Below are 72,089 nucleotides of genomic sequence, written 5' to 3'. Positions count from 1 at the left end.
TTAGGAGGCGTGCCACTCTTTAGGTTTAGGTTTAACCAGGGCTGACCGGGCCTCCTTAAGGGTTGGGCCTTGTTGGCCGGCTAACCCATGTATTATGGGAAAGGACACGTGGCGTGTCACAATTGGTCCATGGTGGACAGATCACTGACTGACACGTGGCAGGCTCCAATTGGCCTATGTGGAGGACACGTGGCGGAACCTGATTGGTCCACTTGTCAAATGGTGATTGGTGGGTAAAAATCCCCTAATCATTTGCCCCTCACAGGTGGCACGTGACTGGTCACGTGTTACCTGTGACAGGTGTCGGATCGTAACAGGCGACGGCCTGCTACAGGTGTCACTTGGTGAAAGGCCGAGAGTTTTTCCCGCCCAAATTTTGAATTTGGGAGTGACCCTTTGTCTTCTCATTTAGCCTATATAAGGGCGTGTTGACCTCAGTTATTTTCACACTTGAGAACTTTTTTAAGAGAACACTCGGACCCCTAAACTTGCTCTGACATTCCGAACACTTCTTGCCTACCGCCTGCTCTGACAAGTCGGCTATTACTCAGACTTTCCAAAACATCGTCAACTTATCACTCGTTCAGGTAACCGTTGGTTATCTCGTTCTTTTACTTTTCTTTAATTTTTTCCTTTTTGAAATGGCACCACGGAAGCACACGACACGACCTAGGTTAGTGATCAGCCGGTCACCGGGGACGGCTGAGTCTAGGACTAGGAGTGCCGCCTGCCCCTTTTCGAACCAAACTTTGCCCTTTATACAAAGTCCGACTGTCTCTGTGTCTATGCAGAACATAATGGCCAGAACAAAAAGAATTGCTAGGATCACAAATTCGGACGGCTCCTCCTACCAGGTGCCGATTAGCGAGACATCTGACCACGCGCCAGATGTTGAAGTGAACCAAGGCGGCTTGACCGCCGACAGCTCTGAGGGAAGGATCAAGGTGGTCCCTTCCCATTTTTCAGTAGACATGTCTACATTTTCTCCCGCTCCTGTTAAAGGAGAGGAGGCGGGCCCCTATGGGAGAGGGGAGGAGTCGTCCTCTTCGGACTCTTCAGAGGACGAGTCCGACTCTAGTTCATCTGGCCATCCTTCTCTGGACACAGAGGAGAGACACAATCGCCTGCAAGAGGCGAGGCTTTCTCATGCAGTAGAGAAAGGGGACAATTGGGCGGAACCATCCGCCACCCATAGAGAGCAAAACACCCCCTACTACTGCACATTTCCAAAAGGCCGGATCAAGGCCATGCAAGAGAAAGTGGGGAGCTTTATTGCGAACCACGTAATGGGCCCTGGCTTTTTAGTTTTTGTGCCAGACCCGGAAGACACAGTCGTCTGGCCGGCTGGGACCAATTACGATAGTGCCTGCTTTGGCTGCTATGAGGCGGCCATCAGAGTTAGGTTGCGCTTCCCCCTACATCCGGCTGTTCAGCGGATCCTGGATGGATATGAGTTGGGGTTATGGCAGTTAGCCCCAAATTCCTGGTTCAACGTTCTCGGCTATGTGGCCGGGTGCGAAATGTATGGGGTGGAGCCAAACTTCGAGGCTTTCGCCCACATGAACTATCTCAACCGGACCCCTAAGGCAGGCGGTACCGGCTGGTACCAATTGACGAGCCATCGAGGCTACCTCATGACAAGAGGTAAAGAGAACAAATGGAAGGATTGGAGAAGCACCTTCCTTATTATTGAGAGTTCAGACAAGGAGCTGAACCAGCGCTTTAACAAGTGGAACCGAGACCTGCCCCTTCTTGCAGGCGGTCACAGCATGCCGCCTGTTCCACCAAAAGCCAAAAAAGAGATCCTAGACCAAGGACTCTTTAAAGTAGAGACCAGGGTCGACTCTACTACAGGGGTACGAGAGCAAGTACCCTACACTGCGTCCCGAGCTACAAATGGCTCTATGACGAGTACTTTCTGGCCGCTTGTGGCCTCAGCAGTCGGAGCTCAAGAGGTAGCCGGCCTGACGAATACGCTCTTTTGCATAAATTATTTTTATGAACTTTTGCGAACTTTAGCATTTATTCATGCAGCGGAAGCCATGAGCAAAATTACCGCCTCCATGACTGCGGCTGCTATGTTGCGTGCTTCCATCTTGCAACAATCTTCAGCTGACTCTCCCAACAAGGAGGCGCCCTTAGTATGTTCCCAGCTTTCACCTTTTCCCCTTTTTATGTTTAAGAGGTTGGGTTTATACATATACTGACCGTGTGTTTTTTTTTGCCACTCCTTCTCAAATTCCTAGCAGGCCGCCTAGAAGTATGAAACTGCCCTTCTAGATTTGGACCTTCTTTCCTTTTGCTTTATCTAACATTCTTGTTTACGCTTGATGCAGCCGGCCCTCAGGAACCAGACCTGGTCGAGGTGGCCAAGTCCATGATCAAAGTCGTCCCTCCGGCTGAGAGAGAGGCGGTCAGGGGTGTCGGTACCCTTGACCTGGATGGAATTGCAGGGCTCCTTGCTGAGGTATACTTAGCGTATTTTTGCTGTTTTAATTCTAGGACACCTGTTTTTTATTTGAAATCTGACGCCTGTTTTCTTTTGCTCAGTCCCTGCTCCGAGTAAACGACCTTCGCAAGCTGCTTAATGCGAAGAACAAAGAGGTAAAGGCTGCTAAAGCTATGGCCGCCTCTGACTGTGATAAGGCAATGTTTCAAATTGCCCAAAATGAAATTTTGACAACTGATATTCTTTATTATCAGGCGCAGGCTACTTCTACTATCAAGGCTTAGTTGGAGGCGGCCTAGAAGAAAAATAATGAGTTGGAGGCGACCATCCAGAATCTCAAGGCCGAGCTGAGACCTCTTCGCCAAAAAATGTCCTCATACGACACCTTGGAGAAATCCTTGGAGCGCGTTAAGGAACGCCTGGCGACCCAGGAGAAGAGTCTCACTGCAGAGCTCTCGGCAAAGGCTGAGCAAGAGAAGAAAGATTTGGTCCGAGAGATGATGGAGGACTCGGCCCATATCCAGCGCATGACCTGGGGCCGCCTCTTTCCAAATGCCGACTTTGCCTCTTGGGAAAAACAGTTTCGCCAATGCTCTGAGAGGTATAACCAAGAGGTCCTGGCGGCTGCTGAGGATGAGGCACTAGAGGAGGCGAAGGATCCGATTGTTGCCTTGGTGCCGATTGGGGTAGATGCGTCGAAGAAAGATGCAGCTGAGGCCGAGTCAAGCAAGAAGAATGCTGACCAGGCCGGGTCTGAATATTTTGTCGGTCTTTATGGCCGGCTTTTTTGTATCTTTACCCGGCCAAGGGGCTGGGGTCTTGAATATTTATGCCGGTCTTTGTGGCCGGCTGTTAATAGAATTTAGGCGACCATCTTTTTAGGTCGCCTTTTCTGTCAAAATTTCGAATTGTGCTTTTATTTTTGCTAAGTGTCAAAACTCTGATATTCAGTTGCATGCTATACCGACTATTTTGTATGGCCGATAGTTGTAGACAGGTAAAATGTAGGGACTGCTTATCCCCCTGGACGACTAATTGTCTGTCTCTAGGTCAGGCGATCAGTCGGCCATTTATCCAACCGGTTTCTAACATATCTTGATGACTGGTTCTCCTTTAGACAGGCGGTTCCGTCATCATTTTTTAGAATTTGCCAAGTAGGAAAGTGATTACCCACTTGCCATGGTTTTAAGTAGTAGAGGCACCAAGCGGCATAGGCCGGCTAGTCCCTGCTGTGATAACTTAGTAAGAACAGGCGACATATGAACACCTTTTTTAGTTTCAAACCAAGTTTTAAGGAGTGACTATAAGTAAACATGATCGTTACTTGGACGCCGCCACTATTGTTTGAGTAGTAGAGGTATCAAGCGGCGGCAGCCGATTGTTCCCCTTTATTCGCCAATGTTTGTTGGCTATTAACTCAGAAGGTACCGGCTGTACTTATCCCAAGTAGTCCAGTCGGTTATCTGACACGGATGGTAACTACAAACACTTGTTGGACCAGTGAGAGTTATCCTTGTCTTAGTAATGGCTACGTGGTTGTCTCAATTAGACAGTCCCATGGGTGCCGTGTAATTATTTTATAGAACAATGTTCCACCCAAAAGGGAGCTGCTCTCTGCGACGAATTTCATCCGGATGGATGCCACCGGACGTTTGCTATGATGTTGGGACAAGGCGAATTAATTTTAAAAATTGAATCAGTTGGCCTAGCGCCTGGTCTGATTATTACGGCCATAGGCCTTGGATAGTTCTTGGTGAACTATGTTATGGGAGAGTAGCCGGTTGTGTAGAACAAGTGGCATGCCCCTCTTAATTAAACATGTAAATAATAAGCATGGAGAGTAGCTGACTTCTTACCAGTCGGCATGCCCCTCTTAATATAAAATAAATGAAGTGAAATAGCAAACTTTTATTAGGTAGCTCTCGGTTATTTACATCATTCAGAAATAATATTTTTTGAGATTATCTACATTCCAGGTTCGAGGCACGGATTGGCCGTCTGGTGTTTCCAGGCGGTAGGTGCCATCCCGGATTTCTTCACATATTCGGTAGGGTCCTTCCCAGTTGGGTGTCAATTTGCCGGACTCATTAGCCCTTCCGACTGCTTCCATCTTTCTTAGTACAAAGTCCCCCACTTTGAGTGGACACCTGTGTACTTTCTTGTTAAATGATCTGGTCATTCTCAGGCGGTAAATTTCATAGCGCAAGACTGCATTGCCCCTCCTTTCTGGGAGTGAGTCCAGGGCTAGGCGCATGGATTCCCAGTTCGCCTCTTCGTCATATAACATTACTCGAAGAGTCGGCTCGTAGTGTTCAATTGGGAGAACAGCTTCCGCCCCATAGGTTAGGAGAAATGGAGTCTCTCCTGTTGACCCTTTTTCAGTCGTCCTAACGGCCCAGAGAACATGTGGTAGTTCATCTGCCCATAGGCCGCCTGCTCGTTCAATATTTTTCTTGAACCATCTGAGATGATCTTATTAAAAGCTTCTACTTGGCTGTTTGCTTGTGGACGACCGACTGATGCAAAGTAATGTGAGATACCTTGGTCTCCCAACAATTTTTTGAGAACAGGTGTCTCAAATTGGGGACCATTATCAAAAACCATACACATGGGAACCCCGAACCGAGTGAAGATATTTTTCCAGATGAATGAAATCACATCCTTCGTCTTGATTCCCTTGACAGCCTCCGCCTCTACCCATTTAGTGAAGTAGTCGACTGCCACAAGTATGTACTTCCTACCGCCTGTAGCAGGCGTATAGGGACCCAGAATATCCATGCCCCATTTAGCAAACGGTATTTGGCTATGGATGGTAGTGAGGTCAGTAGCCGGACGGTGAATTAGCTTGCCAAACTTTTGACACTTGTCACATTTTTTCACCATCTCCATTGCATCTGCTTCTAAAGTAGGCCAAAAATAACCCTGCCGCCTTGCCCGTTGAGCAAGCGACTTGCCGCCTACATGGGAAGCGCAGTAACCAAAGTGAAGATCTTCTAGTATCTCTCGCCCCTTTTCTGGAGTAACGCACTTCAAGAAGGGTTGGAGGAACCCTCTTTTGTGAAGTTCTCCCCTTATTATTTCAAAGCTGGACGCTCGTTTTTTCAGTGCGGCCGCCTGGTGAGGGTAATCCGACAAGGTGCCGTCAGTCAGATATGCCCTGATTGGATCCATCCAGGTTGAACTTCTATCTAAGATTCCAATAGGGTCTTCCTCGATGCTTCTTTTCTCCATCACCTCCCAAAAAACAGTTCGTGGAGTATCACAGGAGGCCGAGGATGCTAACTTTGAAAGAGCATCCGCCTGGTTGTTTTCAGATCTTAGTTCTTGAGTCAAATGAAAATCTTCAAGGGATCCGACTGCTTGTCGTACCGCCTGTAAATACTTTATCATTGCCGGATGGTCGCTTCGTATTCACCATTGTACCGACTCACTATCAATTGTGAATCAGAACAGGCGTCTATCTTTATTGCCCCAGCCGCCTTGCACATGCGGATTCCGGCTAGTAAAGCTTCATATTCTGTCTCGTTGTTTGAGGCCTGAAAATTGAAACGTAGAGCATACTCGTACCTATTGCCCTCTGGCTACTGACATATGACTTATGATGCCTCGCACCCATTTGAGGTGGAGCTCCCGTCCACATATACCTTCCAGACTTGGTCTAGAACTTGAGAATCAGGGGGACGAGTCATCTCAACAATAAAATCAGCAAAGGCTTGCCCCTTTACTACTTTTCTGGGATCGAATGTGACTTCGAGGCTCTGAATTTCTATTGCCAATTTGATCATCCGTCCTGACGACTCCATAGATGTCAGTGGCCGCTTGATCGGTTGATTTGTATACACGACGACTGCATGTGCCAAGAAATAAGGCTTCAATTTCTTGACGGCCATGAAAAGAGCGAGGCCAAATTTTTCCACTAAGGGATACCTCAACTCGGCATTTTTCAGTACATGACTGACAAAGTAGACCGGGAGCTGACAACCGTCTCTTTCAGCAAGAAGGACAGCGCTTAAAGCATGATCAGAGCCGGCCAGGTACATGTAAAGCACTTCTTTTGACAAAGGAATGACCAGCCTCGGCAAGGAGTGTAAGTGAACTTTCAATTTTTAGAAGGCCGCCTCAGCATCCGGCCCCCATTCAAACCTTACCTTCTTCTTTATCGCCTGGAAAAAGTAAAGACACTTGTCGCTTGATCGACTTAGAAATCTTCCCAAAGCCGCCAGACAACCTGTAGCTTCTGAACCTCTCGGACGGTACGAGGCGACTGCATGTCGATGACCGCCTGCACTTTCTCTGGGTTCGCCTCTATTCCTCTCTGATTGATGAGGAATCCGAGAAATTTCCCAGACTCAACCCCAAATACACATTTCTTGGGATTGAGCATGACATGGTGCCGCCTGAGTGTGGCGAAAGTTTCTCGGCGGTCCGACGGATGATCTATATGAATCTTAGACTTAACAATCATATCATCAATGTATGCCTCGACGTTCCTCCCAATCTGGTCAAAGAATACAGTATTTATCATTCTTTGGAAGGTGGACGGGGCATTCTTCAGACCAAACGGCATGACCGTGTAGCAGTATAACCCTTGATCAGTGACGAAGGCCGTCTTCTCCTGATCTTTCTTCCACAAAGGGATTTGATGAAATCAAAGCATGAACGGCTTTTGAGTCGACTAGATTATCAATTTTGGGCAGAGGGTAACTGTCCTTGGGGCACGCCTTGTTTATATCCGTGTAGTCTACACACATTTGCCAGGTACCATTTGGCTTTTTGACAAGCACAACATTTGCAACCCAGTCTGGGAAGTAACATTGCCGAATGAACCCTGCATCAAGTAGTTTCTTAACTTTGGCGGATACCGCCTGACTTCTCTCTTCGCCATGGTTCCGCTTCTTATGCCTTACCGGCTTCTTTTTTGGATCCACGGCCAGTTTATGTACCGCCAGGTCAGGACTGATTCCTGGCATTTCATGGACTTCGAATGCAAAAATGTCTTTGTATTCTTTCAAAAGTTGGTGGAAATCTTCACCCAGAACTCTCAGAGCAGTCGTCCCAACCTTGACTATTCGATCAGGGCGCGAGTCGTCTAGGATCAGGTCCGTATGCTCACCAGCCGGCTGACTGCGGAATTCGTCTGACCGCTCCTCTGCAATGATTGCTATCTTTTCTCTTTTCTTGCGGCCCCTAACTGGGCAGCCTTTCTTTTCTTGTCGCCTGCTGCCTGAGCAGGCCCATTCTCCTTAACAACGTCAAGGTCTGCTTTTTCACCACTTGACCCAGCGGCCATGACAGTGGGTTTGATATCCTATAGGTAGCACTCTCGGGCCATCTTCTGATCTCCCCTTAGGGAGCCGACTGTGCCATCATCCCTCTCAAATTTGAGCAACATAAGAGACGGGATTATGACAACTTTTGAATTATTCAGGGTTGGTCGTCCCAGAATCATGTTGTAGGCCGAGAGTTCCTCTACTACCAGGAACCGGACCACCATGTGGCAACCTTCCCCCTTTTCACCCAGGCGAATGGGTAAATCCACTCGTCCTACAGGGTGGACGACTTCTCCTCCAAACCCTACTAAAGGGTGGGATACCGGGTGTATGCAATCAGTCTGATATTTGAGCTTTGACAGACATTTTCTACTGATAAGGTCGGAGGAACTACAGGTATCTATGAGGATGCGGCCAACTCTTTGGTTGGCCACTTTGCATTCAATAACAATGGGGTCGTCATGCGGCCCCCTCACCCCTCCTAAATCTTCTTCTGTGATGATAATTTCAGGAAATGAATTTTTGGAGGGCCGTTCTTGGTGAACAGAATTGACGTCTAGCCGCCTGTTATTGTTTTTATTGCCCCTGATAGTGGGGCCGCCTCCTAAGAAGCCGCCTGCAATTGTGTAGACGACTGCATCATCTGTATCAGAACTGTCGGCCTGTTGGTTCTTTTTGGCCGACTGCTTATTCTTTGAGGAAGTATTTCCCTTAGATTTCTTGACATAGGAGTCAAGATCGCCTTGTTCAGCCAGGCGGTCTAGGTACCGCATGAGACTGATACATTCGTTATTTTCATGACCAACATCTTCATGATAATGGCAAAACTTATCTTGGTTCCGGTTGCTCGCAGAACCCTTCATAGGGGCCGGCTTCTCAATTTTGATCCGTCCCTTGATTTCTTTGAGGATAGCCTGGCTATCCTTGTTGAACGCATACTTTGGAGAGTATGGTTTGAACTCTTTCTTCTTCTTCTGAGCCGGCTGTTTAGAGGAATCAGCCGCCCAGACCTCTTTTCTCTTCTTATCATCTTTGTTGGCCGACGCCTTTGGTCGGCCTTCTTTCTTGTCGGACCTCCTTCCGTCCGACTGCTTTCCAGTACTACAGAGATCAGTCGCCTGTATATAGGCTTCTGCTTCGATCAAGGCTTCTTGAAGAGTCGCCACCCTCTTTCGAACCAAGTCAAATTTGAAGGTCGACCCGTCTTTGAGACCTCTAAAAAAGTCAGTACAGGCCACCTCATCCGGTAGCCCTTGAATCTGTATCCTCATCAGGTTGAACCGCCTGATATAAGAACGAAGTCCCTCCTTCTCGCCCTGCTGAATCGTCCCTAAATCAAGGCTCGTCTTCTTTGCAAGTATGTTCATGGCAAAATTGCAGGTGAATAAGTAAGCAAGCGTCCTGAAGTTGTTCACACAACCAGTCGGCAGGTTGCCGAACCATTGTTGTGCGATTCCTTTAAGAGTCGCTGGGAAACACTTGCACCAAGTGGGATCATCCAAGCCTTGGAGGTACATTAGGTTGGTGAACGCCATCAAATGGTCTTCAGGGTTAGTAGTGCCGTCATAGGCGCCTACTAACACATTTTTAACTTTGGCCGGCTGAGCGGCTTCAATAATTTCCTTGGAGAAAGCCGACAGCTGTTCTCCAAGTCTAAGCAACCGTAGCTGCCAGTCCATAGGTTGGACATTTTTTGCCGTCTGTCCTCCAAATAGAGGTGGCTGCAGAAAATATTGTTGTTGCGGTACAAATGGTAAGTTTGGTACCGCCTGGTCGTTATGAAATTCAGACCGACGGGAGGTACCATCTGTCTGACTCTCATGATTTGACTGGGTATACCTCATAGAGGTATTACGCAGACTATCTTGAAAATCTGAAGTGGAGACCAACTCTAACAGTCGGTCGTTCTTCTTCTGCTCTAGCAATAGCCGAGCGTCGGTGTATGTTTTCTTTGACCCGTCCGCCTGTATATGACGAATGGGCTTCCTTTTCCCAGGTGTGGGAAAACGGTACTTTGTGAAATCAAGCACAGGCGGCTCCCACTTCCTAGAGTTAGGATGAGGGGTCGCCTTTCGTCCTTGAACAGGCTTCCTCTTTCCTGAAGAGGAAGGTTTCTTAGTCGACTGCTCCTTGGTCAGAGAAGGCGTCTTTTTGTTGATCAGTTCCTGGATCTCCCCCTTGAAGCCCCTCATGAAGGTCATGAGTTCGTTTCTTGTAATGGGAGCAGATCCTTCAGCCGCCTGCTGCTGATCAGGCGGTGCGCCGACTGGATCACTAAGTCCAATTTGATGATCTTCCTGTTCTCTCCTTTTGGTGTGACGGGTACGTCGGGCCCTTAGGGTCCCGTCTGAGGTTGTGTGTGCTTCAACTTCAACCTCATCTTTGGTATCATGATCCGACTGAACTTGAGGGTCGTCCAAGGGACGCCTCTCTTCTGGAGTCGGTACAGACGTAGATGCCATCTCAAAAGTACTCTCCCCACAGACGGCGCCAAAATGTTTCGGGGTTTTCTGATGTCCTGCGGGAGAGTTACAATTCCGAGACTGGAACCGGACGCCTGTACCTGCAAAACAAACGGATACTCCGAGTGATTGGAGATCCGCCTCCAAAGGTCAACTTAGAACTTGTTTAGGAAGTAATTAATGCGGAATAAGGTAAATGAGCCTCTCTAGGTGAGAGTGTTTAATGTGTGTAATCCCGTTTAATGAGGATTAGTGAAGGTATTTATAACCTTGGGAAGCGTGCCACTCTCTAGGTTTAGGTTTAACCTAGGGATGATCGGGCCTCCTTAAGAGTTGGGCCTTGTTGGCCGGCTATCCCATGTGTTATGGGAAAGGACACGTGGAGTGTCACAATTGGTCCATGGTGGACAGATCACTGACTGACACGTGGCAGACTCCAATTGGCCTACGTGGAGGACACGTGGCGGAACCTGATTGGTCCACTTGTCAGATGGTGATTGGTGGGTAAAAATCCCCTAATCAACTAGGATGCCTATTTCTTACATTTCTTGTCAAATCACACGAAAAGAGAAAATTAACTAAGTCAATGGCATACCTCATCAAGCTGTAGTGTGTCTGTACAACGACTCAGTATGTCGAACATGAATCTCATCACGTATAGTCCACCATCAACTATGTTATCTTGTTGTGCGCACTAGCATAGGAACAAAGTACATGAATCAAACATGCATAGCAAACTAGCAACATCTTACGCATTGTTTATTACGAAAATCACAATATCATGTAGCATTACCATCAGTGATTTCCTTATGGGACCTTGAGGAGCTCGACAATTTATCTTCTTCATAACACTATAGAAAAGTAAGTTCAAACTTGATTAGTTTGACTAATAAATTAGTTAGGTAATGATAATCAACACTAGGTAGCTTTATTTACTTTTGCTGTACAGACTTCACGGGGAGCTTTTTTGGATGAGGCAATCGAGCAGAATAAAAAAGGAAGATTGTGTTACTGGAAACACAAATCACCGGCAGGGTCCAATGTGAACTACATAAATTCACAATACACTAACATATCAATAATTAGCCGTGTACAACATATAATTAGGGTAAACAAATGAATTTGACATGGTAAGACGTACTCCTCAAAACACGGGGCGAATATGAACTTGTCTCCCGCACGCACTGATTCCTTGATACCCCGTTCAACATAGTACAACACGTCAGGGTAGTTGCCTAAGAGTCTAGTAGTGGAGATCTACTTGGGGCATAACCACCCTACTATACACGGAGAATCAATCTCAAGTAAGTGCTCCTGTAGTGCTCTGCATGCATGATAATAGAATATTAATGGAAAATAAACGACAATCACCACTAATCTGAATAACATAATTTAAGCGACATTGAATTACCTCATGAATGTTTGAATGAGGGAAATGTTAAGCACTGAACCAGTTAGAAACTCCTTCACATCTTCTTTGCTAAGCCATGCAACTGCATCCTCATCAAATTGGAACATTTCCATAGGTAGTGCAACTGGAATGGGAGTGTCACTAGGCAACATACTAACACGGTTATGTAGAAAAGTTAAATCTTTAGAGAGAGTTCGAAGGACCGTGTCAGCAAGAAGTGGAGTAGCTAGCATAGCTGAACCTCTCGAAGAGTTCTTCTTCGACGCTTTTTCACTCCTCTTCTTTGGCACCGGTTGATCAATGCTTTCCGGCTGCTCCACCCTCCTCTTTGAAGGTTGGCTTTTTTTCGAAATCTGATAAAACAAATCACGCAATTGGTTAAAAAAGACATCCATCTAACTCTTGTGAAGACAATCGGGCATAGGGTAAAGAGTGAACCAAAAATCTTAATTACCTGGTTCATCAACCTTACCCAAGCACATGGCCACTACACAAAGCTACCTTTTGCTGCCCAAAGTGTAGTAAACTCGTCCTCCTCTACGGGCACCGGTATTAGGATGTCCTCGAACCCCGCAATCACAGAATTGATCCCGACCGAGTAATGTTGTGGCCTAAGCGGTCGCAAATGGACCGTACCTTGTTCGGCCGATTGTGCACAACCATATGCAACCACATGCAAAGCTCCAGATTCGCCCGGGTGTAGAAGTGCACAACGGGTCTCTTCCTACACCAATTTGAAAGATCACTTATTAGAACCAAACATATCACAAGGGGTCGTTTCCTACACAATTTCATTCAATGTACCCATATGCACTAAGCTAAAAGTAAACAAAATCACCTGTAAATCTGGAAAATGATGAGGTGTTGGATTATCGAGCTCCCTCGAGTTCGCATGTGTAGGAGTACCACCCTGCAACAGGAAATTAATTAATGTCACCTTAGATCCCACGTAACTCAATATGCCAAAACTAATAGATTTGAAACTACCTCATGTGTATCATCCTCTCCATGTATTTCATCTTCTCCTTGTCCTTTTGGGTGACTACATGAGTCGACTGGTGTAGCCGAGGGGAACGGCAAGCTCCGTAAGTTCATTTGCTTTGCCCAAGAATTGAATTCACCTACAAGCTCGTTGCGCACTTGTTCCTTAATTGATGCCACCGTGGAAACCAAGTCATGAGGTGAGTTAACACTTGATCGGGATCTTCCTGATTTGGTATATTCTGGACCCATCAGGAATTTTGCTCCCTTAGTTCCTACATAATTAGAAATGTTAGTATCATTACTTCAAGAAGAGTTAATATACTATACAATTGTCATCAAATCTACTTAAACTTACAATTGCTTCCTTTTTACTTTTTTGAAGAACGAAAGCTTTCCAATCATCCTTCGATACGCTTGGCCATTTTTGCCATGGGAGTTGCTCTTCCTCGATGACTTCATCATCATTGCCACCTTCTTTCTTTTTTTTCTACTAGTGATACTATGATCTATGGTGTTGGACACCTAGTTATTTTGAATGTAAGACTTTGACAGTGGTTGTTTCAAAATTGTCTTGCAAATATATGTTCAATGAAAATTGCATGATTTTGACATATGATTAGACAAAAGTTGATACCACTACTAAAACTAAGAACCCTAAGAATTCACCTTCGTTAACAAACATTAGTAGATATGGCTATGTCTACCTAATGTCGAATAAATCTGAATCTTTTGAGAAATTCAAAGAATTTCAGAGAGAAGTTGAGAATCAACTTGGCAAGAAGATAAAAGCACTTCGATCGGATCGAGCTGGCGAATATTTGAGCCATGAATTCCACGATCACTTGAAAAAAAAATGGTATTCTTTCAGAGCTGACACCTCCCGAAACTCCTCAACGAAACAGAGTGTCCGAACGGAGAAATCGAACCTTGTTAGACATGGTTCGATCAATGATGGGTCTTAGTGAACTTCCTATCTCTTTCTAGGGACATGCACTACAAACCGCGGCACTAACACTGAACCGAGCTCCGTCAAAAGCTGTTGAAAAGACTCCATATGAATTATGGACTAAGAAACCTCCTAGGTTGTCTTTTCTCAAGATTTGGGGATGCGAAGCATATGTCAAACGATTAATTTCTGAAAAACTTCACCCCAAATCAGACAAGTGTTTCTTTTTTGGATACCCCAAAGAAACCAAAGGGTATTACTTGTACAATAAATCCGAGAACAAAGTGTTTGTTACTCGTGATGGTGTCTTTTTGGAAAAGGAACACCTTTCCAAAATGACAAGTGGGAGGAAAATCGAACTCGATGAAGTTCGAGAGGATGAGCAACAATGTCGAACTGATAAAAGTGACAATCTAAGTGCTTTGTGAAAGGAATGGTGTCCTTCCAACAAGTGTATTAATCCGATAAAGGGTTCAGAATTATCAGAAAGCTAATTCTTCAGTAAGGTCAAGTGATCAGAAGTTCTAGGTGGAGGCCGCTTCCGATCAGTAATATTTATGTACAATTAATATTACAGCTTAATCTTGAATGAACCCTTCGGGTCGAACCCAATCGAACAACCGATCCGAGACGACGAATCAATCCGAAGGATTTGATGAGTCGTCGGAGTTTTACGAACAAAGACGTCGGATATCGAGCTTAGAGCGTCGAGATCGAGCGTCACAAGTCGAGTCGAATTTGGAATTTGACGAGACGGGAAAAATCAACAAGTTCGAGCGTAGCCGTAGCATCACATTGGCCTAGCCAAGTGGACATTAGGCTAGCTCGAGCTAGCATGCACTATGCGTGCTAGGTGCACCATGTGTGTGCTAGGCGCACCATGTGTGTGCTAGGCGCACCGTGCATGCTAGGCGCATCTTGCGTGCTAGGCGCACAGCACACCATCGCAAAGCTGGGAGCTTGCGTTTGTGTGTGCATCGCTAGCTCTAGGCGCATGGCAACATCATCGCAGCACCATGCGTGCTTGCGTGCGTGCATACGCATAGCACAACACTATCGCATGGCTAGGCCAGTGCGTGTGTGCGTGTGCATGCGTGCCATCGCAACAGCAGCACGCTGTGCTTGCTTGCTTGCGTGCATGCCTTCGCATGGCAGCACCAAGCAGCGAGTAGCAAGCTTAGCGCCTAGCCCAGCACCAGCAGCACTAGCAGCCTAGCGCCCAGCAATGCTATGCGCCCAGCAGCATGCATGGCTCGCTAGCAGCACGCATGTGCTGGGGCGTGCTGGCAGGGGCTGGCTGGCTGTGCTAGCTTTCCAACAAGGCAGGCTGCCAGCCTTGCCTTATGCATGATGCCGGTTTAGGAGGAGTGGGGACCAATGCTTGGAGCAAAGCCTTGGGGAGCAAGGCAATGGTCCCCCTCCATTAGTGGTCCTCACCTAACCTCTCCTCACCATGTGACACTTGTTGATTATCTATTGCTTGTCATTTTATGATTGAAATGCAAATTCTCCCACATTGGTGGGAGAATGGAAAATCAAGTAGCATTCCCCTATAAATACCCAAGTGTTGGGCATATGGGAAGATACTTGAGTAGAACTCAATGAGGCATCTCCCATTGGGTGAGAAAACCTCTAAGTTCGTAAAACTCCAGTTTTTATTTGGTCGGGTCCCGACTAACCTTCGGGACTTGGACCGTTCGGGTCGGGTTCGTGGGTACGAGCCGTTGGAGGCGGTCACGATTGCAACGCTCGAGCTTTCGAAGTAAGAGCTCGATTTGCGAGCGAAGCACGCGTCGAGGGTAAGAATGTCTTTTGCCCTTCTCTCTTTATGTTGTTAATTATGTGATTAAGTATTTAGTTGCTTTAATTAGTGAGCGGGTCTTGGGTGGGTTTCCCTTCCGCGTAGCGTTGAACGCTATAAAACCCAACAGCGGTATCGGAGTCGCGCTCACTTTAATTATTGTGACTAATGATTAATTAAGGTGATTTAAAATGGATTTAAATTTCTGGTTATGCTTTCTAATTAGATTAGAAGCTCGTTTTAATTATTTTTAATCTCGTATTTTTATAATTTTGGCTGATGAACCCAAATTTCGACTCAAAAATAGTGATTTTTGGGTGGAATCAACGTTCTAAATCGTTTCTGATCCTTTTAGGGTTGTCCAGAAGCCAAAATCCACCCAGAAATATGCGAGGGGTTTTTCGTTTTTGACGAAAAATTTTAAATCTTTTAACCTTGATTAATTATTGCATGATGAAGGTAGATTAAATGTATGGTTGCATCCCTAATCTACTGCAATTATAAACCTCATTAAGCATGTTTATGAAGTCATAATTGGTGCTTAATTTGGTGTGTTCACTTCTCACATAAACTTGTATTTTTCACATTATTCCAACTAAATTGCTTTGAGAGTGAATGTTTATGGTGAACTTGCAATTTTGAAGCCCCTAAAAATTTCAAAGATTCAATCTTTAATTGTTTATTTGGTTGAAACTTTGATTGCTAAATTCCATGTTGAATTAAATTTTGGATTTAATCATTTTTGTGTTGATTAAAGTCCTTAAAGTTCAAAACTTGTGATTGAATTTTGATTAATCTTCATGTTGGAAGATGTAAATTTTTCAATTTTACACAAGTTGTTGTTGGGAAATTTTTCATTGGATGAAAGGGTTTAATTTTCCAAACCCCTTAATTTTGTCAAATCTCATTATTAATTTACATTTGATTAAATTAATTATGAATGTAGCCCTTCAATTTTAAAGCATCAATATAGACCTAAATTGATTTAAAGAATGAGGAGGCCACTTCACCCGAGAGCTCTGAGGCTAAATCTGAGTCGGCTGAGGCCACATCAATCGGGAGAGGGCGAGGGGAGACTTCTTCCTCTGCCCAGGAGGTATTCACTCCCTACTTCACCCATATCTCTGCAGGCACCTTGAGAAACATGCGCAATAATATGAAGGACTTCCATGCCGACTACGTAATGGGGGTCGGATATGAAATCCACGTTCCAGACTTGGATGACATGGTCGTCTTGACGTTTGGGTCCAGTTACAAAGATCAATGCTTTGGTTGTTACGAAGCAGCCATACAAGCGGGCCTAAGATTTCCCCTTCATCTAGTTGTAGAGAAGATTCTAGATTGGTAACGCTTGGGGGTCTGGCAACTTGCCCCTAATTCCTGGGTGAACATAATGGGGTATGTCACCGCCTGTGAAATGCTCATGGTAGACCTAGGGTTTAAAGCCTTTGCCTCGATGCATTATCTAAGCAAGGCCCCTAAGTCAAGCGACCCCGACTAGTATACCTTGACTTGCCACAAAGGGTTTATGATGACCGTGGGCAAGGAATCCAAGAGGAAGAATTGGCGGAACAAATTTTATATCATTTCTTCATCCGACACCCGGAGGAACCGGAATTATAATTCCTAGAACCAAAACCCGTACCTTTTAGGCCAAAAAGCTATCCTACCGCCTGTAACTGAGAAAGGCTGGGATCAAATCCTCACGCCTAGTCTTTTTAAAGTCACTACCAAAACCATAGATAATTCCCAAAAGTTACATCCCTAGGTTTGATTGGTTGATGGACAGCATTTATCTTGCCGCCTACGGCCTTAGTACAAAAAAAACCAAAGGTTGAGGGCCGGATAAGTCTATTAGCAAATTTCTTTCTTTTTTTCTTTTTTTTTTAACTAACCTGCATCCGACCTATTTTTGCAGACGAAGCAATGGAGCACCTTTCTACAAGTAAGAAACCTGCCAACTCTGCCGCCGCCTACCACCAAATGATCAGGCAAAAGTCCCAGATCTTTAAGAAAGATCAGTTGGACCATGTAAGTTTTCCACAAACTTTTCGTCCGTAGGCAGGCGGACTGCGTTATCTTGTACTAACTTTATCTCTTAATTTTTTAGGAGGGACCAAACACACCTCCTATTCCCCCTAATTTTGGCGAGAGACCACCAAAGCCCCCATTTTACAGAAGATGACCAAACGCCTTCCAAATCGCAGAAGTCGGTGGCGTAGAAGAAACCCTTAGCCGCCAAATCTGGGGAAGATTCTCACCCCACCACTGGCAACAAGTCCCCTAATTCCCTCAAAGCTCTTAAAAAGTGGGACGCCTTTAAAGCATCAAAGAGTGGCAAGCCACTCACCGCTGCTGTCGACTCAACAGCAACAGGCGGGCTTGCCCCAAGCGGATGTAAAGAGAAGCATCCTAGGGATTTGGAGGTTGAAATTCAAGGTATTACTGCCTTTAACCCTTTACCTTACCCTTGTAGGGTAAAGTCTTATCAGCAGTCGCCCAGCAGCTCCAAAGACACCCGTTCTATAAGCCGAGCTTATGCCAACTTCTCACCAGGTGTTGAATTTTCATATGTTGCCCAGAGGGCGGATTTACAACAGCTCGCTAAGAACATGCTCAAGGTTGTCTCCCCTGAGGAGAGGGAGTGTGTGAGGGGGGTTAGCACTCTCAATTTTGGCGCTATTTTGTCTCTTCTGGCTGAGGTATAATAGCTAAGTTAGAATTCTTCTTCTATTTTTTCTATGTCATCTATTATTAACAAAGCTTTTTGGCGGATGCAGGCGATGTTGCGGATTAATGGTCTCAAGAAGCCATTCTCGGACAAACAAAAGGAGCTACAGAGTGCCAAAAAAAGGGTTGCCTCTGCGGATTAATGGCTCAACTAAACATGGCCAACAAGAAAGTTGCTAACCCCGAATCCCAACTAAATAAAGCTAAGTCTGAGCTCGAGACGCTTGAGGATGCTGGCAAGGAGACAGACAACCTTCATTGTAAAAACAAGAACCTGAAACAAAAGTTGTCCAACCAAGAGCTGCAGCTCAAGAAAAAATTTGAGGCCAGGGCCGAGGAAGAAAAGAAACAGTTGATCTCTAACAATGAGGTCGACTGTGTCACCCGGATGAAGATGGCTTGGAAGGTTTTGTTTCCCCAGGACGACTACTCTGTCTGGGAGTACCGTTTTGACGAGACTACCGATGCGCTTAATGAGTAGCAACTGCAGCAAGAAATGGAGGATGTGGCAGAGGATGAAGAGATGGCCGAAAATGAGGGGCACGAGCATAATGAGGAGCATCCGGCTAATGCTGGTGAACAGCCGGATGGTAATGAAGCAGAGCCCTTCCCTCAAGTAGATTAAGCTTTTGTTCTTTTCTTTAGCCTGATGGCTTGATAATTACTTTTTCGGCCTGTGCGCCGAGTAACTTTGTATTTTACCGACTGTGGAGTAGGGTTTTATCAACAATTTTATTTTCTTATTATGCCGGTTGTTGCCGGATAACAATTTCAACTTCTGGCCGACCACTGGGTCGGTTTTTATGTTAATGAATTAGCCAGCCGTTAGGTCGGTTATATTTCACTGTTTTGCAAAAAATTTAGAATTTCTTGAATTTTTCCTATGCATGATTTTAACTAAGCATATACACTTTCTTGTTCTATGCATGCGGCTTTTTCATTATACTAGATGTTCTTGCCCCTAGACGGTTGTGCGCTTGGTTTCAAAAAGTGGGTTAAATGACTTAGAAATTTTTGATACTTGAAAGAGTATGACTAATTTCCAAGTTAATCAATCACTATGGTGATTGCCCCAAACCAAGTGGTCAGTTGTCCATCAAGCAGATGGGTAAACTCTAAATATCAAGCAGTCATTGACCGTACTCAGTCGGCTTGGCCGAATGGTTTTTAGATAAATCCAATCACAAGTATTATATTTTGGACTTAGCTTCCAATTTTGATTAAGTACTAAGTCAAAAGCCACCCAATACTTGGGAGCCACGACACCTGCAATTGAACTCAATAAATGGGGGCTCAAACACCCACAAAGCCAACCTATACCAGTTCAACGAACTATTCTAAAGATTATTTCTATATATCTTGGAAATTAACAGTTCGTAAATGAATAAAAAATCATCCAAATATAGTTATCTTCTACCAAACAATCATTTTAAAGCTTGAAAATGGCAAAAATCAGAAGAAAAAAAAAAACATACATTTCGCGCCATTTCTCGAAACCAAAATTTTCAAAATATGGTTCATGAGCATAATCGTAGGCATAAGACTATAATTCATCTCATAAACAACGAATATAACCAATTGAGCAAGCAAAACAGTAAGATTCGAACTCAAAATTGAAGAAAAATGCAAAAAACGAACTTGAACAAGAACATGCTCATAAAAGGTTCAATACTTAGCCATTTTTCATGAAATTTGTTGCAAAACACTCCATAAACATAGAATAACAACATGGAGCAAACAATTTCAAGAATAATGGACCAAATCGAAAACACCCAAATTCAAAATTTAGGGTTTTTCGGTTCGATTTTTCCCAATTTCGACCAAAAAATGAGTAAAAACAACAAAATATTTACATTGCGTTTTGGCAAATGTGAATTGGGAGCGGGATCTACTTCCTTTAGCTTCGAAAAACAACAAAAATCAAGCTTTGTAGAGAGAGAAATGAGCGAAAATGGCGAAGGAAGAAGAAGAAAGAGCGAAATAAAAAATCGCGCTCAGAGATTTTCTTTTATTGAATCAAATGTCGCGAGCAACTCATTAAGTTGCGCGTGACCACCCAGCGCAACCCGGTTTCTCGCACGCGCCTGGCTAGCGCGACCTACTGAGTTGCACATAATACTGGTCATTTAAAAGACCGGTATCCGAATTTTGATTCGTTTTTAATTTTTTTAACGGTTTTGTGCGTTGTTAAACGTAATAACGCGCGAATCATCAAAATCTTTTTAATTGCTTTGCATTTTGTATTTTATTTTCTTCTTTGATAGTTTTTGGCATCATCTTGCATGCACACCGTGCTTTGTGCCTTCCACAAGCATACGTTTTGGATGTTTTTCGTGAAGCGTCTTAAAATATCCCGTAGTGGAGCTTTACATAAAAGCTCCTATAGACAGTTTGGCATTTTCATGTACTACCCTTTTAGAAATGTCACATTTTTCGTATTTTTGCTGCCCATAACAAAAATATTGCGTTATCATACAGCGTAAAATTGTATGGCCTATGTATTTGCGTAAAATTGCAGTAGCAACGTGATCTGCCTCCCGTCAAAAACTGTAGAACTTCTGTTTCTGTTAAGGTGTTAGCTTAAACGAGTCGACGAGCGCGCCGAACCATCGGGGTCAGACGCCCCCCCGTTGGAGGCAAATACGGTTAGCTAGAAAGCAATCAAGCTTTATCGGACAGTTAGGGTGTCCGTCCACCCCTGTATAAAGAGCGGCCCTTGCTGAAGCTGCATCGAATTAGACACATGCCCCCAGTCTTGAGATGTGTGTTTTCATCTTGTGGACAAAACTGCTGAGACAATCGCCGATTTTCTTCTCTCTCACTGGATTTGGATTGATAAGTCTATTTTATATATATTTTTATTCGTCGTCCCACGGTCATATATGTGCTTATTTGAGCTCTACGGAGCTATTTTTATTACTAATATACGTTTTTAGTGTTTTTGTAGAGTTGGTATTATTTTGCAGGAATTTGCAGAATTATGATAATATTTGAGTTTATTAAGCTACTACGAAGACATTTGAGTCGGATCGTATTTTATAATCGTATATTTAAGCCCAAGGTCGATTTAATTAAATTTGATTCGGTGATTAAGGGCTCGATTAGAGAAGAGATAGGTCCAAAGTAACAAAATATAATTATGAATTAACAGGCCAATAAAAACCTAAGATACAAACCCAAGCTTACAAGAGATTGTTGGGCATGAAGCTGACGGGCCTGAATAGGCGGCCCAGTTTCAAGCTGCTGCCATGTTGATGTTGTTGCTGATTTGGGCTTCAATCTCTAGGCTTCAATCGCTGAGCTTCACCTACTGGGCTTCAATCGAGCGGATCAAAGCAAAGTCGGTGGGCTTATATTTAATTAGTTGGAGACGTATTTTAGGAGGAGTTTTAGTGGCAGTAGATGTTTTTAATAGGATTTCTCAAAAATTATCCTTGGACTTTTTATATATAAGGGAGTAGTAGTACGTAGGAGGGGGGATTACTTTTGCTTTTCCGTAGCTTTTACGTAGTAGTTAGGTAGTTTAATTTGATTGTTAGGTAGTTTTATTTTTAGTTTTATTATTGTTTTGCTTTATTATTTTTTATACTATTATTCTTTTTATTTCATTATTGTTTTTATTATGTCTTGCTTAATTATTTCGTTTAGTTTAGATTTAATTATGTGTGAGTAGTTTTATTCCAAGATCTAGGGTAGCCCAATTATGATTGATGCATGAATTAATTCTTTAAATTCTCTAATAACTATTGCAATTGTTTATGCTAAATTGATTGTGATTATGCCAATGCTATATTAGAGATAATTAGTATTGTTATTATTCCATTGTTTTAATCACAATGAGAGTTGGATTTTAACGGAATTGAGTAAATTAATTTAGGGTTTGAAATTCAACATGAGAATAGTTGAACAGATAATTGGGAATTGAAGTAAAGTGTTTAGTGTCTCTAATTTGCATGATACCATGAGAATAGGCTTGATTGTGGGTTAGGGAAGCCATTGATACTCGAGAGAGGTCCTTGGTATTTGTTAGGGTTTGCTTTTCCCTGTGTTAATTGGAATTGTATGTTAGGGGTAGATATATAATTGCATCGATCATAATTGTGGTGATACTTGATCTTGGATGTTTTAGCTCATTGATTCATTATATTCGTTTGATTTATTCTAGTTTTCCATACTTTAGCTCTTAGTTATTCTACCATTGATTGATTCTTGCTTGGTAATTACTTGAGTCTAGATAAATTTAGGTGAGCCTTAGTCTCTTGGGATTCGATCCTTACTTGCCCGACTACATAGTTAGGAGGAATAGTTAGGTTATTTTTGTTAGGTACGCGACCGCCTATCATGGATATGTGCCTCCAGCCCTGAGACATGTATTTCTATCTTGTGGTCATCGAGTATCTGTTTTGGCAGCGTATGTCAATCTTTTATTCAAGTGCTAGGATACAAATGCCGAAACACCCCCCATTTTATCATCTTTACTTGATTAAAATCATGGACTAAAGTTTCAATGACTGATCGAGGGACTTTAGACAGCCGATGACATATTGAGAGGGTATCATCCTCTTTACTCTTTTTAAGTAAACCTGGTACCTTCTCATAACATGACATCATCCAAGACAACCTTTACTTGTAAAGTGTTCTACCCTAGCAAAGGGTTAATCTAGATTCTTTAGCGCACTAAAACCAGAAAATACCTTTTCTGGTCTTAGCACCTACTTGTCTTGAACACTTAGCGAATCGAGAATAGTTTCTACACTCTCAACATTACTGAAAGATTCCTCATCCTTAAGGAACTTCGTAAAATGAGTCTCGGATTTATTACCTTGGCTACATTGATCATCGTCTATTCTAGAGTCGATCAAAGTTGGGGATAACTGTAGACATCTACTTTTGGTATCCTGTCCCGACCAGAAGTGGTATGATGATAAACAATTCCATCTTTGTGCTAGATTGGAGTAAGGAATGCTTATGTACTACTGATTAAGGCCTAAACATGCACATAAATCAACTAGCTTGACCCAAAACAAAAAGAACCGAAGCTTATCAATACTAAGCTCGATTAGCAATTAGGCCTAATCCCGAGATTAAACCTAATATTGACGGATTTAGAAGCGCCTAGGTTAAAATCTAGGGCTACCGCAGGAAAAACCGCGCGCAACTCAAGGAGTCGAGCTGGCCTGGGGCACGCAACTCACAAGGTTGCGCGTGACACCCAAGGCAATCCTCAATGATGCGGTTGCGGAAGATTCAGAATTTCATAAATATACTAAATTGAATCTTACCATAACGCTACGCGTAAGATTAGAGGTTGCGCTGCCCCCCGCAGCACGACTGAATTACTTGCGCGCAGCAGCCGCGCACAACCTGTTGAGTTGCGCGCGCCACCTACTGCGACAGAATGTTCGAAACACTAAACTCACCCATTTCCTGTAAATAGAGGTTCAATACGAGCTTTGAACACACATAAATTAGCCTAAGAAGTCAGCAGTAACTTTGTGAACTTATGAAATAATCATCCCTCTTGTCCTAAACACTCACCCTTTAATTGTTTTGTTCTTACAGTGGAGGTTCCATAACAAGAAGGAGTCCATAAGTGTTCAAAACGAAGATCTAGCAAAGAAAAGTGGTAAATTCCCGAGCACTTAGATAAATCACCTTTCTTTTCTTGCTTAAACAACTTTTAATTAATTAATTAGTGTTGTTTGATCCCTTAATATAAACTTTATTTAATTAACTTCACACAGTATTCTTGCGTTAATCAAGACTAGAATTAGAATAATTAATTGTTGTTTTATCACTTAAGCCAAGGTGAATCTTGTTTATTTTGTTCTTTTCACGGATTTGAATTAAATAAGAATAACAACATTCATTGCAATGTAATCCTTATGATATTAACGTGTGTAAATAAAATCAACTAACTTAGTTTTAGGTATCACGTTGCATATATTGTTTGGTGATGAAATTACGGAAAAGGAAGAGCTAGTAGAGGCCGCACTCGGGCTAGAATAGTGATTCCTCCCTGAAAGGAACATTATTTTAGTACCCGCACTCCCAAACTCATTTATGGTACAAGTAGACTAATTTGGGCATGGGTAAACTTATGATTTATGCTAAATATCCCTTGAACCCTACTTGGGATAAAGGCATGGATGAGGTTTATGAGTTTTCCTAAAACTCATTGGCGACTCCTTGTTAGTTTCTTACAAAAAAGCGTAATGATAGAGTCAATTCTAATTCAAGATCCCCCAAACAGTCATGAATTCAAATCCTAACACACCTTAAAAAAAAGTGTAAGTCCTAGGCTTTAAAGGGCTATGGGCATAGAGGAAGAGGATAAATTAGAACCTTCTATTCTAAATGAATCATAATTGGTTTAGGATTGGAAATAAGGTATTTGGACCCTCACATGATCATTGGGTCTTAGGTAAGGTGGACCTAGGTCTGGTTTGGGATTGGTTTAGTATTTTGGCCATAACTTATTCGTTTTAAGTTAGATTTGGGCTTATAATATATCGTTGGAAAGCTCTCTTCAAGCCCCATCATACTAAACAATAATTGGACCGGGATTATGAACCAAAATAATCAGGTTTGAAAGTTTTTACGATTTGGACAGACAATAAGCGATAATTAAATAACAAACTTGTTCTTCTACTTGGTTTAGAATTACTAGCCCCACTTGATTTTGTAGAGAATTGATGGAAACTCCTAGCATGAGAAGATTCAAATATCAAACACTTGGTTGTGACACAAGGTGCCAAACATTTGCCCTTGTGCAAAATTGTCATTTATTTTTCTTTTTTCTTTTTTTAATTGTAAGTTTTGGTGTAAACGTAATATTTAATACATTTCATTTTAATTTAAACACTTTAAGCTTTGTCACTACACAAATTTCTTTTTGACCATCTTTAGGATTTGATATCTAAGATAAAATATAATCAAGCAATATCTTATTATATTCATCTCAATTTATAATTTCCATAATATCAACTTTTAATAATAATTTACTTAATCGTAACTAGAGAAATTAATGGTTTAAGTTTTAAATATATCCTTAAGAAAATTTATATTTGCCTTTCAAAAATGCATTAGATTTGTTTCGAACATTCTAAACTGACACTATTTTTATGTGATTAAGATTATTAAAGAGTTGGCCCAAATTTAATCGAGGAACTAAGCTAACTTTACAATTGGAATGGTAAAAAGTAATTACAAGCGCACTTGGTACCAAATTTAACTTGAATGCTAGAGCTTCACTTAGAAAATTCAGAATTGTTTAAATCTGAACACAGATCAACTCAAGCGCTTATATCATGGGCAACTGGATAAGCCAAGACTGCCCAGTAGTCAATTTCCAAGAAAATTGACCTTTGTCAATCATATATAACTATAAAGCAGAAGTAAATTGCTGGAAAAATAATGAAATTGATTGATGAATACATGTCATTGTGATATGAGACAAAATACAGGGCTTTTAGGCCTAGGAAAGTGTAAAATAAATGTTTTAATCAGGGAAGAGGATGGCAGATGACAACATCCCCATCAAATTGGGACCTGTAACTGTGTTCAAGTATGCTCTTCTCCTACTTATGATTCGGCACCAGTTCGCCTCTGTTTGTATGCCATACATGATGAATATAGCAGCATTTACAAACAGCTACAACAAGGCTTTATTTTCAATGATCAGTTTCCACAGATTTCAAAAAGAATGTAGTCATAACTTCATCAAGATGATTCCAAATTCCTCACAACCTTCTTTGCCTGCCAAAGAGGGAAGACATATTCAGCACCTAATATGCAAGAAAATTATTTCCAAGTATATTACTAGGCGTAAATCTGACAATAAACTTTTACCACCCTCTCCCCACCCCCTCCCCTTTGAAGTTCAAATCTCTTTTTTTTTTTTTTTTTTTTTTTTTTTTATAGTAATGCCAACAATGAGTAGTCAAATATAGTACAGAATGCATTTTGCAGTTTAGTCAAAAGAAAGAAAATATATAGGAACAAAGTTCTTACAGGTTGAAATGCTGTGGTCAATACCAAAATCAAACATATTTCAAAACAATAAAGTTTCATCCCCATATGTTAAGCCTTAGGACACCCTTCTATCTTTGAGGCAAAAGCACCAATTAAATAGCATAAATGTTATTGCAGAGAGGTCAATTCAGTTCTTAGTTTTTTTATAGCTCTGACATGATTCCCAACAAACCTAATTCAACTAAGGTTAGTCTTTTTACTAATCATATGATAAGCGCCAAGCATGCAGGAGATAAACATTGATCATAAAGAAGTAGAGATCTGTACAGAGAGCAAAAGGTTAACAAAGAGACCAATGTACAATTAGACTACCTTTCAGTTCAAATGTTCAATCCCCAAAGTCAAATTGAAGATTTGGTCTACTAATACTTAAGATATAGGATAGTTCAAATTCAAGTGGACATACCTGTTCCAGAGTCAAAAACATAATGACATTCCAAGATCCAAGGCGTCCAAAATTTGGAATAAAGCCCTTGTAAAATGCAAGAGGACCCTGCATAATAAAGAAGGATTGCTCATGGATTAAACAAAATTTACTGTGTTAACTTTTAAACATCTCACATTTTGCAAAAAGAATAACGATACAAAGGCAAAATTGCTCAGCAATCTAATCAACTAAACAGAAGGTAGCATGTTACCATTCAAAATTTACTGTGTTAACTTTTAAACATCTCACATTTTGCAAAAAGAATAGCGATACAAAGGCAAAACTGCTCAGCAATCTAATCAACTAAACAGAAGGTAGCATGTTACCATGTGACGTTGGGCATCTTGCCTAAATCAAGTTTTGAACAAACTTAATCTATTCTCATACTTTCCACGTTGATGAATGAAGCCAATGGAGACATTTTATATAAATTATACTTGTAGTTAGACTGGTTAATCCATGGCTCTTGGGAGGGTTGAGTTGACAGAGAATGGGCATAAAGATGACGTATGGCGAAAGGGTTATGAAGGTAGGTTATTTGCAAAAGGGCAACTTGTAACAGCAGTCATTACTCGTCTATTGAGGGATAGTCCATGACAAGAAAAAGGTGTCACAGCTTTCCAACAATAACTCAGAGACCAGAATTTTCAAAAAAAAAAAAATTTAAAAAAGAAAAGAAAAGAAAAGTGGATTAGATACTGGACCCAACAATACTACTAGACTGGACCAGAAAAGATTAAACCAGTTCGTGATCAGCAAAAGTTATAATTTTTTCTGTTTCATCCATGAAGGTTGTCATTTATTGGCAAGTTTATAGACTTAATTGCTGCTTGAATACAATTAGCATTAAAGATTTTTTATTTTATTGACGGAATTATGGAGGCTCATATTTTTCACGTTTAGTGACTTGTAATTAAGTTATAACAAAAAAAAATTGCACATCTTTATAAACAAAGGTGAGGGCAGACAGTAAAAAGGGTTAAAAGTTATCAGAAGTACATTTTCTCCCCTATATGCAGTCTCAGATATAATCACAATCACGATAACAGTTACAGAACCATTTTCGAGGGCAATGAAGGTGGTTTGCAATTATCACGGTCTAACAGGCATTGTAAATTCAAAAGCCTTTATACTGTCACTGCAATGTGAGGATCAATGTTGCCAATGTTTAATATTGTACGATCAAAAGAAGGAAAAAAAAAAGATTTAGACCAGATCAGAACCCAAAACTTGAAATTAAGGACTGAAGACCTTGACAAAGCTTCGACTATTTGGAGAAAACAATCCAGTCCAGTCCAGTCAGTAAAGTTTTCAAGTCTGGTTGGGGTTTCAACAGGCCTAACAAGGCGATCAGATGCACAATTTGAGCAATACACGAGACATGGTCATTTGAAATTCGGCCAAAAGACATGGTCATTTGAAATAGGCAATGACCCACAAAACCTAGACAGCTACTAGATTAAAGAAAAATATTGTCTGGCGTAGTCATATTTCTAAAATTTCAAGACACTAGTCTTCTTGGTTGATTTCAAGTTACTGTGAGTGATGCTTTTGCATGATGCCCAATGCACCAACACGACTTTAAGGTAATTTATTTTCTAATTTATCTGCCGTACATTGTAATCATAAGCCATTCATGCAATGTGGTGACTCGGCTGCCTCCCAATATGTAGGGGAGCTCACTGTGTTGTAATTTATAATTGGTTCAAAGGACAATGAATATTCAGCCAAGGTTAGTTCTCTTGCAACATTCTGTTGACAGTGGAAATAATTTTTGTTTAATTGATATTTTTAATCCACAGCAATCACATCTGTGATCTTGAATTATTGTTGTTATACTGTTAATGTTAGTTCTTAAATTAGGTGGCTTTGTGCATCAAACCTCAATTTAAGTTCATATTCCTTTTCTATTATTCCCTCAAGACCAAGTATAAGAATTACTTGACACAATTTTTTCATGTTTCTTGAATACACAAGGTTTGCCATGCTAGTTCATATTCTATTCTATCTTCAACAGTATCGTCATCAATTAGAGAGAGAGAGATGAATAACAACTTACATCATTCTTTAAGGTCTTGATGAAGCAATCAAGTGTACTCTTGTACGCAGAAGAATCTCCCATCATTCTGGATTTAACCTAAAACAGAAATATCAAGCATTTATATATCAATATAAAGACATCTTTCCAAACAGGAGTAGAATATATATTGATCAAATTCCTCTTAGTTAGCAAGCTCCTTTAGAGAGCATCTATAAAACACTTATATCTTCTTTAACAACAACATGAATGTACCTTTCCTTGTTATGAGAATGAGGATGATATAAAAAATCTTAACCTTTTCTTACGAGAAATGGTTCATCAAAAGGTGCTTGTCTTGGTAGTTGCAAATACAGAATCAATATATACAATTCCAACTAGACTGGGGTTGATTTGAACTCTATACTCATTATATGTGTAAATTCAATACAAAGAGATTTAATGTGCACATTTTTATCTGAAGCTGCTCTTATATTAACAGAAAATGCACCTTTCTTATAACAACAGTTCATTAGTATCATCTGCAACATTTTTGTTGAAAGTGACTTATTATAAGAGTAGTTGACTTTTTTGAAACACATGTACTATCGGCACAAGAGGAAAAAAAACACTTAAACAAAAAATGTTAGTATGTTACACTATGTACTTGTTATGAAACAAATAAACAGAAAATAAAAAATAAAATAAATAAAAATAAAATTAGGAAGAAGAAATTTGGAGAAGAATTGATAATAGATTGTATCCATGCAATTAAACCACAAAATAGAGCATAAAAACCCAGGTTAAGTGGCAGGACACTTAAAAAAAATGAATAAATAAATACATAAATAAATAAATAAATCTCATCAATATGCATCATACTACGAATCACCCTTACTGTGCTCTATTTTTGGACATTCTTCCTTTAAATCACTTATCTTCCTCCTAAAGATACTAGTCATATTGCACTACCTATAAGCCCTCCCCACAATAAACCTGATCCAACACATTACATGCCGCCAGACATCCACCTTGTCCTAAGGTTGATAGTAACAGGCTACATCTTCCTTCTGCCAACAACAATTGAAGGCATCCCACTCCTCATCCCACTCAAACCATGCGCAATATGCCACCTAATATTGCTGCTACTTTTCAAGGATTATTCCATGAATTCATTGAATGCCACAAGTGACTTGGCCATTAAAAAAGACTCACAATTCATGGGAGCTACTGTGGAGAGGTATCAATGATGGTGTAATTGGTTGGGCTAATGTGCTAATCAAGGGATGTTTGTTTAGAGCTACACTTGGAAGGTTGAGATTATGGGTATTGGAAAATTGGATGTACTTTTTGGGTTTAGAACTAGTTATTGGCTTGGCCGATGCCCCGACTCATAATAAATTTATAAGTTTGATCATAATTAATTAAGAAGGGCTAATGTTGAACAATATTAATAAGTGAATGAAAATATGATAATCTACATCATCTTTCATTAATATATAAGTTATATCAAATTTAAATAGGGAGGTTAAGCATATGAAGAGTTTTTTTTAGTAAATTAAACATTATTATAGAGAATTAAAGTTATGCCAATGAAGAGTTTTTCAAAGATACTAAACATTACTACTGAGTACAATTCAACGAGGTGAGAGAAGAGCGATGACACATAGAATGACACATGGCGCACATGTTGCACCCAATTAGCATATTGTCCCTATGAGTTTTAATAATATTATAGATTATTAAGGCAAGACTTAAACCCTCACTCCTTACCTTTAAAGGTCATGGGTATGAGGGCTTGTGACATTAAAAGGGTTTTGTTTTAAGAGTTTAGTGGGTAGAAAATTGGGTTTAAAAATTGAGTCGGAAAGTTAACCTTTAAAGTAACACCGCCACCATCCTCTTCTCTCTGTTATTATGGTTTCACCTCAGAATAATTAGTATATATGAATGTTTTATAAATTAAATTCAAAAATTAAAACTTTGGATCTAACTTTTTCATAGTCTAATTTGACAATCTAAAACAACATCTGTTGATATTAAATGTAATTTTTCCATTTTTTTCCTTTTTTTTCAAATTTTTAGGGTCAGCAGTTTTTGGGAGGGTTTTTGGTGGATTTCCCGTGGTGGTTGGTTTCGGGATGGTTGGAGGATGTAAAGAGGTAGTTTTGGGGTGGTTTCGAGGTGGATGGAGGATGTTTGTGGGTAGAGGGAGATTTCGGGGTTGTTAGAGGGTGGCTGGTGGTGGGATCAGGTGGTGGAGGTAGTTAGGGGTTGGTCGTTGGTATGGTAAGTAGTGGGGTGTCACAAGTCACTTAGGGTCGACCTAGGCAAGGCCATCGACCGCCCCGCATGGGCGCGCAAGGCCTTTGGGATCTCACTTGCCTACGTGAGCAAGTGCATGCTACGCTCAGTTTAAGAAGAACGAGCCAAGTGAGGCTAAGGTAGCTCACAACCATGTCTTAGGCTTGTGAGGTTATTAGGGATAGTCCCCAAGTTCTTAGACCATGGTGCTAGCAAGGGCTTGATCAGCTAGGCCTTGGGCCTATGGCTAGCGCACGCGAGCACACCAAAAGAACCTTGGAGTGTTTGGATGAGCAAAACTCCATAACAACCTTTGTTATTGATTGAGGGGACTTATTAGGACCCTAATAGATCATACATGGCCATAGGGCTAAGGTTGGGTTCAATGGTTAGGCTTGAGAGCCCAATATTGTGTTACTGTCAGTTGGTATTTACTGAACAAAATAAAGCTCTATAGGGGGCGAGTGCTCACTCAAGGGGTCAGTGGCTGACCTAGGGTGGCCCTATGGCTAGAAGCCTTGGGCATGTTCTTGGATATAGGATGGCCTATGGAGACTATAGCACACTTGGATGGCTATGGTGGACACTCAATAGGACAAACCGACTCGGTAGTCTCAACTAGGGTGGATGAAGGGCGACCAGTAGGGGCCTATGGCTTAGTACAGTGCATGCTAGCTCGATGGTGCGTGGTTTGACAATAGGTTACTCTTGGGATCATGTTAGGGTGTCTCTATGGTCCACTGCTATAGTGGAGACCATGGTGGCTCCGGCATGGAGGATTAAGTGCGGCCTGGGTCAACGATGACTATGGTGCCTACGTTGGAACCATGAACTTGCGTGGCCATGTGCTCGATGCTAAGGAAAAGCCTTGGCTTGAAGATTGATCTAACCAAAGCTTCCCTTGGTGGACTATTTATAGTAAGGACTCTATGACGGTAAAGCTTAGTCATTGTGGCTAGCATGTGGTTGCCTTGATTCTAGGGATTGGCTAAGTAGTGGGGCTAGTGGGCGGTTGAAGTAACCACCCACGTTGCACCACTCTCCCTAAAATATCGGGACGGTTATGCTTAGGTGACATGTGGCTAAGTATGGTTCCTAAAATATAGGATCATGATGTTAGTGGGTTGACTAACGATTATCTTGACCGGGACTTTGACCGAGGTCAAATAGGAACGCTCTTAAGCCATTACTAAGGCGGTTCCTATAAAATACGAACACCAAGGTAGTGGGGGTGTGGCCTAGATCGTGGGTAGTTATTCTGAGAGAATGATGCCATGTCATATGGTAGTTACACCACTCACTTAGTGACCCTAGAAAATAGGAACACTAAGGTGAAGTGGGTGGTTACACTGATGACGCGGTTGAGTGCCATATAAGCACACTGAAGCATGCCTCCTAAAATATAGGAGCACGGCATAGTGGGGCTTGACGGTTACCAAACAGTTATGGGATCATGCTATACGTGGATAACTCCCTTAGTACATGGACAAGTCCAGGTGATCCAAGTAACCAAAGTAAGTAGTGGACAATTATTAGATCATCGGTGTAGTGGGCATAGTGGGTAGTTATCCTACCAACTAGGATGTAGTCAGTGCCTATAAATAGGCCAAGGCATTCATTTGCTTAGCAGTGAATTTTGGGAGCTCTAGAGAGATTCTAGAGGGAGAAACTCCTTGTATTTGTAAGCCACGAAAATAATAAAGTGTTCTTACTAGTTGGTACTTTGTCTCTTGCTTGTGTGCGTGTGTTCTTATTGCTTGAGTGTTAGGCTAGTCTAGACTTGGTCTAGGCGCCATCACGGGAACATCCTAAGTTCCTAACTTAGAGGAAAAAAAAAAAAAACACTAGTCCATAAATTATCCCGTGACATGGGGTTACCGATGGAGTGGGTCATGTAGCTTAGGGGGTGGTGTGCTTGTGTGTTTTGGTGGTCATTATTCTAACTTTAATTAAAATTCTAACTTTAATTCCTTTTGAAAGAATCTTAGTTATATAAGAAGAGAGAATGATATTGGAGAGCTATAGACAAAAATAAAAAAGCAAAAAATATGAAGTATATATTTAAGGAGAGAGAAAGAGATGAAGGTGAGAAAAGTTAAGCAAGCAAGGGAAAAAAATAAAGGTAAGGATAAAGGAAAAGGAGGACAAAGAGATGATAACTAGAGGGAGAAAGAAAGTTCATGTTGTAAGCTTAGTTTTAAAAAGTGTGCCTCTAACCGCCTCTACTAAGGCGCAAGGCACAGCGCCTCCACCGCTGTATGTTTAAAAGCGTGAGAAAAGGGGGATCTGGATTAATTTTGGTAAAAAAAAATCCACTTTTCCAAATTAAAGCTTACCCGGTATTTAAAGTAATAATTCGAACAAAAGCCCCTTAATTATTGAATGGAATCACTTTAATTTGACCCCCCAATTTAAAAACCCTAATTATCGCAAAACATTAATTCACGGGTTGCTTTACCATTGAAGAAATTGTGCTAAAAACTGAAAAACTTGATAAAAAGCTTATTATATCTAATTCATGAAGAATAAAATTAGGAATGCTATAATTATAAGAGGAGAGAAAGTTAAGGAGAAATAATTAATGTCCATTAAAAGGTTAGGTAGTAGCATTGTATAAATGCTAATTCATTTTGTTCAACACACATATAAGAGATTATAAGAGATATTATTTAGTGCATTTGTTTTCCTCTCTATATTGTTTTGTGAAATATATTGTGTGTCCACCACGCTTCCTACAAAGTGGTACAAGAGCCATGTTATATATAAGGCATGGCAACAAAAAATAATGTCGTAGCTTTTCAATACTTTAAACTCACAAAAGAAAATTATGATAAGTGGTCTCTACAAATGAAAACTATTCTTGGCGAACAAGGAGTTTGGGAGATTGTTTACAACCAGAAGATGACTCAAATGAAGCTCATAAAGATATTTTGGAAACCAAGAGGAACAAGGATCAAAATACACTTACGGTCATCCATTGAGGGTTGGATGATAATATGTTTGAGAAAGTTGCTAATGCAACTAACTCCAAACAAGCATGGGATACTTTTCAAAATTCATTAGGAGTAAGTAGAGTAAAAAAGGTTCGCCTTCAAACTTAAAGAGGAGAGTTTGAACACCTTGAGATGTTTGATAAAGAATCCATCTCAGATTATTTTGGAAGACTTTTATACATTGTGAATCAAATGAAGACGCTTGGTAAGTCAACGACAAACTCTCGTGTAGTTGAAAACATATTACTTTCTCTTAATTCTAATTTCAACCATTTAGTAATTGTTATCATAGAGGCTAATAAGGACTTGGATTCCATGATGATTGACGAATTAAATGGGCCTCTTAGAGCCTATGAACAAAGAATAGTTAAAAAGGGTAAATAGGAAGATGAGCAACAAGTGTTGCAAGCTAAAATCTCTTTTACTCCCTCCGTTTCGTAAAAATCGCAACACTTTCCTTTTATGTATGTTTCATAATTATTGCAACATTTCCATATTTGGAAAAGACCCACTATTATTTTATAATTTTTCTCTCCCACTAATCCCACTTTTACATATATATTTAATTATTTCTCTCTCCTACCAACCCCACATACACTGCTTTTTTATTTTCTTTTTCCTATTAACTATACTTTATATTATAAAAATCTTCTTTTGGTCCACACCCGATAATTTTCGTAAAACTTTGTGCATATGCTAATGTTGCGATTATTATGAAACGAAGGGAGTAATAATAAAGGAGATACAAGTGATAAACAAATATTTCAATCGCGTGGTAAAGGCAATCCACGAGGACATGTTCATGGCAATCAACGTGACCAAGGAAGAGGGAGAGAAGACCAAAACACCAATAATTTTTATAGAGGTGAAACTTCTACCAAAGGTCGAGACCGAAGAAGAGGAAGAGGAAGAGGAACGAACCAGTTTCAAAGAAACGATCACAAAGCTAATTCAATGTTACAATTGTGATAAATATGGCCATTTTTCATGGAAATGTTACTCAAAAAAAGGTGCAAGAAGAAACAAATCTTATTGAAGATAAAGAAGAAGCAGAAGATTCAACCATGCTATTAGCACTCAAAATTGATGACAAGAGAAATGAAAATTGTACTAAGTATCTTTATATGGAGCTAGTCACAAGGGACAATCATGATTGAATTAAAGGATTTGAGTCATAAATTAATTCCTAGTCTATTATATTCCTGACACTTCTAGGTCAATGGATGTAAAATAATAATGGAGGGACAAAAGTTGAGGCTACGTGATATAATACTCTAAGCTTATAGCCATAGTCTTTATGACAAAGAACAAAAGGGTCTTGATAAACTTACAAACAATTGGACCGATGTGTTTAAAGACTTGTATAAAAGATCCTATCTTGGAAATGGCATATGAAATTTGGTCACCTCAATTTTGAAGGACTAAAGGAGCTAGGACACAAGAAAATGGTATGAGGATTGCCCCATGTTGGTCATCCGAATCAACTTTGTGAAGAGCAAACATTCGAGGAAGCCCTTTTCGAAACAAACTAATTCAAGAGCTAAAAAGCCACGTGAAAAATAAATCTAAAGCTTTTGAAACTTTTTAAGAAGTTCAATGCATTAGTAGAGAACGAAAATGGTTATGAAATTAAAGTGTTAATGCTTGGTTTGGTGAATTCACATCTAACGAATTCAACAAATATTGTGAAGACTAAGGAATTCGCCGACCGCTTACTGTTCCTAGAATACCACAACAAAATGGGGTAGCTAAAATGAAGAATAGAACCATTCTTAACATGGCAAGATCCATATTGCAAAATAAGATGTCAAAAGAAATTTGTGTAGAAGCAATTGCATATGCATTTTACTTGTCAAATCGTTCACTAACAAAGAGCTTGAAGAATGTGACGCCTCTAGGGAGTGGATGGAAGCCAAGTGTGTAACATCTTCGAGTAATTGGTTCAGTTGCTTATGCACAAGTTCCCAAGCAACTTGATTATTGAAGTAAAAAACTACTTTTCATCGGATATGACAAAAAAAATCTAAGGTTTTCAAATTTTTTAATCCAAGTGACAACAAAACAGTGATTAGTAAAGATGTAGAATTTTTTGAAGAAGCAATATGGGATTGGAGTATAGAAGAGGAAGAATCTTACAACTTTCTTCCTTATTTTGATGAAGAAAAGTCAATACATCATGTTCCGGAGGGTGCTCCTACTACTCCACCACCGTCTCCTCATATGTCATCACTGTCATTACATTCGAGTGGAGATTTGTCTGGTTTAAGTGAAGCACCAAAGAAATATAGAAGTCTTTCTGATTTTTACGAAGTTACATAAAGGATAGAAGCTAATGCTTTGCTATTTTTCTTATTCACTGATACTGAACCAATGAGTTTTAATGAAGCAAAGGATCAAAGAGAATAGATTAAAGCGATGAATGAAGAGAATCATGATATCGATAAAAACAACACAACAACACTTCCAAAAGGAAAGAAGGCAATATAAGTCAAATGGGTTTTCAAAATCAAGAGGAATGCCAAAGGTGTTGTAGAAAGGTACAAAGCAAGGCTTGTTGCTAAAGGTTACAAACAAAAACAAGGAATTAATTATGTGGAGGTATTTGCCCCAGTTGCTTCACTAGAGACAATAAGGTTGCTAATTTCAATGGAAGATTCATCAAATGGATGTAAAATCTGCTTTTCTAAACAGATTTCTAAAGGATGAGGTCTACAGCAACCAGAAGGATATGTTATCAATGGACAAGAAAGTAAAGTTCTTAGATTAAATAGGGCTTTATATGGGTTGAAGCAAGTACCTAGAGCATGGAATAGTCGGCTCTATAAATACTTACTAGAAAATGAATTTTCAAGGTGCATTCATGAGTATACACTTTATGTGAAGAAGAGAAACAATGATGTTTTCTATGTTTGCATTAATGTGGATGATCTTCAATTCATAGGAGCGGTATTGAAATGTTTACAGATTTTAAGAAAAGAATGGCACTTGAATTTGAGATGACAGATATGGGACCTTTTACGGGGTTTTACAATTCCAAGCCTGGATTCCAAGCGCCTGTAACTGCAAAACAACGGAGACTCCGGTTGGGTGGAATTCTGCCTCCGACGATCAAGTTAAAACGTGTTCGGATGATGTAAAAAGTGCGGAAAGTAAAGTATCTTCTCGGATTCCAAGATCAGGGGAGAATTATCTGCAATTAATGATTGCTCTGTTCGGTTAATGTTTTTTGAATATCCTCCCCTAGTGGGAATATCTCCCTATTTATAAGGTCTTGGAATTTGTGCCGCTTTTCTAGGTTACGGAAACCTAGGAATTGTGGGCTATCTCGGGAATTGGGTCTTGAAGGACGTCTCTTTCCCAATCATTGGGGATGCCACGTGTCAGAGGAGAGGTTCATTTTGAACCTCTCTAAGGGTGACACGTGTCACCATCTTATTGGGCCACGTGGCCTTGGGTATTTTACCCAAAACATTTGCCCCTCACATGTGTGACGTGGCGTGCCACATGGCGCCTGTGACAGGTGTCACATGCAGACGGGTGAACGGTATTTTTTTTTTTTTTTACGGTTCGCCTTCCGGGGAAGTTATAGGGGTTCCCCTATTTCCATCCCTTCTATAAGTAAGACTCCCCTCCTCTCGTTTCTCATTTTAGAAATCTGAAAAAATTGAGAGAGAAGTTTTTAGAGAGAAGCTCTGATCCCGTCTGCCTTTGTTTTCACAAAATTTTCTACTTTTTCCGCCTGATACAGCCGGTATACCGTCTGTGTAGCTTACAAACAAGAAACCTCAAAACCGCCGGGGTATATTCCAGAACTGCCCCCTTTTTCAACTAGATACAGCCGAACTACCGTCTGGGCACCTTCCAACCAATTCTCTTGCTTTCAAAGTAGCTACAGCCGGTCATCCGCCCGTGCACTCAGCAAACAGGGCTTTCGAGAACCGTCTGGGTATATTTCCAGCAAATTCTCTTGCTTTCCAAGTGGGTACATTCGGCTAACCGTTTGTACCTCTCTCAAGCAGCTGACTGATTTCTGTCTCCTAATCACAGCCGGTCAACGCTTTTCTTCACTTTTAGAAACATTTTCGAGGTACCGTCTCTCCCCTTCGCAACTCTTTCAAGCTTTTACCGTCTGTATATATTGCATTGAATAATGGATTCACCCATAACACACACGGACGAAGCGGACGACACTTGACCCAGATTATAGATCAGACGACTCAGCCGAGGTGCCGACAGAGAGTATGATGATCCTCCGGGTGCACCTAGCACTCCAAGTCACAGCATTTTGGAGGATTCTGAACAAAGAGACAGCGTTGAGACCGTCCAACGATCTGACTCAGTGAGGAGGATGAGGCGTACAAGTGGCCGCCTACATCCAACCCAACTAAAGCGCACATGTCTGCCGGGAATAATGTCACCCTAACAACCACCTTTCCCACCTTTGTAGAAAAATGTCCAATGTGGGATAGGTGGGAAATCATTGTGCCACCTGCTGAGGCAACAGTCGTCTGGGATGACGACATTGAACATATCGACAATTATTTCGGCAGCTATGAGGCAGCATTCAAAGTCGGCCTCCGGTTTTCCCTTCATGACGCGATCAAAGCCATCTTAAGGGGTTATGATCTTGGCATATGGCAACTCACGCCCAATTCTTGGGTGAACATTATTAGCTATGTCGCTGCCTGTGAACTTCAAAACATAACGCCTAGCTATGAGGCGTTTGCACATATGCATTACCTAAGTCGTGTCCCACACGACGGCTGGAAGGCGTGGTACACTTTAACCACGCATCTGGAGTATATGATGACACTTGATAAACCGTATAAGTGGAGCAACTGGAAAAGCAAGTTCTACTTGGTTTCCTCTCCATCCAGACGTCTAAACCGTATGCTCCATCACTACAACAAGGAGCCGACTCTCCCGGGGAAAAAGTGTGTCCTTTCGCGTGTCCCGGAGGAGGCTTGGGCACAAATAATGGAGCCGGAGTTTTTCAAGAGGACCACCATGCCTCTGGATGATGGAACCGAAATAATTGTACCCAAGAACTGGGTACCGGACTGGCTCAAGGATGAGGCTTTCCTCTCCGCCTGGGGCCTTAGTACCTTTTATGATAGACGTACGTAGACCACTTAACCGGCACTTTTGTGTTGTCTCTATGATTCTGTGTTATTTTTTTATTTAACCAACCGGTTTCCTTTTGCAAAAAAAGGTCTAGAAATGTTTCCGCCTAAAAAGACGCTGGCTACGTCAGATTCGGAAGGATCAATTGGAAAAGAAAAGGGCCCAACTGATGGCCAAGGATGATGGGGTAAGCATCGGTTGCATCCCTTATCTAGTAAAAATTTTGTCATCAGGCAGCTTTTAACCGGCTGTGACCCTTGTGTTTGACTTTTCAGGGTGGGAGTAAGAACGCTCCACGCTCCATCTCCAAGATGCTGCTCAAACGGAAGGCTGAGGAACCTTCCAAAGCTCCGTCTAAGGCCAGGAAAGCCCCGCCTGCCCAGTCGGCATCATCAAGGTCGCCTATACAAGACGGGCCAACTTCTGCAGGCTAGCCTGAAGGATCTTGGTCTGAGTACCGAGCAAGCTGACAAAGAGTCGGGCATCCCTGAGACGCCGAAGAGTGGCATGCCACTCAATGCTGCATCCGGTTCTGTAGCGGCGGGGGTGGGGTGACCCCTAGTCTGAACCTCAAGGTATGGCTTACATCTTTGATCCCCCATAGCCGCTTGGGCCTATGCGAATCAAATCCCAAGTTACCCAATCGGGGGATTCCTCTAGCAGCCGGCAAAGTATAGGTGCCGCCTATGCTGCTATCTCACCACATCACTCACTTTATTGGTGCAGATGCCTCTCCAAGATGGCCTAACCTCCAGCCTGACCTCCAGACGCATGCTGAGGTGCCTCACCCAATCTGAAGAGGAGTCGGTCCCGGGGTGCATCAGGTCAACATGGACCGCATCAATGCCTTGCTTGCTGAGGTAATTTGCAGTTGTGTTAACTGAGCTAAATTAGCTCTTTACCGGCTGAGATACCTGAGGTAGATTAACTTTTTGCCGAATGAGTTAACAGTGGTAAATTAACATTTTGCCGGCTGAGTTTTACAGGTAACGCCGAGAGTGGAAGGACTCAAAGTCCCTTTTAAAAAGAAGCAAGAGGAGGTAAGAGACGCCAATAAACGGGCGACTGATACCCTTGATGTTGCTCAATACAAATGTACAATGAATAAAATAAGGACTAAAGCCCGAGAGATGAAACAGGAGGGGCTGATCAAGGAGCTCGCAACTGCTGTGGAGACGGCCAATACTAAGACGCTGACCCTGAGCTTCAAATAAAAAACCTTAGATGCTGATAAGGAGAATACCCAGCTTAGGGCAGACGTCTCCCGGCTGAAGGACGAGCTGGCGGGGCAAATTGGCCACAAGGCGAAGCTGGCTGCTGAACAACAAGAAGGCTCGTGGATGAGAATGAGCGAGATTGTGAAGCTCGCATGAAAATGGCATGGAATCTCATCCACCCGGACTATGGCTAGGAGTTTTTTAACTTGAGGTACAAGTATGCCTCTGAGGTATATGATGCCCAGTCCCTTGGTCTTGAAACGCCGGCTCCCTTTGAAGAATGGGTCGGCATTGAAGCGTCTGATGAGGAGCATAAGGAGCAAGAAGAGCAAGTGTCGGTTGACACTGATCAAGTTCAACCAAGGCAACCTGAAAGCGCGCTCCCATCCGGTCAGGACCAGCGGTGCCTCCTCCTCAGCAACAACAAAAATAAACTTCTTTGTTTCCGGCCTGCGTGCCGAGTATTTCTATGTAACTTCAATCAACAATCTGTTATTTTTCCGGATGTGGAACTGGTGTGACAATCTTCAGCTCCCGGTTTTTGATACCTGGGGCTTTTAATGAATTAGCCGACTGAGTCGGTTTCGTCAATCTTTGCATTAATTTTTCAATCTGCAATTTTTTCAATATGCACATATTTTGCTAAGTAGCCTAATACATGTGGTTTACCGGATGCACCGGAAGTAGTTGCCCCTGGACAAATGTGCGCTTGGTTTTAAAAAGGGTATGACTAGTGTTTCGGGTCAATCAATCACCAAGGTGATTGCCCTAACCCAAGCGGACAATCGTCCATTGAGCATCCGATTTGAATGGCAGACGGTCAGGTGGCCAAAAAATACCCAAGGCAACGTGGCCCAATAAGATGGTGACACGTGTCACCCTTAGAGAGGTTCAAAATGAACCTCTCCTCTGCTAACACGTGGCATCCCCAATGATTGGGAAAGATAGCCCACAATTCCTAGGTTTCCGTAATCTAGAAAAGCAACACAAATTCCAAGACTCTATAAATAGGGAAATATTCCCACCAGGGGAAGATATTCAAAAAACATTCATTGAATAGAGCAATCATTAATTGCAGATATTTAATTCTCCACTGAGAGAATACTCCTAATCTTGGAATCCGAGAAGATACTTTACTTTCCGCACTTTTTACATCATTCGAACTTGATACTTCGTATGTTTCTTCCTGTCAAAATCCATGAGATACATACAATTGTTTGACATTGAATCTTTACCGCATGAATTAGAAATTCTGAATCAATGCTAGTCCCTGAATGGAAATCTACCATAATTCTTCTAGATTTTTGTATCCCGATGTGAGAAGCACATTCTACAAAAGGGAGGAAGGCCTTTCTATATTTCTGCTGCTTCTCAGAAATTTATTTATTTTTCTTTTTATTTTATTTTTTTGGGATCTGCTTCATCCCACATGAGCATTTGAGCAAACCTGATAAAGTTCCTAGTTCTTGCTCAATTTATATTTACAGGATAACATTCGAAATTTGTGGAATCATTAATGTTTTAACTTTTATGGTCTTATCCAGTTCCATATTTGGATTAAAAAAAAATTCACAATAATCTTCGCCAGCTGGTATCTTACATTATCTATTTGCTTTTGTGAGAAAACTAGTGAATAATTGTTAAAATATAATGTAGCCCTTTTAGAAACAATAGAGCTTGCACAAAAATCCTAAATTTTCCTCTTCCAAACCAGAACAGGAGACTTTAATTTCTTATATCAATCAGCTAGTTCCCATCTAACTCATCTCATCCTAAATGGAATTACTCTTTTAGTAGTGAAATGCTACATTCTAACTTCTAAGCCCTTATGTCCGATGTTTTCCATTCACGGCCCAAGTTGGCAATGTACTATTTCTAAAACCAGTTTAATTGTTCTAAGCATATACAAGATTCCTTCAAGACAATTGACTATAAATATTTAACCAATAACCACCGGCAACCATATACATTTCTATAATCAGAAGACCAAAATTGCATTCCAAATTGTCCCTATATTAGGTCAGCATTTTAATATATAGTAGTCCATTCCCAGTCATTGGTGAATTTAGATGATAGATTCACCTATTGACAGTTTCAGTTCACTAATAGTCAATGTCTAGAGATTAAACCGCACATAATACTGATGGATTGCTCAGTACAGTGAAAGACAAACCACATCAACAGGTGAGCCAATGCAGACAGCAACGAATCCAGCTCCAAGACCAGATAGCAAATGGGTGACAACATTGTCGGTGAATCCAGGTATCCTCAAAATGGTCTGCAGTATAAATAAAATACGAAGTATAAAGTATGAGACAGTAAACCAATTATAATTATAAAGACAAGAAAAAATAATCAAGAACCAAACAGTGAACGAAAAACCTAATTTACCTGCTTCACTTGATCATAACTAGCCAGTTCAGCGGCATTTATGATGGCATTTCGTGCTATATTTGGCCCAAGGCCAGTCCATAAGGCCCTGAGTCCTTCCTGAAAGTCCAAAGGATTAACCAACAAGGAGAGAGGGGTTTGTATGAAAACCAACTGTTCTAATGTAGCTCCAAATAGGCAATAACCTGCTTCACAATAGTAGAGTAGGCATTTAATGCTCCAGAATAGCGCCTTGGCACACCGGATTCCAATTTCCCCTCAGCTTGAAGGCGAACTTTTACAAGGTCAGTTGGATTAGCAATCATGATTCCCAAAGCGCCTGCAAAGAATACCGACATGTTAGCCCCTCAATCTGCTGAATAAACACTAATATAGCATGACAATTATCTTTGGTGTCATCAAGCCCTCCAATAAACTGACAGCTTGAGTATTTTATCCCAGCAAAAAACTAATAGTTTGTGTTATGTACCCTACCGGTGGTAAGTCCAGCAAGTATCTTTTTTGACAAGGGAACATCGCCAACATGGTCTTTACCCACATATAATGTCTTAACCTGTACAAATTGCAACATAAAACTACACTCATTTGATGGATATGACATGACTTATAAGGTTAATCAGGAAAAATCACTAAAACTTACCGGATCATACAACCCAATCCTTAGACCACCAAACAGGCATTGACGATGCAATCCTGGCACGATTCCTTTCCATAGCGCAGCTAGCCCTTCTTCCCTGCCAATAGTTGCCACTGTACCGAGCATACCTTTATATTTTGGTAAAGCTACTGCATCTCCAATTGCTTTCTTCTGAAGCTGCAGCCTAACTTTGGCAGTGTCCAAAGGGATGGTACATACCTACATCACCCACATAAATAAGGTTCGCCATCTAAGAAGTAATGGTTCCAACATATGTGCAAAAAAAAACAATTGTTTGAATGCCATTCATTAATCGCCTCATCGTTTACACCCGTCATCATGTCACATTTCATTAACCTCAATCTGAAATTTTTACTAATTAGCATAAGATTCTTCATCATTAACATAGATATGTAACTACTATCGTCAACATATCAACCATTTTATTTCCAACAGCCTCGATCCTTCTATATATTCATATTTAGAATACTACATATTTATCCATTCTACATGATATATGTTCCTTTCACCAGAATTGAAAAGGTCAACATAAACAAATATTATCAGCAAATAAGGTTAAAAAAACAAACCAAATGTCACTATCAACAAACAGTAGTAATCTGAATAGATCCAAAATCACAACAATTGAAATCCCTTGATTATCATACTTCATTTTTCTCTAATTTTACACCAATTCCCATCAAATCAAAAGAATTACGGGATAAAATTCAGACCAAATTTGATTCGACAAAAAAAAAACGCCAACACTCAAAATTTAGATAAAATTTAAACATCAAATGCATGAATTGAATTCAAGCATAAATTTCAAGAGTGAGTACTGATTGATCACCTCAGCAAAGCAAGCAGCGAATGCACTGCTAGCTAGCGTGCCAGGGAAGGAGATGTTGGGTTGATCGCCAGTTGGAGCCACCATTGTCGAACAAGCGGCGGCAAAGAGATTTTAATGGAGAGGAATTGAGGAAGAAGACTAGGGTTGATTGGAGTTGGAAAGTGAATTCAATGAAAATGAGGCCATTTAGAGTTGGGAGATGAGCGTTACAACAAGGCAGTGATGCTATTCTGCATCAGCAGTAGCGCGACTCCACGTTAGCAGGGAATTTTGAAATTCATTCCTACTCGCAAAAACTTCTCTTTCTTTTCTCCACTATTTTGATTTTTGAAGGGTTGGTTTTTAACTCAATTCGTGATACATTCACTCATGATTAATTGTTTTTTATATAGGAAGAAAAAAAAAAAGGAATTTATTAATGAAAGAGTCTAATGGAACATATAAATAATTCCAAATAAATCTAATATTTCAACACAAGTATAAAAACGAAGATTTGATCAATAACCGCCATAAAAAAACTTCATCTCAAGTCATACAATTGTGAGTTAGCACAGATTTGGCTTGAAATCCACAAATGTATAGTCATTTGAGCAAAAATATCCTTGAAATCCTCTAGATACTCACGAAGTCACGGTGATAATGAAACTCTAAATCTTCAATCCTTGCTAAATAAACAAACCAAGAAAATCTATTCAAAAAAAAATAAAAATAAAAAAATAAAACCAAGAATATAAACACAATTGAATAAACGGGCACTGCCCAGTTAATCTCTTTGATTGTTTTACTATGTCAATCTTTTACACCAACTCAGCAAATTTAAAAAGAGTAAGATGAGTCAGTTGGGAAAAGTCACAGGTAGACAAGCGTTTTATTAACGCCGCAATTTAAATCCGTTTACTCCGTTAGTAAGTGTGTGTGTTTCTTGTAGGCGAAGCTGGATAGTAATAACCGCAATTTTTTTTTTTTTTTGAGTAATAGTAATCACAACAATTTATTGAAGGTAGTTGGAAGTGTGGAGACCCGTGAAAGGTAAGTCTTTGTTCATCATTACTTGTGTAGCAAGTTTGAAGGTAGATTTATCGAAAATCGAAGTGGTGGAGTAAGGCTTTTATGGTTAACAATGGTTGGAGAAAAAAAAAATTAGGAACATACACAGCAACCTCAAACATGAGTTCAATTGAATAAAGATTTATACAAAATATAACATAAACCAAGCAAACAATGCAAAGAAAACTTACCGATACAAATAGAAGGCAATTTTGGGATCTAGTTTGACAATGGTGGGGAGGGATAAAGTTGAATGGAGGTGAAGGTTTGGAAATCCTAAGCTGTAAGTGAATTGACGACGACCGGCAAAGAGATGGCGTTACATAACAATTTAACTCCATCTACATATGTGGCTTGAGTAGTCAGAAGAAACGTGGCTCATTGTACATGTTGGGTTTTACGGTGTGCGAACACCGCGTGGAACCAAAACCCGCCCAAGGACCCATGCACAAATTAGAGCAACTAAACCAAAACATGCATATAATTAATTAAACAATAAACACATAAAGGGGAGCGAAAGAGAGAGGGGAAAAGACGTTCATACCCTTGAGGCGTGTTTTCCACTTAGCACGAACTCACGAACGGAGCAAGAGTCTCTGTAACACCCCCAAATCTTCCTCTACGAAAAAACCAGTATAATACGTATAATTATACCGTAGAGATAGACTTAGGCGTATTATCGCCGCGCGATTACGCAAGGCTACTAAAAACTACAAACCAAAACCATAACTTTGCAGCGGAAACTCAGACTCTTTCTTTTATTAATACTTAGTATAAAATAGTAACCATTGTTAAGAGTACTCAAAAATAGAAACAAAACCAACATTCCTAAACTGGATGAAAAATATCCCGGAACTCCCAAATGCTCATTTATTGACTCCACCTAAAAATAGTCAACACTGCTTACCATTAAGGTAAACAGGGCGAACCAAAATAAATAGGAAATACGGATTAGAAAATATTTTGCTAAATTTTGAGGAATAAAAATGATTGTGTAAGTAATATATTTTGTATAAAGTAATTAATTAGGAAAATACCAATTATTCACTAATTAATCTCACTATTAAAATTAGAATTTCTTTACCAAGAAAATCCGAAAATTCCTAGTTAATTAATTAGGAAATTCAGATCTTTTAATTAAGTAAGAAAATATAATTTGCTTAATTAAAATATCCGATATATATATATATATATATATATATATATATATATATATATATATATATATATATATATACATATATATATATACATATATATATATATACATATATATATATAATCCGGTTTTAAAATAAAATAACTGGATAATAAATCTATCCAAAATCCAAACATAATAATTAAGTTTTAAAATGCTTTTGGCGCCAAAATTCAAATATCATTTTGGCTCCAAAATTCAAACAGTAAAATAAATTACTAAAATACCCTTTTTAGAAAATATTAATTAATTAGAAAATACGTTTCAAAAATACGGGATATTACAGTTTACCTCCCTTAAAAGAAGTTTCGTCCTTAAACTTAGCCAAAAGAGATACGATAATCATTAAATTATTGGTTCATGCACATCCTAACCCAACTCAAGACTATAACTAACTCAAGAAAGACTCAAATTCACTCGAAAATGACTCGAAATGCAAATGTGCGAAACTCTACCGCCCTCTACCCCCCTTAAAAAAAGTTACGCCCCCGTAACTCGACCACTAACCTTAGTCAAACAGTTTTGGGTAACATTTCCTCATATCAACCTGATAGAGGGTCTAAACACGTCGTTAAATGCTTAAAACCTTATCAACAAATTTATAAACACTCGACCAATCCTAAACCAAGTATAGGGTAAGTCAAGGGTCGAACTACGAGGAATGGGAGAAACTATAGCATAAGGTCAAGCTATTTCGAAGAATAAGAAGGATGTTGAATATGACTAACTATGGTCTCAAACAACTAGACTAAAGAGGGAATTCAATATCAAAAGCACTAGGGATTAGGATCCACATACAATCATGATGGTTATGCCAATTGAGGGGAAATCAATCAACCAAATGTTGTAAAGGAGGATAGTAATTGCAATCAAGAGAACTCAAAGGGTTATCTCCTAGAAGTCAAACTAGGTTTCCTCTATGAATGACTAGCAAGAAGAATCACAAATCAAATTCAATCAATAATTGCAATCTCTAAATCAATGGTTCGTGTCATTAGAAATCACAATGCAATCTAGCTTGAAAATCAAGGTTGATCACTCCTTAACAATTCAACCACATGCAATAATGCCACCTTTCACATCTATCAAGGCACCCGAAGTTTCTAGGAATGGTCTCCATAAAATGATAGGAATGTTATCAACTTTCGCAATATCTAGCACAATGTAGTCAACGAGGATAGTGAACTCTCCTATATTGAGGGGGACATCTGCAATTCTACCCTTAGGGAACTTAATAGGACGGCCGGCCAATTGTAGGGTCATGTTGAGCTCACCTAAGATGGCATGATGCTAACACTAGCACCAAGGTCACAAAAAGCATTTTGAAACAATTTTCCATTGATATTGCAAGGTATTGAAAAGTTACCTGGATCTTTCATCTTCTTGGCTAAGTCATTGTAGATAAGAGCACTACAACATTCCCCAACCTTTACCGAGTCAATCTCATTACATTCTCTTTTTCCACTCAAGATATCCTTAAGGAACTTAGAATAGTTTGGCATTTGTTTCAAAGTATCGATGAAAGGGATAGAAAGATGAATCTTCTTAAGCATGTCAAGAAATCTCCCAAATTGAACATCAATCTTGTTCCTCAAGAACTTTTGGGGGTAGGGATGTTTGGGTTTTCTCACTTCATTTTGCACACTCTCTCCCATCTTGGCCTTCTCCTTAGAAACCTCACACTTCTTGCTAGACACATAATGCTCATCATCATTGGATGAATCACTCACCTTCTCACTTTCTTGATTCCTCCTAGAAACACTCTCTTGAAGGACCTTACCACTCCTAGTGGTGATAGAATAGACCGTTTTCTTGGGTTCAAGCCCTTAGGAGGGTAGAGAAGAGGGACTAGCACTTTCTTTCAAAGTATTAGCTAGTTGGGTGATTTGGGTCTCAAGCATCTTGCAATGTGTCATCATTTCATTGAATTTCTTATCACTAACCACCATGTATGTGTTCAAAATCTTCGTTTGATTTTCAATTATCTCTTCTAAATTAGACCTAGAAGAAGAAGAGGGTAGAGCATAAGAATTATCACCTTGATCTTGGGTCTTTGAATCGGAACAAAACCGGGAGGGGGACCCCTTTGAGCATTGTGTTGAAAGTTTCCTCTATTTTGATTGTTCCAATTTCTCCTATTTTGATTTTGATTGCCAAAACTTTGGTTTTGGTTACCATAACCTTGGTTATGATTTCCATAACCTTGGTTATGATAATTTTAACCTTGGTTTTGATTTTGGCTACTATAACCTTGGTTGTTATATATACCTTGGAAACCTTGGTTTTCTTGGTTCCTATAACCCCCACCTTGGTTATAATTGTCAAAATTACCTTGGTTGTGATAATTCCTATTCTCTTGACCTCTTTAATTATCAACCTTGGTCCATTATTATTATACACATAGTTCACATGCTCTCTCTCATTGCTATCAAAATCAACACATGCATCCGAAGAAGAATGCGGGCAATTAGAAGCATTATGATCATATGAACCGCACACATCACAAAACAAAGAACCACTAGGCATGTTATTAGAAGTAAAAGGAGGAGGAGAGTTAGAAGATGTACCTCTCCCCTTATTTTGGGAGGGAAGAACAGGCGCTTGTGAAGAAGTGCTCTCCAATTTGGCTTTGATAGAGGTCATCTCCTTCCCTATATTTGAGATTGGTGATGACGTATTGTTGGTCGCATTGAGATGATCAACGAAATAAACCGTAGAGCTACTCTTGCTTGTGGACTCTTGCTCACCATCTTGCCAATCCATGTAATGCATCACTACATCTTCAATGATATCAACAACTTCTTCCTCCGTTCTATTCATGATTGGACCTCCGGCTCCCGCATCTAGACAAGACTTCCCTTGAGGGCTCAAGCCTCCATAGAAGATTTGAATTATTTGATAGGTTGGAATCCCATGATAAGGACACTCTCTTTGGTACTCCTTGTACCTCTCCTAAGCTTCATACAAACTTTCACTTGGCTTTTGCTTGAAGCTTTGGATGAGTGTTCTAGCTTCCGCTGTTTTCTTTTGGGAGTAGAATCGAGATAGCAATTCCTTTGTGACCTCATACCAAGTACGCAATCAATTAGTCTTCACCTCTTTATCTAACCATTCCCAAAGCTCTCCCTATGAGTGAGAAGGGGAAAAGCTTTAGGCGGATGAATTTTTGAGAAACTCCATTCACTTTGATGGTATTGCAATACTTTTCGAATTCCTTGAGGTGGTTTAGAGAACTCTCGTGCTTGGCTCCACTAAATTGTCGCCTCTCTATCAATGTGATCATTGCGGGCCTTATTTCAAAGTCATTTGCGGGAGTGGTGGGTGGTGCTATGCCACTTTCAAACCTATTTGCACCGAGTATGCCTACCTCCTTCAAAGCTACACTCGGATTTTCACCCATGATTGCTTGTTCATCTTCTTGTTGAACTTCCTCTTGTGAATGATTGGGGCTCAAGGACCTTTAAGCAACTCTCCTTCTAGAAATTGTCCTTTAAATTTCCGAATCAAAAGGCACTAGTGGTCGGTCTCGTGCACTGTGCATACAATCTCAAAGGAAACAATTAGTAGCACGACTACAAATGTAGCCTAAAGAGGAAAATCTTTTTGTGTTTCCAAATTAAATGAAATAGAATCAACAACTATAGAAAACAAACTACGCCACCCCCCGGCAACAACGCCATTTGATAGAGGATCTTAACACGTCGTTAAATGCTAAAAACCTTATCAACAAAATTTGTAAACACTCGAACGATCCTACACAGAGTATAGGGGTAAGTCAAGGGTCAAACCATGAGGAATGGGAGAAAGGTTACCATAGCCTATGGTCAAGCTACTTCGGAGAATGAGAAAGTTTTGATTATTTAAATATAGTATCAAGCAACTAAAACAATGAAGAAATTCAATATCAAAAACACTAGGGATTAGGATCCACATGCAATCAAGATAGGAATGCCAATTCAGGGGGAAATCGATCAACCAAATGTTGCAAGGGAATATAGTAATCGCAAGCAAGAGAACTCAAAAGGTTATGTCCTAGGAGTCAAGCTATATTTCCTCTATGAATGACTAGCAAGTAGAATCACAAATCAAATTCAATCAATAAATGCAATCCCTAAATCAAGTGGTCATGTCACTAAGAATCACAATGCAATCTAGCTTGAAAATCAAGGTTAGCTACTCCTTATCAATTCAAACACGCACAATTCTATCAACCAATTTAATCACAACATTCAATCAATCAAAATCCTTCAATTAACAATGATCCATCTTTCATGCATGCTTCACCATCACCCTAGCAAAGAATCTACTAACTAATCATGGTGAATTGAAGAAACAAAACTAAACTAATCATCAAAATCATCATCATCATTGCAATACAAACTATCAAAATTAAACCAATCAATAAACTTGAAATTGCAACAATTAATCAAAATCAAATCCAGAGAGATTGAATTAAGAAAAAGAGAAATCTTACAATCTTTGATCAAATCAAAGAAATTGTGCTTGTTAGGTTTCGTGATGTCCAACATCACGCGGAAGGAAACCCGCCCAAAATTCGCACACAAATTAAAGTAACTAAGCATGTATTAAAACCATAATCACATGATTAACAAGAAGATAGAGAAAGAATCATTACCCTTGAAGCGTGCTTCGCTCTCACTTTGAGCTCGGACTTGAAAGCGTAGAGTCCCACAAATGCACGAACATCCGACGGCTAACACCCTCGTTCCCCAAACCGAGCCGGCCCTTACCCCGAAGCTTAGTCAGGGATAGGACAAAAATAACTTGGAGTATTAACAAAGGTTTTCTCTTCTTGGAGATCCCTTAAAGTTCACCAACTCAAGTGCTCTTTCCCAAAGCCAAATGATTGGTATTTATAGGGAAATGAGCCCTTGAAATCCCATCTTCCATCAATGTGGGAGGCTTGGAAGAAATGCAAAATGGAATTTTAAATTAAATTAAATATCCAAATGAATCACCAAACGACAAGTGGCATGAGGAGACCAAGTGGTTAGGTGAGGACCGCATGGGAGGACCACTTTTCCCTTGCTCCCCAAGCCATCCTCACACAACACAAATCGAGCCAATGGGAGCACGCCAGTTGGCGGCATGCCTTGGCAGCCAAAGCAGCCTCACTGGCGCCTAGCGCCATGGCTAGGCCTGCCAGCCAGCTCACACGTACGCACGCACAGCCAGCAGGCCACGCACGTAATGCGCGCTGCTGCTGCTGATGCGTTGCTTGTGCTAGTTGAGCCCAGCTAGCTGCTTTAACCATGCGCGACGATCAGCGATCATTTTCTTGTTGCTGGCCTTGTGATGATACGGGGCTGGCTTCTATCTTGCCTAGCAAGTACGACCAACCATGCTGGCCTTGCGATGTGCACAAGGCATGCTCGGCTATGCTGAGCTTGCGTCTGAGCATCGCCTTGCTGCAATAACCTTGGCTAGTGATAGGCGATCTCACACCTAACAAAAATAACCTAACGAAACCACTAATATGTAGACGGGCAAGTGAGGATCGAATCCCAAGAGACTAAGGTTCACCGAATTAATTAGACTCAAATAATCACTAAGCAAGTATCAAATCAATGGTGAATGGTACTAGAAACTAATATATAAAGAACTAAACTAATCTAAAGAATATAATGAATCAATAAACTAAAACATCCAAGGTCAAGTATCACCACAATTACGATCGATGCAATTATCTATCTACCCCTAGGATACAAATCCAATTAACATGGGGAAAAGCAAACCCTAATCAATACCAAGGACCTCTCTCAAGTATCAATGACTTCTCTAACTACAATCAAGCCTATTCTCATGGAATCATGCAAATTAGAGACATTAAACACTTTACTTCGCTTCCCAATTATCAATTCAACTACTCTCGTGATGAATCTCAAACCCTAAATTGATTTACTCAAATCCGTTAAAACCCAACTCTCGTTGTGATTAAAACTATGGAATAATAACAATACTAATTATCTCTAATCTAGTATTGGCATAATCACAATCAAATTAGCATAAATAATCGCAATCGTCACTAGAGAATTTAAAGAATTAATTCATGCATCAATCACAATTGGGCTACCCTAGATCTTGGAATATAAAAACTACTCACTCATATTAGCAAACCCTAAAACAATAATCAATGGAGAAAACATAATTGAAAACAATAATAATTGAAAGAGAAGACAAAATAGATGAATACCAATGATGCTTCAATTGAAATAACTCAAATTGTTGATGAACAATAATTGAATCTAATGAAGTAATTAAATTGCTTAAAAGAAATAAACTAGGGTTCCAGAGAGAGAAATAAAACTTAAGGAATTAACTAAGTCCGTTCTAATGATGATTACCAGGGGTATTTATACCCTTAATGAAATAAAATCTCGAAAATAAGAAAACCGACTTGCGCATAACCCTGCCCGGTCTGACCGGGCGAGCACCGCCCGATCGGGCAGGTGGAACCTTAATATTGCGCTGCTTCGTATCTTCGTAGCTGCTTCAACCACCACGCGCCCGGTGCAACACATAGCCCGATCGGGCACGTGGGATAAATGGCTTAGCTTGCTTTAATTCTTCGTAATTAGCAGCTCACAGCAACCCTTCTATGCCCGGTGCAACCGGGCAAGCATGGCCCAACCGGGCACAGTAGGGTTAAATGCTTTATAGCTCGTTCTTAGCTTGGCTCTCCATCCTTGCTTCACTAACATCTCCATATACAATTGAAACGTGTCTGAATCATCTAAGAAACTCCAAATTCCTGTAAAACTTACAAAAACACATCGAACACACTAAAGAAGAGATTGTTAGCGAGAAACGGCTCTAAAGAGCCCAAAACCGAGCGAGAATATGATGTAAAGTCGGGGTAAATCAATGTATAAAACGTGTACATCAGCTAGCTATGCTAGCCATCTTGCCCTAGCAATGACTTGTCGTTTGGTTGATTTTTTTTTTTTCTGTTTCGTCAATTCCTAAATTCGACTAGACTTTTGACGCTCGGCTTCGATGCTCTAATCTCAAAATCCGACGTCTTTGTTCGTAAATACTTTATTGACTCATTTATTGGAAGGAATGGTGTCCTTCCAACAAGTGTATTATTCTTATAGAGGGTTCGGAATTATTAGAAAGCTAATTCTTCAGTGAGGTCAAGTGATTAGAATGCCTAGGTGGAGGCCGCTTCCAACCAGTAATATTAATGCATAATTAATATTACGGCTTAATCTTGACTGAACCCTTTCGGGTCGCACCCCTATCGAATAACCGATCCGAAACGACAAATCAATCCGAAAGATTAGATGAGTCATTAGAGTATTACGAACAAAGACGTCGGATGTCGAGCTTAGAGCGTCGAAACCGAGCGTCGCAAGTCAAGTTTAGTTTAGAATTCGACGAGACGAGAAATCAAACAAGCGGCAAGTTCGAGCTAGGCTGTAGCCTTGCATTGGCCTAGCCATGCGAGTGCTAGGCTAGCTTAAGCTACCATGCGCATCGCAAGTCATACCGCAAGCCTAGCATGTATTGCGTGCTATGCCAAGCATTCTAGCTAGGCAGGTGCATGAGGCCGCAAGCATGCTAGCAGCTAGCGCATGCTAGCATGCTAGTGTGCTTGGCCACGCACCTAGCCGCAAGCATGCATCTCATAGCACTCGCACAGCAGCTCGCTATGCGTGCTTATGCTATGGGCTTTGCATGCTGGGCAACGCCTAGCAGCAGCGCTCTCGCTAGCACGAGCATCGCAGCAGCGTACTAGGCGTGCTAGGCTGTGCGTGCGTGCTAGCGTAGCAGCACCAAGCACCACGCCACTCACACAGCAAGCACGCCCAAGCAGCAGCACACAACATAGCATCCATGCGTTCTTGCTGGCTGCGCATGTGCTGCGTGCTGGCTGGCTAGGCTGCCTAGCCTTGGTGCTAGGCGCTAGCTGGCAGCCTTGGCAGCCAAGGCAGGCTGCCAGCTAGCCAAGTGGCGAGGTGTGTGCGATTTTGTGTGGGGACCGAAATTGAGGGGTTGCTTGGTGAGCAAGGGGGTTTGGTCCCCCCCTTGAATGCTCCTCACCTACGCTCTCCCTTCATGTGACACTTGGAGCTTGTTGATTGCCTTGAATTTTATTTTGTTTTTTGATTAAAATAAAATAGAGGAAAATGCAAATCTCCACATTGATTGGAGAAGGGAGATCATGTCTCCATTCCCTATAAATACCTAAGTTTTGGGTTTGGGAAAAATCACTTGAGTTGAACTCAATAAGGCATCTCATCATTAGTGAGAAAACCTTTAAGTTTGTAATACTCTAGTTTTATTTGGTCAAGTCCCGACTAACCTTCGGGATTAAGATCGTTCGGGTCGGGTCGAGGTTGCGAGCCGTAGGAGGCCGTCGCACTTGCGTGGCTCGAGCTTTGAAGTAAGAGCTCGTGAATCGAGCAAAGCACGCGTCAAGGGTAAGAATGTCTTTTCTCTCTCTCTCTCTCTTATGTTGTTAATTATGTGATTGCATGTTTAGTTGCTTTAATTAGTGAGCGGGTCTTGGGCGGGTTTCTCTTCCGCGTAGCGTTGGTCGCTACGAAACCCAACAGCGGTATCGGAGCCGCGCTCATTTTAATTATTGTAACTAATAATTAATTGAGGTGATTTAAAATGGATTTAATGAAAGGAATGGTGTCCTTCCAACAAGTGTATTATTCCGATAGAGGGTTCAAAATTATTAGAAAGCTAATTCTTCAGTGAGGTCAAGTGATTGGAATGCCTAGGTGGAGGCCGCTTCCGATTAGTAATATTAATGCATAATTAATATTACGGCTTAATCTTGACTGAACCCTTCGGGTCGCACCCCTATCGAATAACCCATCTGAAACTACGAATCAATCCGAGGATTGGATGAGTCATTAGAGTATTACGAACAAAGACGTCGAATATTGAGCTTAGAGCGTCGAGACCGAGCGTCGCAAGTCGAGTCGAATTTAGAATTCGCCGAGACGTGGAATCAAGCAAGCCATAAGTACGAGCCAAGCCGTAGCATCACATTGGTCTAGCCATGCGAGTGCTAGGCTAGGCGAGGTTCCAAACCGCATGCGTGCTAGCGTGCCTAACATTGCCTAACACACGCACATTGCACAGAGCATCGCAAGATGCCTGCCATGCGTGTGTGTGCTGTGGCAGTGCATGCATGGCTAGGCATGCTTGCTAGCATAGCAGCACCAACCGCATCATCGCTAGCATCGCAGCATGCTTGGGCATCGCACAACACAACATGCAGCATCGCAAGCCATGCGTGCGTGTGTGAGGCTGTGCATGCTAGCTAGCGTAGCAGCACCAAGCAGATGGCTGTGCATGCTTTCTAGCTTAGCAACACCAAGCAGCAACAGTTGGCCGTGCGTGCTTGCTAGCGAGCAGCACCAATCACTCACCACTCCCACAGCAGCATGCACCAAACAGCAGCAGCAGCGCATGCGTGTGCTGGCTGGCTGGGCTGCCCAGCCTTAGTGCTAGGCGCCAGCTGGCAGCCAAGGCAGGCTGCTAGCCAGCAACCTTGGCAGCCAAGGCAGGCTGCCAGCCAACCAAGTGGTTAGGTGGTGCAGTTTTGTGTGGGGACCAAAATTGAGGGATTGCTTCATGAGCAAGGGGATTTGGTCCCCCCCTTGAATGGTCCTCACCTACTCTCTCCTTCCATGTGCCACTTGGAGTTTGTTGATTGCCTTGGATTTTTATTTTGTTTTTGATTAAAATAAAATAGAGGAAAATGCAAATCTCCCTTATTGATGGGAGAAGGGAGTTCAAGGCTCCCTTCCCTATAAATACCCAAGTTTTGGGTTTGGGAAAAATCACTTGAGTTGAACTCAAAAAGGCATCTCCTTGAAATTGAGAAAACCTTTAAGTTCGTAATACTTTAGTTTTGTTTGGTCAAGTCCCAACTAACCTTCGGGATTAAGACCGTTCGGGTAGGGTCGAGGGTGCGAGCCGTAGGAGGCCGTCGCACTTGCGTGGCTTGATCTTTGAAGTAAGAGCTCGTGAATCAAGCAAAGCACGCGTCAAGGGTAAGAATGTCTTTTCTCTTTCTCTCTCTTATGTTGTTAAATATGTGATTGCATGTTTAGTTGCTTTAATTAGTGAGCGAGTCTTGGACGAGTTTCTCTTTCGCGTAGCGTTGGACGCTACGAAACCCAACAGCGGTGTCAGAGCCGCGCTCATTTTAATTATTGTAACTAATAATTTGAGGTGATTTAAAATGGATTCAAATCTGGTTTTGCTTTCTAATTAGATTAGAAGCTCGTTTAAATTAGTTTTAATCTCGTATTTTACTAATTTTGGCCTACGAAGCCAGATTTCGACTCAAAAATAGTGATTTTTGGGTGGAATTGATGTTCTAAATGGGTTTTGACCCTTTTGTGGGCTGTCCAGAAGCCAAAATTCACCCAGAAACAGGTTTTTCGATGGGTTTTTCATTTTTGATGAAAAATTTTAAATCTTTAAACCTTAATTAATTATGGCATGTTAAAGGTAGATTAAATGTATGGTCGCATAACTAATCTACTGCAATTATAAACCTTATTAAGCATGTTTATGAAGTCATAATTGGTGCTTAATTTGGTGATTTCATTTTTCACATAAACTTGAAATTTTCACATTTTTACAAAAAAATTGCTTCAAGTGTGAATGTTTATGGTGAACTTGTAATTTTGAAGTCCCTAATATGTTAAAGATCCAACATTTAATTGTTTATTTGGTTGGAACTTTGATTGCTAAATTCCATGTTGAACTAATTTCTTGGATTTAATCATTTTTGAGTTGATTAAAGTCCTAAAAGTTCAAAACTTGTGATTGAAATTTAATTAATCTTCATATTGGAAGATGTAATTTTTCAATTATAAACAAGTTAGTGTTGGAAATTTTTCATTAGATGAATGGGTTTATTTTCCAACCTCTTTAATTTTGTCAAATCTCATTATTAATTTATGTATGGTTAAATTAATTATGAGTATAGCCCTTCAATTTTGTAGCATCAAAATAGACCTAAATTGATTTAAAGAATGGTTCTTGAATAATTTAGGCTTGTGCAATATTAAAATTGAATTTAATTAAGTTGGACTTGTTTTATTTTCATTTTGCTCTAAATTGCTTCTAAAATAAATTTAGAATTAATTTTTATCACACATAAATCGGGAATTAAAATCCCGAGGCAAGTGCACGCAAATCGAGGCAAAATCGCCCAAGGCACGCCCTTAGGCTAGCCGGGTGAAAGGAATGGTGTCCTTCCAACAAGTGTATTATTCCGGCAATGGGTTCAGAATTATTAGAAAGCTAATTCTTCAGTGAGGTGAAGTGATCGGAATGTCTAGGTGGAGGCCGCTTCCGATCAGTAATATTAATACATAATTAATATTACGGCTTAATCTTGACTGAACCCTTCGGGTCGCACCCCTATCGAATAACCAATTCAAAACGACGAATCAATCCGAAGGATTAGAGGAGTCATTAGAGTATTACGAACAAAGAAGTCGGATGTCGAGCTTAGAGCGTCGAAACCGAGCGTCGCAAATCGAGTCGAGTTTAGATTCGACGAGACGAGAAATCAAACAAGCGACAAGTTCGAGCTAGGCCGTAGCCTCGCATTGGCCTAGCCATGCTTGTGCTAGGTTAGCTTAAGCTACCATGTGTATCGCAAGCCATACTGCATGCCTAGCATGCATTGCCATTACAAGAAAACAGCTGAATTCCGACGGAATTTTTCCGCCGGAAACATCGAAAAATCCGTCGGAGAAAGGCCTTCTCACGAAATTCTGTCGGACTCCGTCTGTTGCAATACCCTTCGTAGGAAATTGGACGTTTTCTGAGGGAAATTCCGTCGGAAGCCACTTTTCCGACGGAATCCTTTCTGTCGGAGCTGGTTTTGACCATAAACGTAAGTCTGTCGCAATTTTCCGACGAAAACTTTTCCTTCGAAAGAAAACATGTTCTGACGGAATTTTTCGTCAGAATCTTCGCTGTTCCGACGAAAAATTCTATCAAAACATGTCCTCTTCCGACGGAAAATTCCGTCAGAAGAGGGAAGATTCCGACGAGAAAATCCGTCGGAAGAGGAGAAGATTCCGATGAATAATTCCGACGGAAAGTAAGAGCTTTCGACGGATTTTTCCGTCGGAATTAGCCCTGTTTATTTAGCAAATTAAACGATTTAATTTGGATTTCGTCACCTATATATCATGAACCTAATTTAAGATAAATTTGAATTTGTGATTTAATTTCTAAAATATTTTTTTATATTTATTTATAATAATGTATACATTGTGTGCATCTATACAACATAATCTAAATCTAAATACATGTGCATACTATATACACAAATTTTAAGCTACAGCCAGAGTACCTTGCCCTACACCGCCGCTACCCGGGTCGTTCGTGGGATCTCGACGCTGATGTGGAATGTTGGTACATGGGTCGTTGCTGGAGAATTGACACATCATCTCTTCATACCTCTCTTGGTTTCTCTTTTCTATTTCGGCCAATTGAGCCTCCATCTCGACTTCCATTTCACTCCGCATAGCTTGCACTCTCTCCTCCACCCTCTGCTCCACCCTCTATTCCACCTGATCCTGCATCTGGGAAAGAAAGGAAGGCGTGTACTACTGGGAAGACTTGGAACCTGAACCCTTCTTGTTGCCATAATACAGCTCTGCACCTTGGCCAAGTCCCTTCACACGACCCTTCTTGTTCCGACCACCTACAATTTCCCAGTATAACTCATTTGGACTCTTCTGAATCCCTTGGGTGCTTGCTTCTTCAACTTTCTTCTTTTAGGCCTCCTACAAGATACACATATGAAAAGGTGCACACAAATGTAAGTTAAAATCAGCTTTCTGAACAAAATAGAACCAGCTGAGGCCTATACGACCTATTCTTTGCCCATTATGTACATTTCTTACCAAATGAACCATTTGTTTCTCATAAAATGTCTATTATAGGTAATTTTAGATGTAAATTCCTTGAAATCACAAAAAAACCAACTCCCCAAGTTTTGGGAACATTGTGGACCAAAATTCAACCAATAGACCCCTATATGACCTATTCTTTGCCTAGTTTCTACATTTCTTACCAAAAGAACCATTTCTTTATCATAAAATGCATATTATAGGTATTTTTAGGTGTACATGCCTTGAAATCACAAAAAAAAAAACCAACTCCCCAAGCTTTGGACCAAAATTCAACCAATAGACCCCTATATGACCTATTCTTTGCCTATTTTCTACATTTCTTACCAAATGAACCATTTCTTTCTCATAACATGCATATTATAGGTATTTTTATGTGGAAATGCCTTTGAAATATAAAAAAAAACTAACTCCCCAAGCTTTGGGAACGATTTGGACCCAAATTTAACTAATAAACCCTTATATGACCTATTCTTTGCCTATTTTCTACATTTCTTACCAAATGAACCATTTCTTTCTCATAACATGCATATTATAGGTAGTTTTAGGTGTACATGCCATGAAATAACAAAAAAAAACCAACTCCCCAAGCTTTGGGAACGATTTGGACCCAAATTCAACCAATAGACCCCTATATGACCTATTCTTTGCCTATTTTCTACATTTCTTACCAAATGAACCATTTCTTTCTCATAACATGTATTTTACAGGTATTTTTAGGTTGAAATTCCTTGAAATCTCAAAAAAAAAAACCAACTCCCCAAGCTTTGGGAACGATTTGGACCCAAATTTAACCAATAGACCCCTATATGACCTATTCTCTGCCTATTTTCTACATTTCTTACCAAATGAACCATTTCTTTCTCATAACATGCATATTATAGGTAGTTTTAGCTGGACATGCCTTGAAATCTCAAAAAACACCAACTCCCCAAGCTTTGGGAACGATTTGGACCCAAATTCAACCAATAGACCCCTATATGACCTATTCTTTGCCTATTTTCTACATTTCTTACCAAATGAACCATTTCTTTCTCATAACATGCATATTATAAGTCAATTCTCTCTCTTATGTTGTTAATTATGTGATTGCATGTTTAGTTGCTTTAATTAGTGAGCGGGTCTTGGGCGGGTTTCTCTTCCGCGTAGCGTTGGACGCTACAAAACCTAACATTTAATCCTTTGGTTCGGTTCGGTTACACAATTGTGTGTGACCCGAAGGGTTCAGTCAAGATTAAGCTGTAATATTAATTATGCATTAATATTACTGATCGGAAGTGGCCTCTATCTAGGCATTCCGATCACTTGAGCTCACTGAATAATTATCTTTCTAATTAATTCCGAACCCTCTATCGGAATAATAAACTTGTTCAAAGGACACCATTCTTTTTAGTGCTTAGATTCAAAGTAGAAGAAAATTAAATGTGGAAATCACCAAATTCTCTAAAGTTTCTCACTCTAAAATCTAGTTCTTATTGTAGTTTTAATTCTCTCTCTAATTATAATTGTTTTCTAATTACATCAAATATAGAAGGAAAATCTATATATAGTATACCTAACTAAGGAGAAATAAGGAAGACGTCCAAAATAAACCCGTACAGGCGCGCCCTCACTTGAACATGCGCTCGCGAAGATCTGGGTACGGAACAGGGCTCCTAGGTGGCGCTCCCGTTCGAAGGCAGTGTGTGCCCGGGTACGGAAAAGGTCCCAGGTGGCGCTCCCGTTCGAAGGTAGTGCGCGCCCATGCCACTGGAACAAGGCATCTCCTCCGTGCGCTCTTTGATGAGTGACATTTATGTCACTCTTAGGGGTAGCATTTAGGTCTTTTTCCTCTTATTTTTCTTAGTTTTTTCCACCTCATTTATCCTCTTATGGCTTCTTTATGTGTTGATGAAAAGTAATGCTTATTTGCGCTTATTTTGATAATCTTTATGCATTAATTTATCATCCCCATGCTCTCGTGAACTTTGGTATCTTCTGCAGGTTCCATGACGGTCCTATGCACGGTGGGAGGCCCCTTGGCCAAGTATGGAAGCCATGGACAAAGGCAAGAGGAGAAAAAGGGAAGGAGAGGAAGCAAGAAAAGGAAGTGCAAGAGGAGGTGTGGCCGAACCTCTAAAAGGTCCGGTCGAACCTAGGTGTGGTCAAACTTTTGAGAAGTTTGACCGAACCTCCAAGGTGCAGTGAAGGCAGTGTCAAACCAGTTTTCAGCAATTTTACAGGAGAGGTCGAACCTCAAAAGTTCGACCAAACAAGGATCAGGGAGGTTCGACCGAACCTACCCTGAGTCCGACCGAACCTACCCAGAGTTCGGTCGGACCTTTTCCCGATCTCAGCCAATTTTGTACGGACTATTTAAGGTCCTTTTGAGATCGTTTTTCGAGGAGAGAGAAGAAAAACAGTAGAATAGTTTTCAGCAAAAAAGATACTCTCTCTTAGTTAGCAACTTCATTAAATTAGTTGATTTAGTTTTAGAACTCTCAAATCTAATCATTGTAGAAGCAAATTTCAAGATTTATCTCAAGAATTTCAGCAATTATCCAACATTTTTGAAGCTTCAATAGTAACTTCTTTCATTTGTCCTTCATTATTTTCTGATTTTATTTTTTTGTTTTGTAAGCCACTTGATTTTCTCTCAATCTTGATATATTGTTGTTGCATGTTAGCTTTGTCCATAGATAATCACTTGTTTTTCCAAATCTTAGAATCGCTTATAATCCAAACTTGGAATTTGCATGTACTCACAATGAATTGTGAGTAGTCCTCTTGGCTAGGGGTTGGGTGAAACTCAACCTATTGGTGATTATGTGAGTTTGGGAGTGATTTTGATGATGGATTGCGACTAAACTTGATTATATGGGATTGCTTGTTAGTTCTTCATGATAGGAGTAATTAACCTAGATTATTGAACTTGATGGCATGAAATGTTTGGTTCGACATGGAAATGTGAGTTGAATGTTTCATTACCTATTGCAATATGATTATGTATCTTTTGTTGCTAAGTTAATGAGGGATCTAAGATTAGTAATCTGAGTTGTTTTCATATCGTTTGATGTTGATCTTGCATGTGGTCTTTGCTATTCCATTACCCTCATTCCTCCCTATTTGCCTAATTGCTATTGGTTGAGTGAATCCCATTCCCCTAGTGTTTTAATCCCTTGAATTCAACCTTTAGTTGTAGTTTGTTAGATAATCACCACTTATACCTTGATTTCGATTTAGCTTGAGCATTAAGATTATTTAGCATTTGATTCCCGTTCTCCGTGGACCGAACCCTTGCTTGCCATTGTACTTGTTTGAGTGAGGTGTTTGTTATAAATGTGTTTGAATGAGCCTAAATTGTGCGACCGATTTAGCGCTCGTCAAAAATGGCGCCGTTGCCGGGGAACGGTGTTGTTGATTGCTTGAGTCTAATTCACCTTTAAAAAAAACACAAAAAGAGTTGTTTTCCTTTTTGGCTACGCTTGTAGCCTTGCTACTAATTGTGTTTGTTGAGTGCGTATGCGTAGGACTCAACATCGTGAGTTGGTGCCTTACGATCCCGAGATTGAGCAAACCCTTAGAAGAAGAAGGAGATCTCGTTCGCGGTCCTCCACTTCCCCAAGAAGAGAGTCCAACCCGGAACCACAAAGAAATCCAATGGGTGACAACCCACCACCACCACCTCCAAGACCTTTGAAGGAGATGGGAACTCCGGGAGCTTATAGAGCTTCAAGTGGGATTGCTCCCCCAAACACCCCGGCCAATGACTTCGAGATTAGGCCCGCAATGATAAATTTGATTGAGAGGAGACAATTTAGTGGAGCAAAACACGAGAGCCCTCTTGCACATTTGAACGAGTTTGAGAAATATTGCAACACGATCAAGGTGAATGGGGTCACTCAAGAGTTTGTGAGACTAAAACTATTTCCTTTCTCCTTAATAGGAAGGGCTCTCGAATGGCTTGAGAAGGAGGTGAGACCCAATTCTTTGAGGACTTGGGATGAGGTCACCACGACTTTCTTAGGGAGATTATACTCTCAAAAGAAGACGGCCGAGGCAAGAGCTCTAATTCAAGGCTTTCGGCAAAGGGGTAGTGAGACTATCTATGAAGCTTGGAAGAGGTACAAGGAGTACCAAAGAGAGTGCCCTCACCATGGAATCCCAACATACCAAGTTTTACAAATCTTCTATGGAGGCTTGAGTTCTCAAGGCAAAACAAGCTTGGATGCGGGAGCCGGTGGGCCAATCATGAATAAAACCGAAGATCAAGTGATTGAGATCATTGAAGATGTGGTAAGGCACCACAAGGATTGGCAAGAAAATGAAAGAGAATCCACAAGCAAGAGTGGGGGGGCGGCTTATTCGGTAGATCACCTCAATGCTATAAACAACTTGACATCCCAAATTACAAATCTTGGAAAGGAGATGTCATCGATTAAAGCTAAGCTTGAGTCCTCCACTTCGCGCCAAGATTTTTCCTCCCAATCTAAGGGGAGAGGTATGAGTTCTAACCCTTCTACTTCTACATCTAATAACATGCCCAGTGGATGCTTATTTTGTGATAATTGTGGGTCTTATGACCATGATACATCTTCTTGTAATTTTGATTCCCAATCCCAACCCCTTAATGATGATGGTAATGAGTATGAAAATGAACATGTCAATGCCTTGTCTTATGATAATAGACCTAGGAATGACAACCAAAGATACTTACCACCCAATCAAAGAGGGCAAGGGAATAATTTCAATCAAAGAGGAAATGATTATGATTACCACAACCACAACCAATGGGGTGGTAGAAACCAAAGGGACCAAAATCCCCAAGGTAATTACAACCAACAAAGTGGTTATGGTAACCATAATCATAACAATCAAGGAAACTATGGAAATCAAGGCCAATACCACCAAGGGGGGAGTTCTAATAACCGGAACAATTGGAATAATAATGGTAATAGAGGCTTTAACAACCAAAATGCTAATTCCAATGTGAGAGGTCCTAGAGCACAACAAGACAATTGTTACACTCAACCACCTCCACAAAAGTCTAGCCTAGAAGAGATGATGGAAAGCCAAGCCAAAATGTTCAACACTTTCATGGCCACTAGTGATAAGAAGTTTAATGAAGTAATGACCCATAACAAAATGCTTGAAACACAAATTTCTCAATTGGCCAATGCTTTAAAAGAGGGAGCTAGCACTTCTAAACTTCCACCCCAAGGAATTGACCCCAAGAAACCGGTGAATGCTATATCAACTAGGAGTGGGAAAGTGTTGGAAGAGAGTGTCCCTAAGGAAAACAATGAGAAAATGAACATGAGTGAGCCTCCCCTTGAGAGTGATTTTGAGCATGAAGAAGAGAAAGCCTCTGAGAATGAAAAAGAAAAAGAGAATGAAAAAGAAAAAGAGAGTGAAAAAGAAACCAAACAATTGCAAAGACTTCCATATCCCCATAAATTTGTGAGACACAAATTAGATGTGCAATTCGGAAAATTCCTTGAAACACTGAAGCAAATTCACCTTTCAATCCCTTTTACCGATGCTATCAAGCAAATTCCTAACTATGCTAGGTTTTTAAAAGATATTTTGAGTGGAAGGAGAAAGTGTGATGTGGTGGAAACGGTGAATCTCACCGAGAATTGTAGTGCTATTATCATGAATAAGATGCCACCAAAGTTAAAAGATCCCGGTAACTTTTCAATCCCTTGTGCAATATATAAAATGCAAATTGATAATGCCTTGTGTGACCTTGGGGCTAGTGTTAGCCTTATGCCATATTCGGTATATCAAAGACTTGAGATAGGGGAACTTCTACCCACTAACATTACCTTACAATTGGCCGATCGATCCATTAAATTTCCAAAGGGTAAGGTAGAGGATGTTCCCCTAAGAGTGGGAAAGTTTGTAATTCCGGTGGACTTTGTTGTATTGGAAATGGATGAAGATGTTAATATTCCAATAATTATAGGAAGACCTTTTCTTGCTACTTCGGGTGCTTTAATTGATGTTAAAAGTGCTAAAATTACACTAAAAGTAGGAGATGAGGTAATAGAATTTGACTTGAATGAAAGCATGAAATATCCAAGCTCAACTTTGGAAAATTGTATGATAATTGATGCTATTGATTCTATTGTGAATACTATGCATGAGCACTTGCTCACTTCTAACAATGCCCTTGAGAATGTTTTATTGAACAAAGAAAAGATAGGGGAACAAAGCAAGGAGATGACATTGTATGAAGAAATGCTTGATGGAAGTGCGGAAGGAAGCATTGAGCAAGTATGCATGGGAATCACAACCGAAGATGCATTGGAGATAGCCACTACAAGAGAAGGTAAGGGTGTTCCGATGGTAGAGCTCAAACCTCTACCATCACAGCTAAGGTATGAGTTTCTTGGTCCAAATTCAACTTACCTGGTTATTGTAAATTCTTCTTTGAATGAGTGCCAAACTCAAATGTTATGTGGTGTATTGAGAAACCACCAAGGTGCTTTAGGCTATACCATTGATAACCTCAAAGGTATTAGTCCCGCTTTATGTATGCACCACATAACACTTGAGGAGGGTGCTAAGCCTTCCATTGAAAGGCAAAGGAAACTCAATCCTCAAATGGGGGAGGTGGTGAAGAAAGAAATCACCAAACTCCTTGATGCGGGCATCATCTTCCCCATTTCGAGTTCTAGATGGGTTTCCCCCGTTCATGTGGTCCCTAAAAAAGGGGGAATGACCGTAGTTGAAAATGAGAATGGTGAGCTCATTTCAACTAGAACGGTGACCGGTTGGAGGATGTGTATAGACTATAGACGTCTAAATGCATCCACCAAAAAGGATCACTTTCCCCTCCCTTTTATTGACCAAATGCTTGAGAGACTAACAAGGAACAAGTACTATTGTTTTCTTGACGGTTATTCGGGTTTCTTTGAAATCCCTATAAACCCGGATGACCAAGAGAAAACAACCTTTACTTGCCCATATGGTACTTTTGCTTACAGGAGAATGCCATTTGGTCTATGCAATGCCCCCGGGACGTTTTAAAGATGCATGATGAGCATATTTGGTGACATGCTCGAAGAGGAAATGGAGGTATTCATGGACGACTTTTCGGTTGGTGGCCTTTCATTTGAGGATTGCTTGACAAATTTGGGAAAGTGCTTGGCAAGATGCGAAAAGGTCAATCTGGTTTTGAATTGGGAGAAGTGCCACTTTATGGTTGAGGAAGGAATTGTCCTTGGGCATAAGATCTCCAACAGAGGAATTGAGGTTGATAAAGCCAAGGTTGAAGTAATCGAGAAACTACCACCCCCTATCAATGTGAAGGGAGTAAGATCATTTCTTGGGCATGCGGGTTTTATAGAAGGTTTATCAAAGACTTCTCCCTCATTGCTAGACCCCTAAACGCCCTCCTTCAAAAAGAGGCCGATTTTGTTTTTGATGAAGAATGTCTTCAAGCCTTCAACAAGTTGAAAGAAGCTTTGATCTCTTCTCCTATAATGCAAGGGCCAAGATGGGATTTGCCCTTTGAGCTTATGTGTGATGCAAGTGATGTAGCTATCGGGGGTGTGCTTGGACAAAGAGTTGAAAAGAGACTTCATGTGATCTACTATATGTCAAAGACCTTGAACGAAACCCAACGCAACTACACCACAACGGAAAAGGAATTTCTTGCCGTGGTACATGCTTTTGAGAAGTTTTGGAACTACCTCATTGGTTCCAAAACTATTGTCTACACTGATCATGCGGCTATTAGGTACCTTGTGGAAAAGAAAGAGTCTAAGCCTCGTCTTCTTCGTTGGGTGCTATCACTTCAACAATTCGATGTAGAGATTCGGGACAAAAAGGGGGCCGAAAATGTGGTTGCGGATCATCTATCCCGGTTAGAGAACGTGCAAGATAATGACGATGGGGTCCCAATTTGTGATGAGTTAAAAGATGATGTGCTTTACTCGTTGGCCGAGAAAGATCTTCCTTGGTTTGCGGATTTGGTGAACTATTTGGCTTGTAGGGAGTTTCCTCCAAATGCTTCAAGGAACCAGAAGAAGAAGTTGAAAAGGGAAGCAAGGCATTACATATGGGATGATCCGATCCTTTTCAAAAGAGGAGTAGATGGTTTACTCCGTAGATGTGTGCCAAATGATGAAGTGAAGAGTGTTTTGAAGATGTGCCACTCCGATCCTTGTGGAGGGCACATGGGTGCCAACAAAACAGCCTTGAAAGTACTACAAAGCGAGTTATGGTGGCCTCATATCTTCAAAGATTCATGGGGTTTTGTGAAAACATGTGACTCTTTCCAAAGAACCGGTAATGTTTCGAAGAGAAATGAAATGCCTCAACAACCGATTCTTGAACTTGAGGTGTTTGATGTGTGGGGCATTGATTTCATGGGATCTTTTCCCTCATCTAATGGGAATCAATACATCCTTGTGGCGGTTGATTATGTTTCTAAATGGGTTGAAGCCATTGCCTCCCTAACTAATGACCACAAGGTAGTGATGAAGATGTTCAAAAAGGTGATATTTCCAAGATTTGGGATCCCTAGAGCAGTGGTTAGCGATAACGGTTCTCATTTTATTCATAATGTGTTTCAAAAGATGCTGAGAAAGAATGGGGTCCATCAACGCTTTGGCACGACTTATCACCCACAAACAAGTGGGCAAGCGGAGGTTTCCAATCTCTAAATCAAGGTAATTCTTGAGAAAACAGTGGCTAGGAATAGGAAAGATTGGTCGGTAAAGCTAGATGATGCCCTTTGGGCCTATAGAACCGCTTTCAAAACCCCCATCGGCACTACCCCCTACCGGCTTGTATATGGTAAGTCTTGTCACCTTCCGGTTGAACTTGAACACCGTGCTCAATGGGCTATCAAAAAGATCAACTTTGATTTGGCGAGTGCGGGTGAACAAAGGTGGCTAGACTTGCATGAGTTAGAGGAACTACGGATGGATGCTTATGATTGTGCAAGCTTGTACAAAACCCGGTCAAAGGAGTGGCATGACCGGCAAATTGAAAAGAAGACCTTCAATGTTGGAGATAAGGTGTTGCTTTACAATTCAAGGATGAAACTATTTCCCGGAAAACTCATGTCAAGGTGGAGTGGTCCATTCACCGTTAAGGAGGTGTTCCCCCATGGAGCCGTTGAGCTAAATGATTTGGATGGATCGAGGTCATTCAAGGTCAATGAGCATCGCCTCAAGCTTTATTATGAGGATGCTCATGTTGGTTTGATTGAGTCAATGCAATGCAATCTCACCTTTTGAGTGTGTGAAGTACGTCAAGCTAGTGACGTTAAAGAAGCGCTTCCGGGAGGCAACCCGAGTTTCTAACCCTCCTCTATTCTATTTGCTAGATGTTTTCTTTTCTTCTTTCACAACTTTGGATTGATGGTTTTGTGTGTATTTGGTTTGTGTTGGTATTCTTGTTTGTCTTGCCTTAAAAAGGAATGCATTTTCCATATACCTTAGGCATGATTGTGTTGTATTTTAGTGTGTCTTGAGGGGAAGTTTTGTGCAAATTTTCAGATAGAGGGATTTAGGGGTGTTCGACCAAACTGCAACAAGGTTCGGCCGAACTTTGCAAAAGTTTGACCGAACCACCCAAGAGTTCTGCCGCTCCTCCCCTAGAACTCAAAATGGGCTAAAAACTGTCGAATTCTGGAAAATCAAAAAGTTCGACCGAACTTTTTAAAAGTTTGGTCGAACCTATGCTGGTCCGACCGAACCCCCAGAAAGTTCGGCCGCTCCTGTTCTGGAAATCAAATTAGGCTGAATTCTGGCAGTTTCTGGATAATCCAAAAGTTCGACCGAACTTTTCAAAAGTTTGGTCGAACTTATTATGGTCCGACCGAACCTCATAAGGTCCGACCGAACCTTTTTCGAGCTTGCCCAGAATTAATAGGCTTGAGCCGCTGCTTTCTCGCTCTTACTTCATACATTCGGCTCTCTCTCTCCTTTCTCTTCTCCTTCTCACCCTAATACTCCATTGTCACCCCTCCTTCAACCTCAAATCTCCATAAAAATCACTCCAATCTTTTTCCCTCCTCACTTCATTAACATCCACTACTCAATTCCTACAATCTCCTCAAATTTTCCCCAATTTCTAGGGTTTCAGTGACTTGAAACTTCTTGATTTCTACTTACTTCCAATCAATTGTGGTATGGTTATTCTAGCTTTTGCAAGTTCATTTCTTCAATTTCTCTTTGTTTTACCATGTTTTACATGTTCAAGTATGATATGTGGTATAATTGATATTGTTAGTCATGGCTTGTTTGATTTAAGTGGTTATTGGGATTTCCTTGTTGTAATTGGTTGGTTGTTGTTAGTAGAACTTGTTTCATGATGAATATGCATGTATGACTTGGGTTTTCATGATTTCAATTTGTTTGCTTGAATGTGTTAATCTTTCACTAGGTTGTTCATGCTACATTTTGATTGAGAAATTCTTGAGTTGGATGGAATTTTGTGACTATTACTCATTGTTCTCGGTTTGATTTCGATGAGTTTTGAGTGGATTTCATGAATTTTAGGGGACATCATGCCCAATTTCGCCTAGGTTTTCTTAGGATTTGCATTCGATTGCCATAGGATTTTTAGCTCATGCCTTGGTTTATAAGTGTCCATTAACGCCTTGAATTGTATTGTTGCTACCCTCTACATCTATTTCACAACTCATGGCTTTTACTCTCATTGCACACGCTTTTTATCTCGGCGAGCTTCTTGTGTCTCCTTTTGGCTTGAATCTTCCTAATGTTAATTCTTGGCGATTTTTGTAGATTCACAAATGCATCTTTTTGGCAAAAGCAAGTCCAAGAGGAAGAGGACGGGTGAATCTTCATCGTCCAATTTTCCACCTCCACCCGGCATCTATGATCATGGCATCATCGCTCCAAACAAACAATTTTGGGATGTCTATAAAACCCTCATAGACTGTCCCATACGATCTACAAGGTTCTTCTGCGGGAACACCTTAAGAAAGCTTGGCATCATGGATGAAGTAGTCCGGCTCGTACAAAACTTTGGTTGGGGCGAGTTCATTGACCTCCACGCTCATACCTATGAGCACGTCACATTGGAGTTCCTTGCTTCCCTCCGCAAGGAAGTCATTGAAGAAGATGATGAAGGGAATGAATCTCAAATTATTCTTCACTTTCGTATGTTCAACGAAGACCATTCCCTAACCGAGAGTGAGCTCAATGAGATCTTCCATTGGCAAGCAACCGGGTTGCATCGACCTTCCGATATGACCTCAATGTGTCGCATTCCCTATAATGAACAAGAATGGTGGCGGAGCATCTCCACCAAGCTCGTCTTTCGCACTAACACCGCAAAGGTCAACAACATCATCCATATTGCTTTGAGATACTTTGCCCGGCTCCTTCAGTATGCCGTATTCTTCAAGGCAAACCTCGGCTCTATGGTGAAAGATGTGGTAGCTTGCCTTTACTTGGCCGACAATCCTCAACGTTTAAAGTTCAAATGCTCCACCACTTTTATCTCGAGATTGTTGGACACTCGAGATGGGCGGCTTGGTGATGAGATACAAATGGGGGGCATGATCACCCTCATTGCCCTTTCTTTGAATGGTGGAGCTTACAAGGACCAAATTGATTTGCTCCCCCATGTGCTCCAAAACAAAGAAGAAGAGGCCGTCGGCTACCCTCCTTATGCTCTTTCTATTGTTGCTCTCCGCAACCAACGCTTCATCAACTACACCACCCAGAATCGCAAATTTATCCTCTTGGTTGATAATGGAGAAGAATGGTGTGTCCTCCCGGATCCTCCTCACACTTCGGTAGACCCTTCCAACCCGCTAAGGTGGAAGATTGCGCGTAACTTCATCCCCGATGAATTAAGGAAAAATCAAGTCCGCGGTGCAATCCCTCACCCTCAACCGGTCTACCAAGTGGAGCATCCCTTTCCCCCCCCTAGTGGGGGAGGTGAGACATCTTCTTCTTCTTCCTCTTCTCCTTTTGATATGAGTGCCCTGCGTAGTACCCTCGATGGTATTCGTTATGATAATCAGGCTTCTATTGAACAATGGGGGTACTACGCAAGGATGAACTATGATAGTCTTGTGCAAGCGGGCGTTCAAACGCCCTATGTTAACTATCCCTACCACCCGCCTCAAGAGGGTCCAGTTCCACATTGGGACCCCTATGACCCTAACAACCCCTCCCCCAACACCTATGCTTATTGGGAAGGTCCTATCGACCCATCCCAACGTGTTGGTACCCCACCGTACAACCCTTATCGGCCGGGTGGGTGTGACTACGCCTATGATCCGGCAAGTCCATCAACCCCGAATCCTTTTGATGGTGGTTGGGGTACACAAGGGTGGCCCTATGAGCACTTTAACCAACCTTTCCATCCATTCATGGATCGCCCGGGGTTTGATTTCATGAACCCTCCTAAGGAACGGGAGGATAGAGACCCCCAATGAGGGTTCTCTCCTTCCCTTTTCCCCCCGGACTTTCATGCCTTTTCCTTTTGCTCGAGACGTGCAAAAGACTAGCGTGGGGGAGGATGTTCCTTTTGGTTGAAGTGTACATAGGAGGGTAGTGTGGTAGGATGGTAGCTTGTGCATATGGAGAACCATCAGGGATAATGAATTTATTGTAGTTAGTGATGATTTTTGGTTGGTAATATTCTTATGACGATGATGTTATGAAGCTTCATTTCAACAAAAAAAAAAGAAAAAGATTGAAGTTGTTTTTCCCTCTTCTCTCTTGATCCCATAATCCAAATCCCAAAATCCAAATCCCTTAATCCAAATTTTGTAGATAGCTTTTTGTCAATCATTTTCTTTTGTTTATAATTCTAGTCTTTTCCTTTTGTTCACTAACTTTTCTTTGTATAGTTGTAGTGTTTCTTTTCTTTTGGCTCACTTTCCTTG

General features: G+C 40.9%; 2 protein-coding genes across 2 annotated transcripts; both read right to left on the bottom strand.

The window, feature by feature from the left end:
* Window positions 1–25,307: 25,307 nt before the first annotated feature.
* LOC110706253 (mitochondrial uncoupling protein 1-like) lies at window positions 25,308–44,419 on the bottom strand. The gene is made up of 9 exons (XM_021884149.1): window positions 44,048–44,419; window positions 43,201–43,416; window positions 43,035–43,113; window positions 42,746–42,879; window positions 42,561–42,659; window positions 42,343–42,447; window positions 28,574–28,651; window positions 26,494–26,580; window positions 25,308–25,811 (listed from the first exon to the last, which is right to left on the bottom strand). Exons 1-9 carry the CDS (start codon window positions 44,129–44,131, stop codon window positions 25,776–25,778), a joined length of 918 nt encoding a protein of 305 aa, XP_021739841.1. The 5' UTR covers window positions 44,132–44,419; the 3' UTR covers window positions 25,308–25,775.
* Window positions 44,420–47,342: 2,923 nt separating this feature from the next.
* On the bottom strand, window positions 47,343–49,112 carry LOC110706278. The gene is made up of 3 exons (XM_021884175.1): window positions 48,860–49,112; window positions 47,659–48,117; window positions 47,343–47,566 (listed from the first exon to the last, which is right to left on the bottom strand). The coding sequence occupies exons 1-3, from the start codon at window positions 49,110–49,112 to the stop codon at window positions 47,343–47,345; spliced, it is 936 nt and encodes a 311-aa protein (XP_021739867.1).
* Between the last annotated feature and the right edge of the window lie 22,977 nt (window positions 49,113–72,089).

Source organism: Chenopodium quinoa, unplaced genomic scaffold (assembly GCF_001683475.1).
Source record: "Chenopodium quinoa cultivar QQ74 unplaced genomic scaffold, ASM168347v1, whole genome shotgun sequence".
In the NCBI taxonomy this organism is placed as follows: Eukaryota; Viridiplantae; Streptophyta; class Magnoliopsida; order Caryophyllales; family Amaranthaceae; genus Chenopodium; species Chenopodium quinoa.
The sequence above is the reverse complement of the archived record's forward strand: the minus strand, read 5'-3'. Positions and strand labels throughout refer to the sequence as shown.

Excerpts from the sequence above, each read along its gene's own strand:
- LOC110706253 (XM_021884149.1), bottom strand. The coding sequence starts at position 44,131 with ATGGTGGCTCCAACTGGCGATCAACCCAACATCTCCTTCCCTGGCACG. Across the intron at positions 26,581-28,573 it reads TCAAGACCTTAAAGAATGAT|GGTCCTCTTGCATTTTACAA; the intron begins GTAAGTTGTTAT and ends TTTATTATGCAG. Across the intron at positions 25,812-26,493 it reads TGTTTTTGACTCTGGAACAG|GCAAAGAAGGTTGTGAGGAA; the intron begins GTATGTCCACTT and ends CCTCTTTGGCAG.
- LOC110706278 (XM_021884175.1), bottom strand. The coding sequence starts at position 49,112 with ATGAATAGAACGGAGGAAGAAGTTGTTGATATCATTGAAGATGTAGTG. Across the intron at positions 48,118-48,859 it reads CTCCCAAAATAAGGGGAGAG|GGCTTGAACCCAAGAAAACG; the intron begins GTACATCTTCTA and ends TACCCTCCTAAG. Across the intron at positions 47,567-47,658 it reads CAAGAAGATGAAAGATCCAG|GTGAGCTCAACATGACCCTA; the intron begins GTAACTTTTCAA and ends ATGCCATCTTAG.